Source organism: Lynx canadensis, chromosome B3 (genome assembly GCF_007474595.2).
Source record: "Lynx canadensis isolate LIC74 chromosome B3, mLynCan4.pri.v2, whole genome shotgun sequence".
Lineage (NCBI taxonomy): Eukaryota > Metazoa > Chordata > Mammalia > Carnivora > Felidae > Lynx > Lynx canadensis.
Window position 1 is genome coordinate 31,003,116 of NC_044308.2, and position 70,814 is coordinate 31,073,929.

A 70,814-nucleotide genomic window follows, 5' to 3' on the forward strand; every position below is an offset into this window, starting at 1 on the left:
CATTCCTAAGTCTGTCCTGGCTGCCCAAGAACAAAGGAAAGGACAGAAAACAAATGGTTAAACTGATAGAGTCTCCACCAGTTTACAAATAAATATCTTAGTCATATTAGAAGAAAAGGGCAATCTTATCAATAGCCTAATCTCCAGGAACTCCCTACCTTCTTAATCCTCTGCTAGAGGAACAAACAACCTAAGCTTGACAAGCGCTAGGCCTTCAGTAACCTGTGAGTCTTCTTTAGCATATGGAAATCCCTTTAAGAAACTTCCTCTGGACTTTACCTCCCCCACCTCCATAGTATATAACCAGTCACTCTTCACAACCCCAGGTCAGCTCTTTCTGCCCACAAGTCCTGTCCCGTGCTTTAATAAGATCACCTTTTTTGCACCAGAGACGTCTCAAGAATTCTTTCTTGGCTGTTGGCTCCGGACCCCACCATCACTCTGAAACCCCATCAAAGTGACATATGAGCTCCCAAGCTGTGCTCTTTCTTGAGAGCCAGAAATGATCTTCACCCCCACCCCCACCCACGCTCCACTGCAGACTCTGAGGGGCATCCCAGCTTCCCCTTCCTGCATGCATCCATGTGTTTCTACCCACGTCGGCTGCTTCCAAGCCCGCCGCTACAGCTGGAAACCCTCAGCCCTCACCCACCTGGCCCACATGGAGTGAAGGCACCTTTGAACTCTCTCTGCTCTTCCAGGAATCCAGAGGCCCAAAAGGGAATTTGTTGGGCCTCCAATCCCCATGGACCTGCTATCTGGGCCAACAGGCAAAGGGTAACCATGTACTTTCAGCAGATAAAGCCACCATGAGACCAGCCTGTTGCAGCAAGGAAATGACATACTCTCAGATCATAGCTGGATTAGCAGCATATCCTCCAAAGGCCCCGAAGCCCAAATCTCCCATGCCTGTTGCCCTCACACCCACCCACTCCTGACATTCCTTTGCTATTAGACAACTGACAGTTCCTCCAGCCTGATCCTTGCCTTGCTCCAGGTAGCACCAAACCTGCCTTGAACGTTGTAGAATATTCGGTTCCACCAGGAAGCTCTTGGTATAAACAACCTGTCAGTCACTGGGATCTGATTCCAGGCCTCTTTGTTCAGAGGCATTTGCGTGACATTTCAGATTTTTGTGCTGCCCTAGAAACCACAAAGCATGTATGAAGGAAGCCATAGGAGGACAAAGCTAATGAGGCAGCTACTAAATTGAGGCTACGAAAAACAGGTATCTGGGGGTAGTAGTGGTATGTGGTAGGAGTGTTTCAAAGGACCCCAGCGAGGTAAATGCTAATGAGGGTGCAGCTCTGGTTCTGAGGCGACAGCCAGAGTGGAGGTGGCTGTAGGGCAGAAAGAGAAACTGGGTGGGGGACCCTCACTTCCCCATCTATAAGACGGAATTAAATATATTAGTTGACTTCATCCTGAAGCTGTTGTTGTGTTAGGAGGGTGAAATGAGATCAACACATAACACATATGCACAACCTGAATATAATCCAGGGCTCCAGGTGGCTCAGTCCTGCGCAGAGTCACATTTGGAGAAGCACACACTGGCAGAGGAATTTAAGAGGAACCCCAATCCTGGGGCGCCTGGGTGCTCAGTCAGTTAAGTGTCTGACTTCAGTTCGGGTCATGATCTCACGGTTCATGGGTTCGAGCCCCACATTGGGCTCACTGCTGTCAGCACAGACTGCTTTGGATCTCTGTCCCCCTCTCTGCCCCTTCCCCCACTCACATTTTTCCCTCTCGCTCTCAAAAACAAACATTAAAAAAAGAAAAGGAACCCCAATCCTCAATCCTTACATGGGTCTCTTGAAGAACCTTTAAGTGTGCCCAATGCAGGAGCGTAAGGCAAGCTCACAGGCCGCAAACACCTCCTCCCCACCCCCAGGTGGGATATGTGTGATATTCCTCGGGCACTCCTGGCTGCCCAAGAACAAAGGAAAGGGGAAAAACAAATGGCTAACTGATAGAGATCATAGTTCTGCAAGACTTGAGTCTCCATCTATTTACAAATATCTTAGTAAATTACAAGAAAAAGGCAATCTTATCAATAGCTTAATCTTCAGAAACTTATAGACTCCGGTTCCTGGAGTCCCAACATCACCCCTCCAGAGTGATGTGGGAAACAAAGGCAGAAGGAAATGGCAGATAGAACTAAATTTCCTTATAACCTGCACTGACAAATACTTGAGGCAGGCAGAGTAAAAGGTTTCCCCAGGACCTCCCTACAGTCCTAATGCTAATGCTTTGCTAGAGGAAAAACCACCTTAGCTTGACAATAGCTAGGCCTCCAGTATCCTGGGAGTGGGAGTCTTCTCCAGCATATGGAAACCTCACTGGAAACTTCCCCTGGACTTTACTTCCCCCAACCCCATAGTATAAAACCAGTCTCTCCTCATGGTCCCAGGGCAGCTCTTTCTGCCCATGGGTCCTGTCCTGGTGCTCTAATAAAATCACCTTTTTGCACCAAAGACATCTTCAAGAATTGTTTCTTGGTCCTTGGCTCTGGACCCCATGAACCCCAGTGTCACCCCAAAAAACCTCATCACTCAGCAACATCCCTCAAAAAATCCCTTTTTTCCCCACCTCCAGGTTCTTGTGCCCCCTAGCAGCTCAAAAACTATTAAGCTAACATACAAACTGTACCCCAACTCCCGGCCAGCCTGCATGGCCTTTCACGAGAGTCTCTCTCAGCTATTTTGGAGTTACTCAAGTCTCTGCTCCTGGCTTTAATTTCTGTCCCCATTTACCCAGTACCAGAATGTACCACACAAAGGAGACACAACCCCAAAAGTAAGACTCCCTCCCTTCCCTTTCTTCCCATCTCCCCAGTTCTCTAGCTCAGTCTGCTTTTTCCCGTTCTACACACAAAATGCCCAGGAACCATGAGGGCAGACTAAATTATCCCAAGAGAAAAAACAGTGGCAGGCAAAGCAAAATTCCTTTTAGTGGGTGGCACTGGGGACTGTTAATAAATCTTACAGTAACACACACACATAATTGCTATTAAGTAACCCCCGCAGCCTCGCCACAAGGACAGTGGTTCTTATACTTTCTAATCATGCTGACTTTTCTTCACATCATCACTCACTTTTGCACTCCATTTCCTTTCCAGAACCACAGGTCTGACCAAGGCCTTCAGCACAGCCTTGCTTCCCTGGCTTCGCATCTGGCTTCTTCCCTGACTCCAGGGTCTCAGTCCTCCATTCTGTCCCATGAATCACACAGCTGATCTTTGCCACACTCCCCATTCGTCCTGCTCCCCTGCTGAAGTTCCCGATGTCCCACCACACACAAAGCCTACGTGCCTATCCAGGTACCCCACATGAAGCATATGGCAGCATGTATTCACCCTTCACATCCACTTTTTTTTTTTTTAATATTTATTTTAGAGCAAGCGAGCAAGAGAGAGCACGCGTGCACGCACAAGCTGGGGAGGGGGAGAGAGAAAGGAAGACAGGATCGGAAGCGGGCTCTGCATTGACAGCAGAGAGCGTAATGTAGGGTTGAACTCACCAAACATGAGATCGTGACCTGAGCTGAAGTTGGACGCTTAACCGACTGAGCCACCCAGGTACCCCAGTTTCACACCCACTTTTAACTTCACTGGTCCTCCAGTACACATGGGCCTGAGTTCCCCGCCCTCCAAAAGGGCCCACCCTAACTACTTCTTGATTCTCAACACCACACTTTGTACCACACAGTCAGGTGTTTGATTCTGTCATTTGATTGTTTTAAGGCCTTAGATCTTCTTCCCATAAGCTCCTTGAGATCAGGGGCCTCAAAGGCTTGTAAGTAGCACCCAGTATTCAAAAGTTGTCGTCTATTAGCTCACGACAAGAAAAACAGATCCGTTTCTACTCCAAACGCCTTGATGGAAATCTCCAGACGCCCCTGCCAAGTCTTTTGCATTAGCTCCCTGCCAAGTCATTTTTAGGAACTTCTGGCTAAAGGACAGAAGGAACCCTTTTAAAAATGTGTGTATTTACCACTGTCTTGGTAGATAATACATTCATCTGCCTCACAACTTAGAATGAAGTCGGCCTCCCACATTTCTCAACCACCCAGCTCTGCGGCCAACAGGCAAACAATTGGGCTGGTTTCCTGTTCATTTTTCAATAGGTGTTTGATGCATCTACAAGCCAATAGAAATATATCCTCCTTCTCGCCCTTCACTTTTTTTTTAAATACACAAGCTAGCGTGCAATGACACTGTTCTGCGTCTTGCATTTTCTGCTTAGGAGTGTATCTCAGACAGCATCCCCCATCCACGCCTAGAGAGCTCCCTCACACTTACCTTGTAGCTGCGTAGTGTCCAGTGTAGGAACAACTCTAATTTATGTAACCAAAGCTCCAGTTGTTGAGATAGCGAGGGTGTTCCCAGCCTTTTACTGCCACATACAATGCTGCAATGAATAGCCTTATTCAGACATAATGTATCTGTGGGACAAATTCCTGGGAGTAGAATTGCTGGGTCGAAGGGTAAAGTACATATGTAATTTTGATAGATATTTCCAGATTGTTCTCCAACAAGGTTGTACCAAATCTGCACTCCTACTAGCAATGCAGCAGGGTGCCAGTGCCCTCGCCCTCACTGATCTACTAGAACCTCCCTTGCAGTGCAGTCTCCATTTGGTTTGCACCCCTCTCCCATGCATGTGGTTGAGCTTCTTCTTTTTTTTAATGTTTAGTTATTTTTGAGAGAGACAGAGAGACAGAGAGAGAGCAGGGGAGGGGCAGAGAGACAGGGAGACACAAGATCCAAAGCAGGCTCCGGGCTCTGAGCTGCCAGCACAGAGTTTGACATGACGCTTGAACTCACAAACCGTGAGATCATGACCTGAGTGAAATCAAGAGTCTGACCTTTAACCAACTGAGCCACCCAGGCAGCCCTGTGAGTAGCATTTAATGTTTAAGAGCCATGTGTCGCATACACGCACATGCACACACACATACACACGTGGACTCTATTTTTTATCCTCTGCTCACTTCTTTTATATTCTTGGTCTCTTGTATGTATGTATGTATGTATGTATGTATGTATGTATGTATTTATTTAGAGTGGAGAGAAAATCCCAAGCAGACTTCGCACTGTCAGCATAGAGCCCTACACAGGGCTCAACCCCACAAACCATGAGAACATGACCTGAGCCGAAATCAGGAGTCAGATGCTTAACCGACTGAGCTACCCAGGCACCCCATTCTTGGTCTTTTTCTAATCAATGTATGGCTTTTTATATACTAAGGGAATTAGACCTTTGTTATATGACCTGCAGATAATTTCCCATTTATGTTTGCCTTTTGACCTTGCCTATGGGCTATTGCTAGGCGGAATTGTTTATTTTTCTGTAGGCAAATTTATCAGCCTTTGCTTTTATGGCTCCTAGGTTGTATGTCTTTCTCAGAAAGGAACAGACTCCCCCTCCCTCCCCCTGCCCCACACCTTTTTTTATTTTGTCAGTATAAGAAGCTTGGAATGACTTACCAGGCTTTGTGAGGAATAGGACAACTCCTGCCCTCCAGATCCCAATTTCAGTGGATAATAATAGGGCCTGAATAAGGACCATTTAATCTAGCCTGAGTTGGCCAAGGACGACTTTCCAAAAGAGGTGGCACCCAGGTGTATCAGAGGCATGAATAGGAGTTAGCTGGGTGAAGAATGGCCTTCCAGTAAAAGTGGCAGCAAGTGCAAAGGTAAGAAGCTACAGGGCTCAGTCAAGGCTGTCCAGTCTGGCTAGAAGACAGGGAGCCTTGCATGGTGGCATGTAATGGGGTGAAGCTGGAAAGGTAGGCAGGGGCCAGATCATGGGGGGCCAAGCTGTGTACTGCCCAGGAGTCAGTGGGGGGTGGAGGGGGGGCATCAGAAGAGCTAGAGACAGACCAGTGTAGAGGCTGGGCCCTGGCCTGGAAACTTCTGCCTCTCACCCGGCAGTAGCCACAGGAGCCTAGAGAGGCTCCAGGGTGCCAAACAAGAGTGTGACTTTTAGACCCAAGTATTCTGTTCTGTCAAGCTTCCAGAATTTTATAAAAATAATCAGAGAAACTAGCGCCTTCTCTGAGAAACACTTTGAACTTAAATGCTGACAACTTTAAGAGCTTTGACTCTTGGTGGGGAAAGCTGTGGCCACTACTCCCACCTCAGCACTCCTCTGCAGCTGGGGCCAGCTAAATGCAGTCTGGATGCTAACTGCCCTCTCCTCTTAACTCCAACCTTAGGGGCTCAGGGGACAACTGGGCTCTTCAGCTCCAGCCCAGGCCCATTCATCCAGACCCTCATTCAAAATGGGCAACAGGGATCAGGACTGTAGTGATGGGAGAGGTGGACCCCAGGACGGAACCTCTTGCTGGCCCACGCCCATGGGGACATCTCTTCCCTTCCAGCCAACAAGGCTCAGTCCTGCTCTGAGGAGTCACAGCCGTTTGCAGACATATTAGGTAGAGGCCTATCAACCTCTCTGCTCCTGTGGCCTTTTAAAACAGGTGTTGTGGGGGCACCTGGGTGGCTCAGTCTGTTGAGCGTCCGACTGCTTTTTGGGGCTCAGGTCATGATCTCAGGGTTTGGGGGATCGAGCACCATTTTCATGCTCTGCACTGATGGCATGGAGCCAGCTTGGGATTCTCTCTCTCCCTCTCTCTCTCTGTCCCTCCCCTGCTCGTGCATGTGTGTATGTGTGTGTGTGTGTGTATGTGTGTGTGCACATGTGCACTCTCAAAATAAACTTAAAATAAAAAATAAAATAGGCATTATGTAGCAGGTCTTCCTAAAATGCCCAGCACAAAGCCTTGCGCACAATAATCACTCAGTAAATGGTAGCAGTTTCTGTTAATATTGGAGAGCCTCACCACTCATTAGCACATTGCTGAGGAAAAGACAGGGCAATGTGGACATGAGGAAGGGAGTTGGAAACCATTTAAATGGAACTTTGGGATTGTCTCTGGATTTCAATTATCTAGGCCCTCCCCATACCTCAACCTTCAAACCTGTCAAGAGGTTGGTTTGTGGTGCTACCACTTTAGTTATATTTTCTTTATTGGCAATTTCATCCCAAAGGGCCACTTTGATTAAGTCAAGCACTGTAGAGACAAAGGCTCTTGGAGGCTACTGGAGGTCTTAGTCCCAGCCAGCAGGCTTCCTGGTGCCCCTCAGAGGTACCTCCCACCATCAGTGGTCCAAGAGCATGCATGGAGTGCCGACTCACCCGTGGGCTGGAAAGCAGGAATCAGACCCAACCTCAGCTCCAAACAGGCAAACAAGCCCCTCCCCACTGCAGCCACCAAACAGCAATTAGGTCAAAGGCAGGGTGGTGGGGTTTTCTAGGGCAGAACATGCTTCTCTCTGGAGTCTACTTCCCATAATCACAGATGCCACTGGGTGGGGTTGGAGGGGAGGCAGAGACACCCAGGTTCCCAGTCCTAGGTGCAGCAAAGCTGATGAGGACATCAGGAAGCAAGGGGCCTGGATTCCAAGGTGGGTTCCAACCCTGCTGTCTGTGTGCCTGTTATTTGCATAAAAGGCCATCTCAGCCTAGGGCTGGGGATTTTATTTTTCCCAAAATGAGAGGGTCTGTTTCAGTCAATGTTAGAAAAACTCATTGGCCTGAATGCATACCTAGCTTTAACTTCCCTTTGACATTTACTATGTAAGGGGGGGGGGGGGAGGGTATCTTGCACACATTATCTCATTTAATCCTCTCAAAAACTTCATGAGGGTAGGATAATACAGATGAGGAAAGTGAGGGTCAGAAGGGCTGAGCCTTGAGCCAAGGTCCACTGCTAGCACATGACAGAGCTGGGATTTGAACTAGGGTCTGTCTGGCTTCAGAGCCCTCTGCCCTTAACCACCATATGATATTGGCCAGTCAGTTGTCAGCCCAGACCCTCCCCCAGCCACCCCAAGCAATGCCCCTGATCTCCGAGGCCACAGGTAAAGGAAAGACACAGTCTCCTAAAAGTCACTCTTCTTTATTCCCCAGTACCCCCGATCTCACAGCATGGTCTGTGGAGAAACTCGGCATCTTGCCAACTTACAGGCTTCCCTGACTCTCTGCATGGCAGCTGGGCACCCCACCAAGGAGCTGAAGCGGCTCCCCTGCACGATGCAGAATCAAGGTTTCTCAGTCCTCCCTCAGTCCCCTTCCCAGAGCACAGGGCCACACAGCAGCAGCTTGCTATGCCTATACCAGGAGAAGGTGGGGAGGGGCCCAGAATGCAGCCATCTCTTAGTTGGCAAGAAGTTGGGATCTGGGCCTTTGGTCTAATTTAACCTGAGGCAAGTGAGGCCCCTGGGGAGGCTCTGGAGCAGGCCCAGGCTACACCCCTACTCAGTAAACCCAGAAGTCTTCACTGTATTTTGCCGATGTCCATCTTCTTCATAGACTTGGCCTGAAAACACGCAGGGTGCAGAAGGATACAAACAACAGAAGTCCCAGGTTCAGCTCTGCTGAGAGCCGCCATGACAGAAGAGGACTTCTTTCACCTTGTCCACAATGGTGCCCACCTCAGCCATGGCCCCTAGACCTAGAGAGCAAAGTTCTGCTGTGGCCTGCAGACCGAGGCAGGGCCCATCCCCCACCCACCCTGCTCAATGCCCCCCCGAGTGTTCCACCCAAAGCCCAAAGCCTTGAAGGCCAGAGCCACCTCTACCTGAGCCAGACCCATCAAATCCCTTCCAAGGCACCCCCAGGACAGGACCCAGTAACAGTTACGGGAGCATCATGACTGTATATGGGCTGCGTGCCAGGGACAACGCAGGCCCTTTACAAACACTACCTCATTTAATCTTACCAACTCTGAGAGGAAATAGGACTTCCATTTCCCAGATGAGAAAGCTGAGCTCACAGAATGGTTTTACCCAAGGTCACAACACACTGGGGTGTGACCCCAGAGCTGAGCCCTTCTGCGACCCTGGGCCGTGAGCCTGGCCAGATGCCCACCTTCATCTCCACACACCAACTTCTTGGCCACACAAGGAATCTCCACATAGCCGAAGGCCTTGAGCAGGCCCACCTGCTGCGCGGTGACGGGATGCTCCCACATGACGGTGTTCATCGCCGGGCAGAAGAGCAGGGGCTTTCGGCAGTCCCAGGCCCGGATGACACAGGTCTGTGAAGAAGGGCCGGAGTGGGGCAGGCGGGTGCCTGCTGCTCTGGACTCCCAAATCCTACCCACCATCCTCTGGGTCGCAGCCAGCTTGGGATGACCGGGTGACACTTGTCTGTATCCCCCTACCTCGAATCTCCTCCCCCTCTCCCCCTCTCCACAGGTGCTGGCACAGGGCCTGACACACAGGAGGTCCTCCAACACTCGCAATGGCCCAGCCACCCCCACGCAGACCTCCACTCCTATGCAGAAAGGTGCCTCTGAGCCAAACCACAAGGCTTCTCCACTGTGGGACACACGCCACAGACAGAAAGCAGCCAGGTGAGCAGAAGTCAAGCTTCACAGTTACCTCCCAAAGCGAAGGCTCAGACCACTCATCAGGTGCGGCTCACCTACCCCAACACAGGCTCTACTTCGAGGCTGACTAGAGTTGGGCAATGAGAACACCTGCCACGTGACAAAAACTCTCTCATATGTATTATCCCATGCACCCTCACCGCAACCCTGCAAAGAAGGTGCTGTCCTGTTTCCCAGATGGGGAAGCTGCACTCCCCACAGTCCCACGGAGACAATGATCCGGGGCATGAAGGTTTGCACGCCACCCAGTGTGATCCTCCGCCGAGGCCATCCCGCCACGTGCATGCCAGAGCAGCTGTGAGAGGGACCCACCAGCTCAGTGAGTTGCAGAATCACACAGACCTTGGTTCAAATCTTGGCTGTGCTATGTACGATTACTGCTAGCCGTGAGAACCTGGATGAATAATTTAACCTCAGGAGTCTTAGCTTCCTCTCTGCAAAAGCTCACTGGATGGTTGTGAGCACAGAAGGTGAACACGCTTAAGGCTCTTCACACAGGGCCTGGCCTCAAGTACGGGCTCCAGAAACAGTAGCTCCTGTGATTACTACAGGCACAGGCTCCCTGGACCAGGCGCTGCCTGGGAGAGAAATAAGCCTTGGGACCCACAGGAGCGTGCTCCCCTGGGCCCTCACTGCTCCAGCACCTCCTTTCCAGCTGTGGGCCCCTTGGGGAGACAGTGGTCAACACAGCCCTTCCCCGAAGCGCAACCCATCTGGTAAAAGATGGGGGAGTCCAGAAGACAATGCCGTGAACAGGCCAGAGCTGATGCCTACCCCTCTCAGTGCCCCTGCCCCCTCCTGGGGATAGGAAGGAAGTGGGACAGCACACAGCCTCAGGATCTGGCTGCCTGTGTAGTCCCAGACACCAGCGTCTGTTTCCCACCAAGTCCTCCCAATTTGGCAACTGGGCTGAGTGGACAGTTTCAGTCACACTTCCTCTTGGCCCCGTGCCACCTGCCGCTTCTGCAAAAGTCACGAACATACCTAGAAGAGCCCCCTGAGTGTCAAGTACAGTGGGGGCTGGGCTGGGGTTTCTGAGTGTCTTCAAAGCAAAGCACACCAACAGAGAAGAAACCAGTAATGTCCGTGTCTCATGCCTCTCTAGCTTTCCCACCTCATCTCAAAGCTCAGTGCTTCCTGGACAAACCACAGCTCCTCTGAACCTTCTGGCAGCAGGAGGGATGAAAGGAGGCGTCAGTTCCTACAGTCACATCTGTTTGGCCAGTGCTGTATTCAGTACCTCAGGCTCTGCCCCTGAGAACCCACCTGGGTGGAGAGAAGGCCTAGATTCTGATCAGGAGGCCAGCTCCCAGTTGACTGGTGACCCAGGGAAGTCACCTCCTGTTTCTAGATCTGCTTAGATATTTAAAAAAAAAAATTTTTTTTTTAAGTAATCCCTACACCCAACGTGGGGCTCAAACTCGACCCTAAGATCAAAAGTTGCATGCTCTGCAGACTGAGCCAGCTAGGTGCCCCTCTGCTGGGCTATTTAGCACACAGAAGGGGCCGGGGCCCACGCAGGTGAGAAGGCGGATGGAGATGCACAGCACCCAGGCCAAGGGCCTAGAGGCCTGGTGCACAGGTCACAGGTCACAGGTAGCATGCTGCTCTAAAGGCCCCACAAGTTCTGGGTCCTGGAAAAGGGACAAGGTCTGAAGGAAGGGGGCAGCAGGGTGATCTTTTCAGGGATAAAAGGACAAAATATCTTCTGAGTGAGGACAGAGCCACAGAGCAAGGATGACGACAATTTAAACTTTATGAGATTTCTAATTGCCTGAAATATTTGTGTGTTCAAGTGAAACCTTTTGAGGAAAAAAAAAAAAAAAAAAAAAAAAATTCCTGGGGGAACATATTACATTGCTCAGCCAACTCGGGAGGAGGGAACCCCCAAGACTTCAGGGAGTAGGAGCAGCTCTGATGAAAAAAAAAAAAGGAAGCAGCACTTTGGAGAGGAAGAAAGGAGCCCTCGGAGAGCCAGCCCAGCCCAGGGCATGACGCCCAGAGGCCAGTGTGTTTCATCCCACCAGCTAGTGCTGGCCAGCCAGTGGGAAGCCCAGAGGTCACACACAGCCCAGACCCACTGAGATGAAAGTGGCCAAGAGCCTCACCTGCTCCTACTGCCCGGTCAGCCATGCACCAGCCCCACTGGGAAGCCTTCCTGGTAACACTGCCCCTAGGCTCGCCCCTCTCTCTACCCCCCTACCCCTGCTCCTTGCCACACAATCTGTGTGTTGCTCTTCTTCTGGTCATCCTGTGCTCTTATTCAAATGATGCTTCAGTCACTAGCAGATTCTTCGAGAAGTGCCTTATGCACCCATCAACAAGCATACAAGGAGACTAAGTTCCTGTCTGACTACCAAAAACTTTGGCCCAGCTTATCACATTAAACTCTGAAAAACTCTTTGCTCTTTGCCAAAGTAGAATAATTACCTCGTACATACAGTATTCACTGAACACTTACTATATGCCTAGAACTGTGCAAAGTGGTGACTCCACTGTCAAAGGACCGACTGGGGTCATTTAAGGCTGTACCACACACCAGAGCACATTCCCTTCTCACCTGTACGGGTAACCAAAAACCCTCTCCTTCCAGACTGAGAGCTCCAAGTGTCCTATGGGTCCCTCAGCACGGGGCCGGCTCATGATAGGGAAAAGCTCAGTGCACAAGGGAAGTGGGTAACAATGGAGAGGGAGGAGGGGAGAGAGATCACACACCTAGCTCCTCCCAGGATGATCACATAAACAAGGCCTTTAAGGACAACAGTTCCCTGGAGGTCCCTTAGGCCTAAGACAATCCCCACTTTGTGTAGCTGGACTTCTGTTCCTCTCCTCCACCATCCACCGGCTGGCACCTCTCACCCTTGCTCCTCTCTTCCTCTCTAAGTTTTCCAGAACATACAGGAAAACCGCATTTCTGCGGCCAATGCTACAGGAGAGATAAGTGTGCACAAGAGATCCATGAGGAAGTAAACACTCTTATCAGATTGCACATGTGGATGTCCAGATCCTGGGGAGAAGGCAGAGCTAAGGGGGACAGGCAACGGGGCCAGGCAGGGAGACCAACGGACGAGCATGTGGAGGGTAGCCCGTGAACGAAGGACAAAGTGTCAAGGGGCAGGTGAGAGGTGGATGCCCTCAGAGAATACATACAAGCTGAGTCCATCCATGTGCCCACTTGCCGGAACACAGGTGAGACCAGGTGGAGGGCAGGGGGTCCAGGGGGCAAACCAGCCCACCATAAAGAATTCCAAGGCAAGAATCCCATACAAAGGCAGTCCTGCAGCTCAGCAAACTGGGAGTGAGGCCCAGGGAGGAAGCAAGCAGAATCACTCACAAGCAAGTTGTCACATATACCACTGGCCACCTTCCCCAGGGTGTTGGCATCAAGAGGAGCCACCAGCATGAGATCTGCCCACCTCCGCAGGTCAATGTGGAGAACGGGGTCGGATCGGCACTTCCACATCTGGCAGAGGGAAGGAAATGGGGTCACTGAGCTAGCTACTCTCTCAGCATGGAGGGAGGAAGCCGTGGGGGGGCAACGCAGGCCAGGTGCACTAAGTCAGAAACTGAGGAAGACCACCTGAGCACCCCGGCCCGAGTCCACTGCTGTTCCTCTCATAGCTAAGCTGGTGAGCACCGGCTGTGGAGCCAACCGCCTGAGAGAAACCAGGCCTGAGGAAACAAACGCCCCTTGTCTCTCCAAGCTATTCCCTTTATGGTTTGGTTTTCAAGAGAACTGACATCTGGCAGGGAACTCCTGGCCTGTCTGCTTGAGGCGGATGCTTGGGTTGTCCAAGCCAGTGGAAGGGCTCTGGGGCGGTGAGAATGGAGGGGGTGGGGTGGAGAAGACAGGCCAGCCAGAAATGTTCTAGGCTGAGAATGTTTAAAAATGCCTGGCAGGGCACCCCTGTGAGGCCCACACTCGACGTCTGGTGAATCGGCCGGTGCCCGCCCCTCTGCGGGAGAGGAGAAGCAGAGCCCAGTGGCCGTGGGAAGTGAGGCGCTCTCGACAGGCCTGACACTGGGAGCCACGTGGACAAGGGTGGTGGGAAACAGAGCTCCTCTGTGGTTTCATCAGCCCAGATAAGTACAAGGACACTCCACCTCAGGCACAGGGCCAAAGCTGAGCTCTGCCTGGGGTGGGAGGAGACTTCAGGCCTCCCGCAGGCCAGAAGCTAGACAGATGTTTTCCTCATCGCCTCTGCCCAGAGGGCCCTGACCACTGACTTGAGCCCGGCCTGTCTGCTCTGGCCACCAGGACTATGAACTGCAAGGAGGACACTCCTGTCCCGTTGGTGGAAACACGATGGAACTCAGCCCTGGGGCCCCCAACACTGACCTCCCATTCATCAGCGTCGCTGTAGAGAGTGACAGGAATGTCCTGGGGGCTGTAGAAATGTTTGGCTCTCTCGGTGGTGACCACTGCTACTTCCAGCTGTCACCAAGAAAAAAAATAGAGGCGGGGAGAGAGAGGGAAAGAAAACTGTTACCAGAGCCACAGGCCTGGATGCCACACGGGGCCAGGCCAGGCAAATGCTTTCTTCAGGGCCTGGCTGTGGAGACTTCTCCCTCCTCGGCAGGGAGCCCCATGTTTGCATAGCTACTTCCGCTGTCACCCAAAGGTCAGGCCCCACCAGATGTGGCTGTTTCACTTCCCTATTTGAGGGGCTGCCGAGGAATGAGTCACCAACTGCCCAGTGCATATAAAGCTGCAGGCTCCTGCCACTCAGGCAGAAAGACAGAGGCAGCCGGGAAGGAATGCAGGGGAAGAAGGCCGCAGAAGGCAGGAGGGGCCACTTCAAAGAGGCTCACAGGTCCTGAGCTCTAATCCACACCGCAACCCTGCCCTCTGCAGGCCAAGGTACCAGGGAGCTGGGGCCTGGCTTGCAGTGGCTGTATCCAAGCCCCAGAGAGAAAATAGGCGGTCGGTCCCTTCTCTACTTCTAGGAACCAGGCCTCGGGGGCGCTGGTTGCAGACAGACTCCAGGAAAACCAAACCTGGAAGTGTGCCCTTCACTCATGGGGCAAAAATGAAGTTCACCTCCACACTACTCATTCACAAGTAATTAATAAAGCAAACAAGGGGGGGGTGGCTAAGGTGCTCAGAACAAACGGTTGTGAGAAACAGCACACGTAGTGTGGACAGCGCTAGACCAGTTGCCAGCATTTGTAAAATGAGATGTTAAACTAAGACGGCACAGTAAAGGGGCTCAGAAGCGGCTGGGAGGCGAAGGAGATATCTCTGGGGGACATTTATCCAGGAGAGAGAAGAGTCAAGGGTGACAAGGGCAGGATCATCAGCTGACTAGAACAGGAATCACGTATGGCATGCAGGCCAGATCCAGCCTACAGACATGCTATTTGGCCTGCATGAGGTTATAAACATTTTTGAGCCAATATATACAAATCAGGAGATTTCACATAGAAAATCCAATTTCCTGGCTTCTCTTGAAAACTAAAAGCTCTGGCACGGCCCAGCCCACATTCCTACTTGATAATGGTGGTACTGCAGGTATCGTGTAACGGCCGCCTCTCGGAATGGGACGTGCCCGTGCCAACTCCGGTCCCCCAACCCTCCCTACCGTGTCACTGAGGGCCCCCTCATGCTTCCTGCCTACCAAGCGACAGCATTCTGCATAGCATGTAAGAGCAAAGCCGGCAGCAGGCAGCAGAAGTCTCAGAGAGACAGAGTGCACAACTTCAGGTCTGCCGCTCCTAGCTCTGCTGGAGAGCTCTCAGGCGTGTCCGTTCTCTCTCACTCCCCTTAGAACCTAGCATCCCCAGAACCTGCACAAAACCTCGGTGACCTTTTTTTTTTTTTTTAATTTTTTTTTTTATTTATTTTTGGGACAGAGAGAGACAGAGCATGAACGGGGGAGGGGCAGAGAGAGAGGGAGACACAGAATCAGAAGCAGGCTCCAGGCTCTGAGCCATCAGCCCAGAGCCTGACGCGGGGCTCAAACTCACGGACCGCGAGATCGTGACCTGGCTGAAGTCGGACGCTTAACCGACTGCGCCACCCAGGCGCCCCTCGGTGACCTTTTTAAAGGTCATTTAAACCAAACTCCCAGTGAGCACTGGAGCCCTTTCTAGGACAGCTCTGAACAAGATGGCAGTGGGGCACCTGGGTGGCTGAGTCAGTTAAGCATCTGACCCTTGACCTCAGCTCAGGTCTTGATCTCGGGGTTGTGAGTTCAAGCCCCACGCTGGGCTCCACGCTGGGCTTGAAGCCTACTTAAAAAAAAAAAAAAAAAAAAAAAAGGCAGATGAACAGGGCTGCCATCTGTCCACAGAGCTCAGCCCATGGGCCCAGCACAGATAGGGAGAGCAGAGGGAGGCAGAATGGTGCTGAGACTCTCAAGACACAAGACAGTGACAAGGTAAGTTATGGGAATGGTAAGTCAGAGGTAACCAGAAGAATAGGCAACTTTCAAACCAGCAGAAGAAAGCTCAATCTATATGATAAAGGAGAGGAAAGAGAAAACAAGAAGCAGAGGGCACGTGACAAGTAGAAAGCATTAAATAAGATGGCAGAAGTTTAGCCCTAATAGAATAGTAATACATAATGAGCTAAGTTCTCTGATCAAAATTCAGACTCTCATATTGGAGTTTTAAAATTCATCAATCACATCAAAAAAGACACATTTAAAACAAAAGGATATATTGGGGTGCCTGGCTGGCTCAGTTGGTAAAGCATGCCGATTTGATTTCAGCTCAGGTCATGATCTCCCAGTTCTGGAGTTCGGGCCCCATGTCGGGTTCTGCACTGACAGCACAGAGCCTGCTTGGGATTCTGTCTCTCCCTCTGCCCCTCCCTACTCGTGCTCTCTCTCAAAATAAATAAATAAAACATTTTTTAAAATTAAAAAAAGAATAGGGGCTCCTGGGTGCTTCAGTCAGTTAAGCATCCGACTCTTGATTTTGGCTCAGGTCATGATCTCATGGTTCACGAGATTGAGCCCCACATCAGGCTCTGCACTGACAGTGTGGAGACTACTTAGGATTCTCTCTTTCTCTCTCAAAATAAGTAAATAAACATTTTTTAATTAAAAAATAAAAAACAAAATCTTAAAAAAGGATACATAAATGTTAAACAAAAGAATAAACTTTCAGTTAAATAATGTGGATTCAACTTTGCTCCCTCCCAAAGCCCAACGAAATAAAAGTAAAGGGATTTTTTAATGATATAAACCAAGAATGAAAAGAGGACCAAAAAATTAAAAAATGAAAATGAAAACAAACAAACAGAAAAAAAACCCAGAAACCAGCAGTTAAGACATGTCAACACTCTGGAAGATCAGATGAGATCAGATGAGATCAGATGCTAATGTTTTTTTATGAACATTCAGGGAACAACAACAAAAAAAAGCCTTGGAAATTAAAATTATAAACAGGAAAATAGAAAACGCAATATAAGTTTAGAAGAAATCTTCCAGAAAGCTGAACAGAAAAGATAAAAAAAGATGGGTAATGTTAGAAAAATAGATGAGAAAGTCAGAGGATCAATTCAAGAGGTCCAAAATCTGAGTTCCAGAAAGAACAGAAAAATGGAGGTGAGAAAATTATGAGAGAAATTAAAGGAAACTTCCCAGAACTGAAGAACTCAGAGGTGGGAGACAGCTCTTCTGCCTGCCCGGTGTTTGGTGAGGCTCAGGCGACCTGGAGTAAAAGTCCCTGGCACCCACTGAGTGTCTGCCTACAGAGCCTGAGCCCACATCAGCTCTTCTGGAAGCAACATCCTCCTGCTGACATATACGGAGTTTGCAATCAGCAAACTCAAAAGAGTTCTTCTCACCCCTGTTGCTGCTAAACCACAAACCCCAGCCTATAAGTGCACAGCTACTTTTCTGGTCCGTCACGCTTCCCTGGTAAATCCCACTTTCCAGAGGAGGCCCACAGAGAGTTCCTAAGATCTCAGTCCTCTTAGCACCACCATCAGGAGCCCCGCTGAGACATGAATCCAAATCCTGAACATAAGGTCAAGAGAAAAGTTCTTCCACAAGGTCCACAAGGTGGGGGTGAGAGATGATGGGAAAGAATCAAAAACGGATCCTTTCTGGGGCAACTGGGTGGCTTATTCGGTTAAGTAACCAATGCTTGATTTCGGCTCAGGTCATGATCTCATGGTTTGTGGGCTCAAGCCCCACATCAGACTCTGCACTGTGACAGTACAGAGCCTGCTTGGGATTCTCTCTCTGCCCCTCCCCTCCCCTCTCTCTCAAAATAAATAAATAAACTTAAAAAAATGTTTAAAAAAAAAAAAAAAAGGAACATTCCAGTTCATCCTCTATCCTGAAATACAGAAAGCAGCTTCCTGAAGATCTAGTTCCCCTACTTTCCCTAACTCCCAAAATGCCTGCCAGTTCTCAAGTGAGGACTGTGCCAAAGGCCAGCCTTCAGAAACGTTCCCAATTTGGTAATGGCCCTGTTCTGGGGCTCCCTCCTCCCTCTCAGCTACGCCTACATCCCCACTCACGGTTTGAGCCCTGCCTTCTCTGGCCCCTAGGGAGTTCTGACCAGGGGGCCAGGTAAGCCTCCCACTCTGGGCCCCAGCATGAATTATTCCTCTGAGCTCCTCCCCCAGTCTCTAAATCAATTCCTTCTCTGGCTACCCTCCCAGGTTACATAGTCATTGTTAGGGAGCGTCCTGGGGTCAATGTCTTTACCTCAAATGAAGAGAATGTGATGAGCCAACCTTCTCCTTGCCCGTCCCCTGACCCCACTGAAGCAGCTACCTCTCCTTGGCAGTGACCCTGACCCCCAGGCTGTCCAGCAGGCCCAGGCCAGTTTTTCTGGTTTTAGAAGGATGTCACTTGATCTGATTCATCAACCCCATGGGCTTTGTTCTTTCATTTTCATTTACTCTGCCAAATGTCCTAGGAGCCAAAGGCTAGGTCCTGGGTTTGCACACACTTTAAAAGGAAAAAAAAAAAAAAGGGATATGTTGGGTTACCTTCTGAAATACTAAATAACTCAGACTATTCACTCATTCACCCTGACCTTTCCCCTAGCAAATGCCAAGGAGCCCTGGAGGGGCAGGAACCCTCTTTTCTCTTACACCCTCCCTGGGTCCTGGTAGAAGTAGGGCTGGGATGAAAACAATCTCCCCCACATTAGAGAGTTCCTGAAAGGCAGCTCTGTGCTTGGTCCCCTAGTGAGACCCCTGCCAAGAGTTTTTATATCTAATATTTAAAACCTGAACTTCTTTGTGTGATGCGATTGAGGTTTGGCCAGACTTTATTATATAAGCTGTCTGCATTTTGCCTGGCATTTACAGAGGTTCCTTCCTGAAACCAGTTGGCAAGTCTAGTTTCCTTTTCTCTGCTGAAGGTACGTTAGCAATCCCATCTGGGGTTCCTGGAGAGTCAGAGAGGGGAAATGGAAACAGATTTTGGGATGAAACCTCCACTTTGACTTTTAGGCCCCGAGTCTGGCCCGGCTGCCTCTGGGGCAGACTACCAAAGGATCTTGGGAAGCAGCACTGTCACGGCCATAGGTTGAGACAAATCCCATGGCCTGACTTTTCCCCTCCAATCCCATCTCTGGCCTCTACCTATAACCAGGAGCCAGCAGCACCCCCTCCCCAAGTTCAGACAACCAAAGATGTTTCTGAACGTAGTCCAATGTCCCCTGGGAGGCCAAACTGCCCCAGTTGAGAATGACCACGCTGCAGGATTATTCAATAGAACTCTGCAGCGATAGAAACATGTCATACCTGTGCTGTCCCCTATGGCAGTCTCTGGCCACATGTGGCTACTGAACATTTGAGGTGTGGCTAGAGTGACTGAGGAACTGAAGTTTTGGTTTTATTTAATTTTAATAATTTAAATTTAAATTTGAATGTGGCTAGTGGTTACTGTATTAGATAGCACAGCTCTGGCATATAGAAGTAAAGGAGAGACCCAGTGGGAACCCCCAGCTGAGTGGCCCCAAAAAAGCAGGTGTTTCTAGTAGGGCGTGTGATGATGGCTCCACAGGAGGCTGTAAGGATTCTAAAGTGGAAGCACCTGCCATGATTTAACCTACAAGATTTGGTGGCTCAGGCCTCTGGGCTGACACACACAGCAGAGACTCTGACACTGAGCTGACCGGTGTTGACACTGGCAGTGCCCAGGGCCTGGAGAGCAGCCAAAAAGCTGACCCAAACCTGAGCATGGGGGCGGGGGTGGGAGGGTATACTAGGAAAAAGGACCCTTGGTGCCCAGAGCAGTTAGCACATAGGGTGGGGAGCTGTGGCAGTGGCGGCCTCATTAACAAATACCCCAGAGTGTTCCGGTTGGCTGAGTGGGTGTCCCAACTTATAATGTTCCAGCTCATAATGATGCCTTGACTTGTCAAACATTTACTGAGTCTACTATATACATGGGGGCCAGGTGGGGGGAGGTGGTCTTGGGCGAATCCCCTTCCTCTCTGGCCTCGGTTTCCCCTTCTGAGCCATGAGCCATTTAAACCACATGGCCTTCAGGGGCCCATCCAGCTCACTATGCTGTCCCAGCCCTCTTGTGGCCCTTGCCCTTTCCCACCAGGCTCTGGGGGCGGGGGGGGAGGGGGGGGGGAGCCATTCTCTCCTGGGCCTCCCTGTGGGCCTCCTGGGGGAGCTGGTGTTCTGGTCTCACCAGCCCTTCCTGCCATTCAAGTGAGACCAGGCTGCCAATCCCTCTGTGCCCTTCCCCAACTACAGAAAATTCTCAAGAACAGAACTTGAGAGGCAGACTGCAGAGCTGACTCCCTGGAGGAGCGGGCCAAGGACGGAAGGGGCTGGCCAAATCAGCAGAAGCCCAGATAAGCGCCTCAGACCACTGCTATTGAACACACCCCTTTCCACAACACTACCACAGAGCAGGCAGGTGGGCCCTGCCCAGAAAGAAAGGAAAACCTCAAACCAGGTCCTGTTTCTCCTGCTTCCTTTCCTCAGCGAGCATTTAAAGAAAAAAAAAAAAAAGCATACAGTTACAAAGAATGTTCCATAATATTCCCACTAAGAGTCCCACTGATTTTAAAAATATACACAGAGGTTAGAAAATTAAGATTGAACACAATGATACCAAATGTGAGTCTCCTTTCCTGCCCCCTTTTCTGCACAAAGGTAACTACCTCCAGAGGAAAATCTGTAGGCAGTAACTCAGATATGTGAACATAGAAAAGGAACCAGACAATACGCCAGCGGTCAGCAAACTTTTTTCTATAAAGGCCCAGATACTATTTTCGGTTTTGTCACAACTACTCAACTCTGTAGTAGCAAGACTGCAGTCACGGGCAATACTTAAACAAATGTGTGGCTGTGTTCCAATAAAACGTTATGGACACAGAAATTTGAATTTCACGTAATTTTGTGCTCTCAAAATATTCTTTAAAAAATTTTTTAACCACTGGAAAATATAAAAACCATTCCCGGCTCACAAACCATACAAAAGCAGGTAATGAGTCCAGATTTGGCCTGTGGCCCATGGTTTGCTAACTCCTGTACCAAACTCATTTCATTTCTATCTTGAGGACAGTCCCACATCAACACAGAGATCCAGCCATTGTTCTGAAGGGCACCTGTCGTCCACTGTGAGGCTGCACCAAAGCTCTCTCTCTCCTTGGATGTTTTGTTTCCACTTTTTTGTTTTAAAATTATAAACAATGCTACAATGAACATCCTCCTACATATGGTGAATTTTGGCACACTATAGGATTCAATCCTACAGGTGAATCAAGAGCTATGAACTCTTTTGACCTCTCCAGACACTGTCAAATGGTCCTCCAGAGAAGCAGAATTCACTTCACCCTGCACGTGAGTGGGAACTTCTTCCCCTCACCCTTGACAGCCCTGAATGTCCTGACAGGCATTCTAGAAACGTAACCTTCTCTAAGCTCAAGGCCTGCCAACTCCCCAAATGGCAGACTCTCTCCACCTTTAGAAATCCCCTGCCAGAGGTGCCTGGTGGCTCAGTCAATTGAGTGTCTGACTCTCTCAGGTCATGATCTCATGGTTCGTGAGTTCGAGCCCCGTGTTGGGCCCTGCACTGATGGTGTGGAGCCTGCTTGGGATTCTCTCTCTCTCCCTCTCTCTCTCTGCCCCTTCCCTGCTTGCATGTGGTCTTTCAAAATAAATAAACTTAAAAAAATACTAAAAAAAAAAAAAAAATTTAGAAATCCCCTTCCGGCTCCAGCCCTGCTGACTTCTGCCCTGGCAAAAGCTAAAGAGGTGTCTGTCTTCTCCCAAGAGAGAAGAGTGCCCAGACAGAACTGCAGCCCAATTAACATGACAATTATGGAACTGCAAAAGCGCCCTGAAGCTCCAGAATCCCAGGACCTTCTCCCAGGCTGCCTTCAGGTCCTATTCCTTTCTGCCCTCACATCTAGAACCTTCCACCACTAGTGCCAGAAGAGGCCTTGGAGACAGATCATTTTAGTACTCCCCCCCCAACCCCTTCATTGCAGGGCTGAGAAAAATAGGGACATATGAAGACCTAAGTTGCCCAGAATCCTTTTGCTCAGCTGCCTCTCTTGAGGTACAGCTGACCCCCACTATCCAACTTCCCCGATCATATAAAGGCTCCAAGGCTTCTTTGCAAGGACCATTCTTCCTGAATGCTGGTATATGGGTCATTAGGCCAAATCCACCCCTCTCCAGCACCCCCTCACAATCTCCCTGGTCTGGCTCTAGCCATGCCTGGGCACACTGGTGAATCAGGAGTAGAGGCATACCTTGGGATATGGTGGGTCTGGTTCCAGACCACTGCAATAAAGCAAATATCACAGTAAAACTTTCTTCAGTTTCCCAGGACATATAAAAGTCAGGTTTACACTGTAGTCTCTTACATGTGTAAGAGCATTATGTCTGAAAAAGCAAAGCGCATATCTGCAGGATTGTGCTGTAGGAGTGCTGACAACACCGACTCCATATTGGACTCTCCATCTTGTTCATCCTGTGCAATGACCTCCCCGCAGATGCATGTATGTATGCCCTGACCAGAATGCAGGAAGGTTTGTTTGGACAGAGGGAGCCACTTGAGGTAACATACATATGACAGGCACACAGAGGGCATCACTTTAAAGCTTTTTTTTTTTTTTAGTTTATTTAGAGAGAGAGAGGCAGGGAGGGGCAGAGACAGAGGGAGAAAAAGAGAATCCCAAGCAGGCTCTGCACTGTCAGCACATAGCCCGATGCGGAGCTTGAACCCACGAGCCACAAGACCATGACCTAAGCCAAAACCAAAAGTTGGACGCTTAACCCACTGAGCCACCCAGGCGCCCCAGAGGGCATCACTTTAGAAAACCACCACAGAAGATCTGCGCACAGAGGGCACCACATTAGAAAACTACTCTGACCTCACCACAATGACCTGCACTCTATAGAAGCTGTGGATTAAGGTCCAGACTTTGCAGAGAATAGCTGCATAGCGCCTCGGTCATCATCTGCCCAACCTGCCTGCCCTCCCATTCATCAGTAAGTTACCCTGAATAAATCTCTATAAACGGTATGGAGTAGCTCAAAGTGCCTTCTCAGTCTGGAGGATACTTTATTCTCTCTCACCCACTTCTAACAATACCTTAATTAAAAGTATCCTATTGCTGGGGCACCTGGGTGGCTTGGTCAGTTAAGTGTCCAACTTCGGCTCAGGTCATGATCTCACAGCTCGTGAGTTTGAGCCCCGCCTCAGGCCCTGTGCTGACAGCTGAGCCTGGAACCTGCTTTGGATTCTCTGTCTCCCTCTCTCTGCCCCTCCCGCAGTCTCTCTCTCTCTCTCTCAAAAGTAAATTTTTAAAAAGCATCTTATTGCTAAAAAAGGCTAACTCATCTGAACCTTCAGCAAGTTGTAATCACTGATCACAGATCACCATAACAAATAATGGAAAAGTTTGAAATATTATAAGAATTACCAAAATGTGACATAAAGTGAGCAAATGCTGTTGGAAAAATGGCACCAGTAGACTTGCTCGATGCAGGGTTGGCACAAATTTTCAATTTGTAAGAAAACTCAGATATGTACAAAGCACAATTAAATTAAGTATACCTACAGTTATGAGCCATGTCTGCAGACTCACTCAGCTCCCTGCACCCCACACTTCAGATGCTTGTTTGCTGGTCAAACTCTAGCGATGCCCAGGGAGCTCAGAAAAGACCCAAGCATATGAATTCACGATGTAGGCAAAGGGCTGAGAAGGACCTTTCCAAGTGACAAAGACTGCTCCTGGGGGTGACCCAGAAAGACGGCAAAGGGGAGATCAGTACCATCAGGGAGTAAGGGGAGTGCGGGGGGTAGGACGAGAGGGAAAGCCACTGCATCGAGGCCAACACGAGGCAAGCAAGGATCCCCCTTTGGTTACCAAAACCTCACAAGGACTCCGCCAAGCAAACCCAGGCTCTCTGGAGAGCTGTTCTATCTGCAGGAAGAGGTGAGAAGGTGGCAGGCCCCTCCACAGGAGCAGATGGACTGTGGCTCCCACGGCTCTTCCCACATGGGCTGTCTCTCACCAACCCAACAACCCCACCACGTGCCTGGCCCAAAGGACATGACAGCAAGGGGAAAGAAAAGGGTGAAGGAGAGGAAACACACACTGGTAAGTGCGTCCATGTGCCAGGAGCTGCACCCAGTTATTGGCACAAGATGAGAAACTTTTATTTCTATCCCTTCTTGAAGCCTTTACAAAAGCCTGAGGGGATGGGTGGCAGTAATCAGCTTTATTTTTCATTTAAAGTTTATTTTTTGAGAGAGAGAGCGAGCACCAGCAGGGGAGGGGCAGAGAGAGAGGGAGAGAAAGAATCCCAGGCAGGTTCTGCACAGTGTGGAGCTCAAACCCATGAACTTCGAGATCATGAACTGAGCTGAAATCAAGAGTCAGATGTTTAAGAGTCAGATGTGTAACCCTTAACCAACTGAGCCACCCAGGTGCCCCACTAATCAGCTTTATTTTAATTTAATATTTGTTTATTTTTGAGAGAGAGAGAGAGAGAGAGTGCGAGCGGGGAAGGGGCAGAGAGGCAGACACAGAATCCGAAGCAGGCTCCAGACTCTAAGCGGTCAGCACAGAGCCCGATGTGGGGCTCGAACTCACGAGCCACGAGATCATGACCTCAGCTGAAGTTGGGCACTTAACCAACTGAGCCACCCAGGTACCCCAATCAGCTTTATTTTAAATGAGAAAGGCAGGGGCCACCTGGGTGGCTCAATTAAGCGTCCAACTTCAGCTCAGGTCATGACCTCGAGGTCCATGAGTTCGAGCTGCACGTCGGGCTCTATGCTGACAGCTCAGAGCCTGGAGCCTGCTTCGGATTCTGCGTCTCCCTCTCTCTCTGCCCCTCCCTCACTCACACTCTGTCTCTCAAAAAGGAATAAATGTTAAAAAAAAAACAAAACATAAATGAGAAAGGCAGGCTCCAAGAGGCCAAGTCATGGAGTCCTCTCTCCTAGGTCAGTGCCCTTCTTGCTGCCTGACTTTCAGCTTCAACTCCAGCCAGAGAGGGAGAGCAAAGTTCCTGCTCCACACAAGGCTTGTCCCCACAGTGGGCCAGGCCAGAAGGCCTGGGGTGGGCTGGAGAGCCTCCCCACTTCAGGCAACCCTTTCCTCACACCCCTGTAAATGCTGGCTGTGTGGGATGACAGGAAGCTGTGGAGTTGCCATTTCCCTCCGCTCTGAGGCTGCCCATCTGTTTCCTGGGATAGGACGCCCTGCCCCCACTCACCCCCAGTCCGGAAATTCACTTGCTCTGGGGCTATGGGAAAAGGGAACTGTATGGCTCCCTCCCTCCGGAGGGGGCAGAGGCTGTCACCGCTGCAACAACCCTTTCCAGGCCCCAGGCCTCCCCCGCATTCCGGGTGTAACTAGTCAGCTGTACCAAAGGTGCTGGGCATGTGTCTGGGTGCGGGAGGCCACAGGTGGTGCTCTGGGCAGTACCAGCACCTGGCCTCAGAGCATCCATGAGACTTACCTCCCTTCCCCCTTCTGACCTGGCTGGCATCCCTGGCTGCCTTTCACTGCTTGTTCCGCATGAGGGGTGGAGTGAGGGGGTGACTTTCTGGGTAGAAGTTTGTGGAAAGTAAGAAGAAAAAAAAATGAAAGATTTCTCACCCCTGCCTTCCGTGCTGACATGGTCATCTGCAGGTGAGCACTGCCCCCTGCTGGACACACTGGGTACATGCACCTGTGTTACACGTTAAGCTATGGGGCAGATACAAGGAAAAAGCACAGCCTGGGCCCCAGCAGTGTACACACAAAAGCAATGGGCAACAACATGAACAATATCAAAGGCAACCAATGATCCCATATCTTGGTCAAGATATGGTCAAACTCTAGTCAGTCTCCTATGTGTCCCTTTTTTGACTAGGGCCATCTTGGGGCCTGGTCCTTAAGAGCAAGATTCCCATTAAGTGGGTTTAGCCAGAATCCCCCACCCTCAATGTCTAACCAGCCTGGACAGCTCATCAGGCTCTTCATCCCTCAACAACCCCCCCCCCCCCGGGTGATTCATCACCCTGGCTTGCCTGCACCAAGAATCCTGTCAGGGCAGTGTAGCCAGAACCCTCCTTATTCCTGATGTTTCCTCTTAGTAATTTCCCATCCACTGCCCTCCACCTGGCTCCTTGCCTATAAATCCCCACTCTTCCTTGTATTTGTAATCAAAACCTAGTTCTATGCTGAGGCCTCTTTTCCCGTATTGTGATAGGTTTTCTGAACAAAATCTGTTTTTACCACTCTAACTACTGCCCATCTCTGGGTTTTTAAAAAAAAAAAAAAATTTTTTTTTTAATGCTTATTTATTCTTGAGAGAGAGAGAAACAGAGCATGAGTGGAGGAGGGGCAGAGAGAGAGGGAGACACAGAATCTGAAGCAGGCTCCAGGCTCCAAGCTGTCAGCACAGAGCCCGACGCAGGGCTCATGAGCCAAGCCAAAGTCGAACCCTTAACTGACTGAGTGACCCAGGCGCTCCATGGTTTGTTTTTTTAAGTAGGCATCACGGCTAGCATGGAGCCCAATGTGGGGCTTGAACTCACAACCCTGAATCAAGACCTGAGCTGAGACCAAGAGTTGGATAGATGTTTAACGGATGGAGTCACCCTGGTTTTTCTTTAATGCATCAAATGAGTTTGTTTGTTTGTTTGCTTGTTTGTTTGTTTATTTTGAGAGGGAGAGAGAGCATGCAACCCAGGAAGGGGCAGAGAGAGGCAGAGACAGAATCTCAAGCAGGCTCCACACTGTCAGCATAGAGCCCAACACAGGGCTCGAACTCACGAACCATGAAATCATGACTTGAGCCAAGACCAAGAGTCGGATGCTTAACCGAGCCACCCAGGTATCCCCAGTATTTTATGTATTTTTAAGTAATTCTATGCCCAACCTGGGGCTTGAACTCACAACCTGGAGATCAAGAGTTGTGTGCTCTATCAACTGGCCATCCAGGCACCCCTCATCAAATGAGTCTGAAAAGGAACAGACCAAAGCCACATGGGTTGAGGCAGGCCAGGAAGGCTTCCTTGTGAAGTATTTGTGCAGAATTTAGAGAGGCAGAGGAGCAGGAGGGCAGCACAGCCTGGCAGGGCCAGGCCAAAGCAAAGGCCATCAGGGTGGAGTATAGGCAGTGGGCGTTCAACAGACAAATGTAGGACCTTAGATACTAGACAAGGAAATGAGGTTCTTACCTGCTGGCTTTCACACGGTCTAAAGCCTTGAACTTTCCCCACAGAAGAATCTGCCCCAGAAGCCCAATATATATAAAAACATAAAACTAATCAAAATTGAGGTACCTCTCCCCAGTACACTGTGGTGGCCCCTAGGCATCTCTGAACACATGAAGGAACGGTTTAAAACCAGAGCCACAGGCAATGGGGTACCCCTAAGGCTCCAGTGCATTTGGACTGACAGGACAGCCATAGTGTCTAACAAAGAGGGAGAACAGAGCTGCAGTGTTCGAGACGGAGTGGAAGCAGGGGTAGGGAGTCCAATGCAGCAAGGGGACCTGATGAATGTGCTACATTTCTGCAGCCAGCCTCCTCCCCCGCCAGAACCTCAGGGAACCAGGGTCAACACATGGGAACACAAACCCTCCACTAGCAAAGCATTCCTCCCCTCACGCTCTGTCCACACCTGCTAATCTAGCTCCGGGTTATACTGGACTGTCTCAGGGACCCCCTACACATCAATGCACACAGAGGGCTTCCACAAACACCATTAACAAAAACCCCAAGCACTGCATAAAATGGGCTGGCTCCAGGAGCAGCAGCTCTCCAAGGCCAGAGGCTGCCATGCCCGTCTAATAAGGATACTCACGCCAGGAATGTCCAAAAGCCTAGACACCAGAAGAGGCAACTTCAGGGCTGCCACACTCCCAGTGACACCCACGAGGACACGAAACTGTCTCTTCGCCAAGGGTGCAGCATGTGCTGGACATGACGCACTTGATTCCATGTGGGGTCTGATAGCTTCGAATCCTGGGAAACTGCCAGGACTGGCCTCCAGAGGGCTCTATCAGGATTTAAAATCTAAAAGCAGAACAAGGGGTACCCACTTCATTCATATATTCGACCAAAATGTACAGAGTACCTAGGGCCAGATGCTGGGGTTGCAGAGGGGTCAGCAGTCCCAGCTGCTGGGAGAACACAAGTTAATGAGGTCAGATACCCTCACCAGACACAAGTCAGTCACCATGTAACACAGCCCAGTGCTGTGAAGAACATCTATACCGGGGAGTGCCTGCCCAGGAGTAACTGTCTGAGAAAGTCAGAGACCAAAAAAATGACATTCAGGTTCAGTCCTGAAGGACGAGTACGTTTTCCAGAGACAGAAGAAAATAACTGTGCAAGAAGGAACCATCTCACAAAGGTGAAGAGGCCTAAGGAAGGCGGCAGGTTTGGGGAACAAGGAGAAGCTTAGTAATGAGGCTGAAGTGCGATGGGAGGTTGGGGGTAGCAGGAGGTAAGGTTGCAATTAGGCCAAGGGCAGTGAGGGCCAGGGTGAGTTTTCATTTTAGAAAAACAGTGCTGGCGCCGACTGTGGAAGGGGCCCAGGACGCGGAGATTGGAGGAGGCTGGGCTGACTGAAGGGAGTAGCGGGATGGGACAGGTGCAGGGATGCTTGAGAGGTGGTAAAACCCTAGGCAACAAGGGGACTTGGGTGCTCCCGGCAGTTGAGAGATTGGCCTCTCTGTCACTGTCCCAGTATCTCAAACCCTACAAATCCAAGTCCAGGAAGAAACAAGCATAAAAGGGATGTTGGCCACCCCCATGAGACCAGCTGCTTAGTCTCTTCCTCTGGCCCTCAGGTGTTGCCAGAAACCAGTGCCCACGATAATATGACTGATGGACACACCAAAACCTATACTCTACAAGCTCGGCCAGCAAAACGTACCCGCTCCATCAGGACAATCACTGAGGGACAGTGAAATCTAGCACTGGGCAAAGGAATTGTGGAAAACATGCCACTGCCTTCAGGGAAGTGAGCTGAGAAGACAGGTGTCATACCTGCAATCATCTGAGATGGGCCCTATTCTGGGAGGCACCTTTCTGGTGATCAGTGATTCAATTTGTTCATCTGTTTCCTTGCCTCTTCCTCTATACTTCTCTACCACCACTGCTGCCACCAGCAAGCTCCCTGCACTGTGACCAGGTCTAATTGTCAACCACCAGGCACCTGCTGGATGAATAATAAACTGCACCTTCTAAAGCAAGGTGGGGCACAGAAGTCTGGCTGATGAAGCAGGAGCCCTAAGCCCTGTCCATGGTTGGGCTCCCGAGCTGGTGTGTGACCTCAGTTCTGGGTACTTCCCTCTGTGGACCTGTCTCTTCATCTGAAAAATATGGAGGTAGGACCAGGTGATCTCCTTCCAGCTGAAACCTGAGTCAATGTATAAAAGAGAGCAGTGAGGACTCTCTGTAGCAGAGTCCTGGCAGATGCACTCAAAATGGGCAGAATCAGCAGCAAGAGGGGACACCAAGGCCAACTCCAAGGAGAAGCATCTGTGAGTCACGCAGTGGCTACCTCAGTGACTGCACACCCAAAGGGTCTTCCTCTTCACTCCACCGACCCCTTGGCTCCCTAGGGTCTCTTTGCCCAGTATTTGCCTTCGAGACTCAAGCACACACCCACATGAGCTGAGGATCATATTTGGGTCTATTATCCCACTCCTACTGGAAAGGTCTCCCAGAGGCCCAGACCCAGGGGTTAATCAGCAGGAGGTTAAGCACAGGCCAGTTCCCTAGAGCAAGACTCCTCCAAAGTTCCATTTGCCAGTAATTTCAATCTCTGCTCTACATCAGGGCCTCAGCCAGGGCCATGCTTGCCCAGAGCAGAACTGAGTCTACTCCAGGGCCTGGGGAGCCCTGTTAGCAACTGGCAAGGTCTAGAGGGCTTATCTGCAAGCTCCTTCCCAGGTCTAATCAGCACGCTGATTAGCACCCTCAGTAGGTGATGGGAACACATTTCTTGACTCTCCAGGGAAACCTACCTTCCAGATCTCAAACCCTGACACTGTCCCGCCCCAGCCAACTGGTGCCAAACCAGAGACTGAACTTTGTTTTGGCAGACCCTTAACCTCCTCTACATCAAGCTGATGATCATTCCCAAGGAACATGTTACTGAAAATAATCAGCTAAACTTAGGGCACAAATGCATGTTGGCGACTTCAACTACTTCCTCACAGTTAGGTGGTATAGCCCGAGATTTACTACTTAGCCTACTGAGCAAGTTTTGCTAAGGGCCAAAGCCTACCTACCTTTCTAGAAAAGTGTGTGCGTGTTGCAGGTTGGGGGGGGGGGGCAGGTGTACTTGAGGAATAGAAAGTGGATAATTTAACCGTTTGAAGGCGAGGTCAAATTGGTTCAACCCAACAGTTATGTGAAGGGTGATAGCTGGCAGTTCTTTATGTTTACGCTCAAAAAAGATCAAATCCCAAACCAGTAGGCCCATTACTCTAGTTAGTTCCTGTTGGAACCACCTATTTACACAGCCAAGGTAGCTGTTGACAGTGCTTGATTCTTCTGAGCTTTGCTGGACTCATAGGAACTGTTGAGCAGCAGGAAGAGTTGGCAGGCAGAGAGGTTGTAGGGCTGAAGCCTATGATTACTGAGCCTCAAGCTCCCAGGACATCAGTCATGCAGGTAAGCCACAGCCAGAAAAATGGCAGGTTCTCTATCTACCCTTTAGAAAGACAGGGCCAGAATAAAGAGCCTCAGCTTGTGGCAAGCTTGTGATGTGTAAGCCTCCTCTGTTGAGTGTAATTAGGGCAAAGTAAAGGTTTCAGGAATACCTGCCAGTCACAATAGGGGCATGTGTGGAGCCACACAGAACCAGGGCTAAAAAAAGGGCCAGAGAGTAAGAACCCTGCTCAACACAGGAACAGTGAGGGGCTGGAGCCTAGGACAAAGCAGAACCAAACATGGGGGGTTGGGGGAAAGGGAGCCAGGATGCCCTCACTGCTGGCTTCTGCTCTGGCCTTCTCCCCCACCAGTCAACACACTCTACTCTCTGCCCCCATAATAATGAACAACTTCTAGCTCCCCCAAATGTCACCCTGCTCCCAAACCCAAAGACACTAAAAGGCCACAGGGCACTTTAAATCCCTGGCTCCAACGTAAGGCAAGGAACTCAAGAGAGAGCTCAAGGGGCTGGCAATCTGCTAAGACTGCTCTTCTCGCTCACTAGAGGCAGGGATGCTTGACTCCGCAGCTTCTGAAATCCCATTTAGGCACTCCTGAAGCCCACGTGTTGGGGATATATACATATATTATATGCCACATTGTACATATTTTATATATATTTGTATTACATTAAACCATATGTAACATATTCACACACACACGCTAGGAGCAAGGTGGTTACAGCCACTACAAGAGATGTGTGGGAAAAACCCTGCTCCCCAGACATTCACCACTTCCCCTACTTAGGAATGTCTCCTACTTATCCTCTGGTACAGGCTTCTAAACACTTCTAAAGACAGTAGGAAGTTTTCTTCTGGCAAAATTTAGCCTCACTCTAATTTTTAAATACCATTCAGCAATTTTAGGAGGATCTAGGGGATATAATTCCAACATGCCAAGGCTCTGCATTTTCTATTTTACTAACTTTTAAAATAAAGGGAACTGAGAGGCGCCTGGGTGGTTCAGTCGGTTGAGTACCCAAGTTCAGCTCGGGACATGATTTCACATCTCGTGAGGTCATGATTTCACAGCTCGTGAGTTCAAGACCCCCAACGGGCTCTGTGCTGACAGCTCGGAGCCTGGGGCCTGCTTCGGATTCTGTGTCTCCCTCTCTCTCTGCCCCTAACCCACTCGCATTGTCTCCCTCTCTCTCAAAACTAATAAATAAACACTAAAAATAAAAAATAAAATAAAATAAAATAAAATAAAATAAAATAAAATAAGGGGAACCGATAGGGCACTAAATGCATTTAGTTAAACGGCACTAAACAATCGCAGTGCAGCAAAAAGCAGGGGTGGGAACGCACAGATACAAATCCCCCACTCCGGACTCGAGCCAGAAAGAAGTCCCTAACGCTCCGGCCCACGGGCAGATAGGTAAATTCAGTCCCAAAGGTTCAACAGTCCCTACGCAGACATAGCGGCTAATCCACAGTGGCGAGCAGAGCTTCACCGGCATAGATAGGAAACTGAGGTCACACACACACACCTGCAGACCCACATCCTTCACACTCACACGCACGCGCGCAGGGACAGTAAGGTCACACACAAACAGTCGCAGATACACAATCAAGCGAAGCTCCTCGAACCTCCCTACCACCCGGCCGAGAGGACACAACCTCCAAGTACCCTGAGATTTCTCTCCAGCACCAGACGCGTCTCGGGCAGCCCCAAATATCGCGAGATCTCAGCCGCCACTCCCGCCGTTTCCGCTTAGCAGGTAGTCTCACGAGAGCACCCGGCTGTCTACGTGCTCGCGCCGCCTTCTGGGAGTTGTAGTCTACTTCTCTGCCTTCTGGTAGTTGTAGTCCATTCGAAGGAATCCTTCCGCGGACGTCCGCTAGCAGTTTTTGATACTGCTGGTGCTCTCGCCTGGGCCAAGCCTTATTGTCTGACCTCACCCCACACCCTCATACCACACATACGCACTGTTCATCCTTGTGGCACTTAATACTGAACATTTGCCGAGCCTTTCCTGTGCTAGGTGTACAGGATACAAGGCTAAATCAGACCTGTCCCTGCTCCAGACAAGCAGGGACACAGGGAATTACAGAATAAGATCCTCCATGGGGAAGCATAGGGGCTAAACAACCAGAGGCAGGGAAGCCCTCTGAGGAGGTACTCTAGGTGAATCTTGAAGGATGACCAGAAGCTTAAAGTGCCAGCACAGCAACCCAAATGGAGGGCACAGCCTTGGCAAAGGGGAAGCAACATGAGAAAGCATATTGGGTACACTTCACTGCCTTCTTCATTCTCTGGCACCCAGACCCCCATAAGCCCTGTTTGTTGAGGCTGCTCAATCAGCTGCCAGTCTCCCATCAGTGAGACTTGAGGTGACCCCCTGTGTTCTATCCTTGCCCTTGTCTTGCAGCAACCATCTGGACCAAACCACCCCTCACCCGTTAATCCAGGCTTCTACTTCCTCCTCAGGCAACTCAGAACTCCTCCGTCTAACAGGCAGGAGGCGTCTGTGGTAATTTCAAGGCCTACTCAAGGCTGCCTCAGAGAAAGAACCACAAACAGATGTGTGACTTTTGGGCCCTGGGAATGACAGGCCACAGACCCACTTGACCCACCCTACCTCCATGTCCCACAGCCCAGAGTGAGGCTCCACACAGGCCCACATGAAGACACATGACGCAGCAGGACACACAGGGCCAAATGTTCCCCTTTATTATGGTTCACTCAGTTACCACAGACAGACATTAGCTCAGGCAGGTCAACTGCCAGTTGGACAATGGTCTGTGTCCCCCAGAAACAAGGAGGAGCAACGGGCACCAGCAAAATGCAAAAGCAGGTCACTGGCTGGCCAGACCTGAGGATTCCCAGAACTGACCTGGGCCTTCCTCCAGCACTCCCCCAAGACAGACCATCCAGCAGAGATAAATTCGTGCCCAGCCCCCACTTCTCATACCGGTTCCCACCCTAGGAAAGTGCATAGTTGCCTGGAGACGCAGCATCCCAGGGCCTGGACAAGCTGGGCCACAACCAGGTAGCAGGCCTTCCCAAGAGCAGAGCCAGGGCATAGCCATATAGGTCTGAGCCAGGAAAGAAGAGGGGCAGGTAGGACAACAAATCGACCACAGGTGGCATCCAACAGGAATGGGAACCACCACAGCCCTCCTGGAGCTACCAGAGACCAAGAGAAAGGGAGCCAGAGGTCTAGGGTAGGGGAGAGGAAAAGTGAAGAAAACCTAGACCTAGGGTCTCTTTTTAGGTACTAGAGGCTTGTGACTAGAAGGCTCTGCCTTCCAGAGAGAAAATGGTAGAGCAGAGAGCCAATCATACTCTGGCCCAAGCCTAAAGGACCATTAGGAAGAGAACTTTCCAGAGCCCTTGGCTCCCCTTACAGAAAATGAAGTACCTGGAGCTCAAAGCTCAGATGGTACCTGGAAGCCCAAGTGCTGGGTTCCAGCCCAGAGTGACCAAGCTGGGTTTGGGTTTTCAGGCTAAACAGCCCAGGCAGAAGGGAGGATGGAAAACAGGTGGCTGCTCCTTTGCGGAGAATCCACTCCCCTCCAGGCCTCAGAAAGAGCCAGGGCCTCCACCAGCAACATTTTCACGATGCTTAGAACAGAACAGCCCCACAAGACTTAAATCACCACCCTGCAAGGGAAAAGGAGTTCTGACAGGGTGAGGAAGGGCCAAAAACCAAGTCTAGTAGGCAGAAAGGAGCAAGTAATCTTGATTTGAAAAAAAAAAAAAAAAAAAAAAAGGCAGAGGGCTTTCCCTCCCACCCGGTCTACCCTGAAATCCCATTCCAGCCATTCATTGTGCTTGTGGATAGGACTGAGCATGTGCTTCTTCCTGGGCCCTGACTTCAAGAGCCCAGAACTGCTCTGTGACCAAAAGCAAGTTGGGGTGGAAAGAGGCACCCTCTCCTCTCACTGGGCCCTGCCTGCCTTCTCCTCCAATCTTCCGTCCAGGCTCAGCCCTCTGAGACTGCCCCTCTACCAGACCCAAACAACAGCTATAGCTCCCAGAAATCCAATGGTCTTTCAGAGACACCTGGCACCTGCCCAATGGGCTTGGGCCAGCCAGATCTCCCTCAAAGACCAATTATTATTTGCATACCCTCTGCTCCAGCTGCACCTTTATACCCCCAAATCACCTGGACACCACCCAGCTCTTCAGAGAAGACAGTGGAATCTGCCTTCATGGGTAGCAGATGCCACCTAGCATGGGACGAGGAGAGTGACATAGGCAGAGGGGCTCAAGGGGACTCTGGAAAGAGAAGGAGGAGAAGCAGGACAGAGAAGAGAGGAGCCTTCCCCTGTAGGCCACACTCTGAGAATCAAGGAGATGACGCTGCACTTCCACTCCCTGGGAGTCAGGTTCCCAGGTGGGCTCTGCATCTCCAGCTGCGTGCCCTCCCACGTCACCACTAAAGCTCAGCTCCTGTCTACTTCCTTGATCTGGGAATGGGCTCAGTCTCAGGAGCAGACACAACTGGCACACTCAGCCTTGGGGAAGACAAAGAAAAGCCACATGGGAAAGACAGAGACCCTGGGCAAGAAAAGAAGCCACAGGGAATCTGACACCAGGAAAAGAGGAGAGAAGTGGGAGGTGGAGGAGACCAGATCAGAAGGAGCAAAGGAAGATCCCTGGCCTGTCCCCACCCTCCTACCTACCACCCCCATGAGCGCTAAATACTGTTGCTTCCCAGTAAGACCAAAAGTGGAGACAGTTTCAGCTCATGACCCTGGGGAGGGGCCAAGCTTTCTGCTATGCCTCCCTGGCCCATAAGGGATCCCTGGGCCAAGGTCAGATCCCTGGTGGAGGGTGGGGGCTGGTTGAGTTCTAAACATACATCTAGCACCACAACAACAGAGACCTCCACTGTGTACTATTTCACAAGGGGACATGGACATAGCTACCACTGCACGGGACAGCTCCACGTGCAGCCCACAGCTCTCAGAGTTCTGAGAGCAAAATCCAGAGGGGTGGGGAAAGGGGGGAGACATATACATATATATATATGTATATATATATATAACTCTGATTCTTTGTACAAAGTGGGGGAGGAGAAAAGGGAGGGGGGGAACCCTGCTTGGTCACCACAACTGACGATGTGGCTTGAGTCCCCATCCCACTGACCCCCAGCCCTGCCCTCCTGGTAGGCGTGGCTGGCTCACATCTCATTGGAGTATGTGTAGTTGGGGGTGGCGGAATACTGAGTCTGCGGCTGATTCATGGCACCCTGGGCCGCCCCCATGGCTGCATTCTGGGCCGCCTGCTGCACGTGTGGGTTCTTCCATGCCCCCGTGGTCCACTCCTCCTGAGCTTTGCTGAAACTCCCCCCACTGCCCCGGTAGAATTTATGAACCTGTAGGAGGAGGAGCACAAGGAAGGGTTAATCAAAGGGAAGGGGCAGACCTTCCAGGAAAGACCTGGAAACCAGAGACAAGTCCCTGTAAAAACCAATCCTCCCTCCCACACCTGCCCTGTGTACTAGGAGCAAAGTCCACCAAGCCGTTCTAGAGTGAGTCCCCTGGAAGACCTCTGGGTCCTCCTGTAACTTGGAGGAGGGTCGTTACAGATCGCAGCCCCTTCCCAAAGCCACCCTCTCAACCTTGAGGTGACCACATACCATGCTGAGAGCGATGAAGGAAAACACAGCCACAACCGTGAACATGATGGTGGGAATGAGCATCACCACTGCTGAGCCAACGTTTGTTCCGAAGAAGGAGATGGTGGCGATCCAGCCGCTGTAGAAAGAGGCCAGCTGTGGGGCTGCCGGCATGGTGACGGGTAGCCAGGAGCCACCCCACCACAGCCAGGAGCCATCTCAATGTCACAAGGAGGGGCCATATCATTGGATGCAAAGAGACCATCCAAAGGGCCTGTGTCAGTGGTTCAGAAGAATCCTTCCCCACGGCTCAGGACACAAGCTCCTCAGGCATAAGGCTTCTTTCCCTTGGGTTCTCCCATGATGCCTGACACACCTTAGCACCCCCAAAAGCCACTGCGAGGTTCTCCTTCCCCTCTGATGCTATGGGTATGTCACTATGACAACTATACTACCCTGAATCCTCTCACAGGCTAGGCAGCTAACACAGAGAGGTAAACAATGGACACACCCGAAGTGCCACCCATACCAGCCCTGGGTCAATCCCAGACACCCCGGTCTCTTACCAGACTCCCCAGCCTGGGATGCCCACAGCCTGGATGATGCTGATGACCAGCTGGGCCATGAAGGTAAAGAAGAATGCCATGAAGCTGAAGGAGCTGTCAGTCCTGCACCAAAGGAGATGACTCCCATCACCTGGGAAGAGGGCCAGGGCTTCCCTGCCTTCAGGACCCCCAAGCCCTTCCAAGTTTAAATGAGTATGCAACGGACAGAAGAGACCCAAAGGCCTTAATTGAGAGGCAAAAATGGGACAGTGTTTACGAGGATCTTTGCAAGTTTCCGTGTGTAAGTTTCCGTGTGTTAATTTTGTGCGTGCAACATTACATAGGGAGAGATCTCCTCATAAATGGACCCTCACAGTACATGGATGGTTGGCCCTATTGGCATAGAAATAGATGGGTCGATTATGGTAGGAATAAGTAACCCCATCGTCAAGGGGATGGACAGCCTTACTGGCACCAAGATATCTAGCTCCACTGGCACATGGATGGACATTCCTATAAGCTCAGAGACAGAAAGTCTCGTTGGTAGAAGAATGGAACCCTACTGGCACCAAATAGTAGCCTAATTGGTATACAGTTGGATGATCTGATTGGCAAAGACATCTGAGGCCCCATTAGCACTGAGATTGATACTCCACTGGCACCAAGACAGATAGCCTTGTTGGTACATAGATGAATAGTCCCATTAGCACCAAGACAGAAAGTCTGTTTTACACAAGGTAGACACCCATTGGCACCAAGAGAGTTAGCCCCACTTGTACATGAATGGGTGTTCCCTTTAGCACATTTAGCATCCAATGAGTTGGATGACATCATTAGCACATAGTGTCAATAGTACCTGGATGACTGGTTCCATTAGCACATGGCAGACAGTCCACCTGGTGCCAAATCAGCTAGCCCCATAGGCACAAAGACGGGCAGCTTCACCAAGACAGGTGGTCCCATTGGCAAAACTTAACATACAGCTGCCTGGGGAAGGCAAAACTAAAATAGGCCTGATATCTATGTGGTGCCCACCCAAGGAAGTGAGAAAGTAAGTGAGGGGTGGGAAAGGAAGGAACTAAGACTCTTGACTCCCAGCACTGAGCTCTCAGGAAGCCCAAGTCCTACCTGGCAGTCTGAGCTGAGGGTGCAGAAGTGAAAGTGAGTCTAGGGGGTGGTCAAAAAAAAAAAAAAAAGTGAGAAAATATGTAGGGAAGAGACAGGGTAGATGGGCAAAGAGACAGGGCTAGGAGCTGGGGTCAGCACCAACAACTTACTTGAAGGCCTTGTAAATGGGCCGAAACCAGCAGACGTAGGAGCAGGGTGTGAAGAGGATGAGCCAGAGAAAGGCCAGGCCAAAGTTGGTGGCTCCCCCGCCTCCGATCAGCCACGCGAGACAGCCCACCAGGTTCACGGCCAGCGTGACGCTGTTCACTGCAGACCCAGGAGTACATGCACGCACAGAGACAAACACCAGACACGCACACAGACACCCAGGCCCATGCAGAGATATGTGAGCACCCAGACATGGACACACACACACATAACTCAACAGACCCACAATCGAACACATGGAAACAGCATATACACAGAGAGGTAGATACACACAAACATGCATGAAAACCACATTTACAGAGATTCACGCCCACAACGCACATCAGTGAATACACACAGATACACGAGACACACATGCATACACACACAGAGGAAGTACAGACTGTAAGAAAGAAAACTGGAAGCTTAGACCAATTCCATTCCCCTCCCCACACCCACTCCTAGAGATCTGAGAAATCCGGAGAACAAAGAGTCTCCAGAGCAGGAACCCAGAGCCTCAGCTCAACAAGCCCCATTAAAGGGCCCCCAAAGCCTCCAGGTGGTAGAAATGCTCTTCTTATAAGAATGGCTTCAGCTGCTGGCCCTCCCATATTCACAGCAATCACCAAGCCCAAGGCACAGGAAACCCTTACATCTTCTTTTGCAAGGGGTCCAAAAAGTGGAAAGTAAAAGGCCTCGTGGAAACATTTCTTCAAGCCATTGTACCATCTACCCTGCTCTTAAAATGAGGCATGCATTGGGGCGCCTGGGTGGCTCAGTCGGTTAAGCCTCCAATTTCAGCTCAGGTCATGATCTCACAGTTTGTGGGTTCGAGCCCCGCATTGGGCTCTGTGCTGACAGCTCAGAGCCTGGAGCCTGCGTTGGATTCTGTCTCCCTCTCTCTCTGCCCCTCCCCTGCTCATGCTCTCGCTCTCTCTCTCGCTCTCTCTCTCTCTCTGTCTCTCTCTCAAATAAATAAACATTAAAAATTTTTTTAAAAATAGGGCATGCAGCAGTGGCTGGGATCTCAATCTCTATCTAATTCATTTCTTAGATAACTATTATGCCACTTCCTCCAAGAAGCCTTCCTTCACTACTCCAACTTTATTCATGTCCCATCCCTCTGACCTCTTTCAGACCTGGGCTGCTCTCATGCATGGTTTCCCAAGTACAAATCCCAGCCCATCAACCACACTAGAAGCTCTGCAAGAGCAGAATCCAGGCTCCCTCTCCTCTGTGTCCATATACTCTAGATGAACTCAGAATCACAGCATCACTGAGTCACAGCCAGTAGAAACCTCACACACAGGGCTTCTGACCTCAGGGTGCTCCCTTCCTCAAACGTTAAGTTGAGTCCCTTCAAGGCTCCACAAAGATCTGCTGAATAAACAAAAGCAGGCGGGCTCACTCGTGGCCTCAAACACGAGACATCTGGTCTTGGTTTCTGAATAGAACCCTTAAGCATCTCAAGGGTTATATACATTTCCTTGGGAGCATAGCATCTGGCAGGTGCCTGGTAAGGACTTAGGAAGATATTTATAGCCCTTAAATCCAGCCCCTGGATTTTCTCAGGGGCAGAGTTCCCAGAGCTCAGGGTCAGGTGGGGTGCTCCCCAAGTCTGCTCTGACAATGCTGTCACCTGGGCACGAAAACCCATCTCAGGGCCCCTCCTAACACCCTGGAGCATTTCTTCCTGTCCACTTCAGTTGTATTTCCTCCATCTCTGTGTATTGCCCCCCAATTCCCCACAACTTTGGTGTTCTTACTGATTTTATTTGCTCTTTACATAGAACAGATATTAACTTGTTTTTATATTGGTTTATATATCTCTTCCCAGATCCCATCTCTCTCCAGCTCCCTGGATCTAGTGCCTCTGTTGCAATTATTCCACTACCTCTTTGGAACAGACATCCATTGACTTGGCTACTCTCTCTCCAACTATCAGCTTTTTTCTATCTCCACTTCTCTCTCTGTCAAGCTTGGATTCCATAATTCATCACACTTTTTCTAATTCCCTCCCCTGCCTGGTCTTCTGATCACAGTCACCCTTGATGAACACAATGCCCACCTGCATCTGAGCTGAATGTTGCTAGAAAAGAAGGAGCCTACGGAGAAGCCTGGTAGGACTATGAATTCACAGCGGCCAACCCCAAACAGACCCTGAGCATGGCCCAGAAGTCTTCAGGGTCATGTGTCTTCGGATAGTGTCCTCACCCTCTGCCCACAAATGCTATCATTCTAATCCCACTTTCCTCAAAACTCCCATCCTCACTTCTACATCACATTTGATGGGAAGAAATAGAAGCCATCAGAGGCAACCTCCTCATTCTCTTCCCAACATCTACAGACCTTCTCACACCTGCCCCATCTCTTCCTCCTCTCATGTTACACAGGGAAAGATTCCTTCTCTGCCCAAAGGCTAAGCCAGGGCTTGAAACTGAGTCTGTCTGTCCCCACACTCTTTTTATCACTCCATGAAGGACCTGCTGCAAAGACAGCATTCTTTACCACCTTCCTGGCACAAGCAATCACCTCCCCAAGTCAGCAGCTAAGTGCAGGCCTGACTCAAGGCAACATCACAACTGACACACCCTGCTGTGGTCACACTGCAGGTCTAAGGTACCTTGAGGCCAGTACCCAGCACAGGAAAACCAGCCTGCCCTGCGTGTACCTGCCTAAGAGGTACCTTTGACCAGCCTGAGCAGAGCAAAGTCCCATCCCCCTAAGATGACACTTTTCCACCAACCTGCCACAGCCCACCAGCAACTGGAGTCTTTAAACTCTGGATCTCGACATTGTAGAACATCAGAACTCTAGATTCTTAGAGAAGTACAGACCGCACAACACGGAACTCCTTGGAACCACGGTGATCACTGAGCCAACACCCTCTTCCTATAAGTGAGGAACCTGTGGCTTAGGAAATAGGGCAATCAGCCCCATTTGATCTTGTATCTCCCAACTTCTAGTCAGTGCTCTTTTCTCTGAGCAGTTTTCCAAAGAAAGCAAGACAAATGTGGCTTTGAGACAAGGATTCCTCTCCGAATCCAGAATCCGGAGGTCCTGGCAGCCACCTGGAGAACCACTCCAGTGGGAAGGGGAAGGGAGAGCAAAAAGAGAAATGATGCTACAGACAGAGCCCCTCACCTAGATGCTCTGTGAATGGGAAGTGTAGGTAGAGAAGGGAGGAGAGGCCTAGATGGGGGGCAGGGAGGATGAGGGAAACCAGGGCCCAGATGGGTAGTCAACCCATGAGCAGAACCTGCTGGGAGGTGGCCCATGCAGATGCTGCAAGGGTGGACAGCCAAGCCTGCAGGCACCCCACCTTGATGTCTGGCACACACCAGCCGTCCTCCCTCCCCCACCCCGCCCCCGTGGCCCACCCCCATCCTACAGCACTCACACATCCAGAGGTAGTAGAGGCGCTTGGTCATGCTGAGATGCTGGGGAGGAATGTCTGCCTCAAAGTCTTGGTAGAAACATGGCTTCAAGGGGATGAATTTGGGCAATGGTGGGAAGTTGTTCACTTTCTCTGTGGGTGAAGCATATCACATAGCATCACCTTGAACGTCCCCCTCCCCGATGACCCAGTGTGATCACTCTTGCCCTGGTTTCAGCTGTCCCCCGACCCCTGTGGTCACAGGCTACTTTGCTATCCCCACACAGCCATCCCTGCTTCCTCAAGTCTGCTACAAGGTTCCCAAAATAACCAAAGGCCCTGAGGCAGTGTTGCTGTCTCTCAGAAGAGAAACAATAAATACTGTCCATCGGGGCACAGCTGCCTCCATGGTGGGGGAGCCAGTTCCAGGCAGATGAAGCAGGATGGGTAAGCCTGGAGACAGGAGTTCCCGTGTCCATTCCAATATTCATGTTCAGGAGCAAGTTACCACCCCTCCCAGGACCTCCGTTTATCCAGTCGGGTAGGGCTTGAGCTAGATAGTCTCTAAAGGTCCCTCCAGCTCTGGCACTGTGTTTGAGCCTTTGGAAACCAAACAACTCAGAAATCAGAAGGAAAGGGTCTCAGAGTATTAAAGAGCAATAGTGACAGAGGGGACAGGGACTGAGCCACCCTTGCTGCTTATCACTCAGATGGCCAGCAGGACCAAGGCATCAGGGTGCTCAATCTCTGGTCCCCAGGGTCAGAGATCTGACAGAGAGCTCGACAATGTCATGTTGAGGGTCTCAAATAGATAGTCTCAGGGGGAGACCAGGGAAAGCCTGGGGAGAACAGAAAGGAGGACAGAAACAACTTGACCTCCAAAAACTAAAAGGGATAAGGAAACTAGGAAGGGGGCCACCCACCCTGTGCTCACCTGCATATCCTATCCACATGACCCTGTCCTTACCTGCCATGATGGCACGGGTGGCACCAGCTGGCCCAGAGGCCTGCCCACGCCTCTTTGTCTTGACCTGGAAGGAAAGAAAAGCCAGAGAAGGATGAAGATCAGGCCTGGCCCAATCCAGTCCCTCTCTCAGCCCTGGTAGGGCTAGAAGCTCCTTAGGGAAGAACTGGGCTGTAACCCCCACAGTGGGATGAACCCAATGGAGGCAGCTCCCACACTGAGCCACCAGCCCTCCTTCCAAGCACTCCTGCCCTTTGTTTGAAGGCATAAAGTCTATCTTCAGAAACAAACCTGGGAGGGGATTCCATGAGGGAAGGCAAATGACAGAGAAGGCCTGAGGAGACTAGAGACCTCTGAAAAAGAAAATTCTATTCCTTGACCCTGAACATGGCAGACCTGGCATCAGTCACAGTCTGGCCTCCCCACTCTCCTGCCTTTGCTTTCCATCAGTTGTTCACTTACTGGGGATTTGTAATATGTTAGGCACCGGAAGACAGCACGATGTGGTTCCTGCCCTCTGCATGAAACAGTCAATAACCTGTGGAGTACCTATGCTAAAAGGGAAGGGTGGCCACCATGAAAATATGCACAATATAGAGCAAGGTGATCTAACCCAGTGTGGGAAGTCAGGGAAATTCAATGTAAGCAGTGAGCAAAGACCTGAAGAATACAGAGGAGTTGCCCAGAGCAAGGCAGCCTTCCAGGCACAGCAGAAGGCAAGCACAGACTCTGATGCAGGAAGAAGTCTCACACTTTTATGGGAAAGAGGGCGACCTTGGCCAAAGCAAAGAGTACAAATGGGAAGCAGCAGGAGTGAGACTGGAGGGGAGGTGAAGGAAGTAGGGAATGATTCTTGAGGCCCTTAGGAGGCAAGTTTGAAGGGGCTCAGAGGTGGCTCTGGGGAGTGGGGGGAGTGATACCATCAAGGAGACTTCCTGCCAGCTTAAACCACTGATTGCATGATGGTGGGGCTATTAACTGAGATCTCCATCATGGGCAGAAACCAAAAGAACAGGCACAGGGTCCCAAGAAATACAAGAAGCTGCTGCCTTACAGACATGCTAAGTCCAGGGCTGCCTTGTGGGCATTGGGAATATTCAAAATCAGAAAATGGTCTATGACCAAGCACCAAGGTGATGCAACACTTAAAAGTTGGGTAGAGAGTTCTATAAAGCTTAAAAATAGGCAAAACAAGGGGAGGCTGGGTGTCTCAGTTGGTTGAATGTTGGACTCTTAATTTCAGCTCAGGTCATGATCTCATGGTTCATGGGATCAAGCCCCATGTAGGGCTCTGTGCTGGCAGCACGGAGCCTGCTTGGGATTCTCTCTCCCCCCGCCCTCTCTCTCTGCCCTTCCCCTTCTCCTGCTCTCATGCACTCTCTCTCTCTCAAAATATATAAACAAATATATATATATATATATATATATATATATATATATATATATGGGCAAAACGAATCTATGGTGTTAAAAGTCAAGAGGCAGGGAAACAAAAAATAAATAAATAAATAAAGTCAAGATAGTGTTACCATTGAGGGAGCAGGGAGCCTAAGCTGAAGTATTGGTAATGGTCTGCTACTGGGTCTGGGAGCCGGTTACATAGTGTTGACTTTGTGCAAATTCATCAAGCATGAGATTACAATTTGTGCACTTTCCTATGTGTTAGGAAATTAAAAGTTTGCATAAAAAACCAGAACAAAAACAAAAAACAAAACCCTCGTAGAGTTCCAGTCAAATTCCTCTGGATCCAACTAAAGGTTTGGGCAGTTATAATCTTTTTTTTTTCTTAAATGTTTTTATTTATTATTTTTGAGAGAAAGAGCATGGGGGGGGGGGCGGGGGGAGTGGAGGCAGAGAGAGAGGGAGACACAGAATCCTAAGCAGGCTCCAGGCTCTGAGCTGTCAGCACAAAGCCCAATGCGGGGCTCCAACTCACCAGTGGTGAGATCATGACCTGAGCTGAAGTCAGACGCTTAACCAACTGTGCACCTAGGCGCCCCATAATCTTTTATTTAATGCTTTTTTTTTTTTTTTTTTTTTTTTTTAAGAGAGAGACAGAGTGCGAGTGGGGTAGGGGCAGAGAGAGAGGGAGACACAGAATCTGAAGCAGGCTCCAGGCTGTCAACAGAGGCTGATGCAGGGCTCAAACTCATGAACTGTAAGTTCATGACCTGAGCTAAAGTCAGAAGCTCAACCAACTGAGCCACCCAGGCGCCCCAGGCAGTTATAATCTTTAATGGCCCCTTTGTGATATTAAATCAAATACCTATATAGAAACCCAACAACACCTACTATAAAAGGGAAAAAGATAGGCATGATAGAGGGCCACAAGAAATGACACCCTTATACAGATGCATTCATTGTAGCATTGTTTGTAACACCAAAAGATTGGAAACAATCTACACATCAATAGAGGACTGATTAAATAAATGGTACAGTCATACAATGGACTGTTCTGCAGTCCTCTGCAGCTATTTTTTTTTTAATTTTTTTTTTAATGTTCATTTATTTTGGGGAGAGAGAGAGAGATAGAGTACGAGCTGGGGAGGAGCAGAGGCGGGGCGGGGCGGGGGTGGGGGAGCTCAGGCTCCAGGCTCTGAGCTGTTAGCACAGAGCCCAACGCAGGGCTTGAACTCAGGAGCTACGAGATCATGACCTGAGCCAAAGTCAGACACCTAACCGACTGAGCCACCCACGTGCCCCTAATGTTTATTTATTTTTGAGAGAGAGAGAGCGTGAGTGGGGGAAGGACAGAAAGAGAGGGAGAGAGAGGATCTGAAGCGGGCTCTGCGCTGACTGCAGAGAGCCCGATGCAGGGCTCGAACTCACAAACTGAGATCATGATGTGAGCTGAAGTCAGATGCTCAGCAGACTGAGCCACCCAGGCAACCCCTCTCTGCAGCTATTAAAAAAAAAAAATAGTGATGTAGGGGTGTCTGGGTGGCTCAGTCAGTTAAGCATCCAACTCTTGATCTCAGCTCAGGTCTTGATGTCAAGCTAGTGAGTTTAAGCTCCGCACTAGGCTCCACACCTATTTAAAAAAACAAAACAGGGGCGCCTGGGTGGCGCAGTCGGTTAAGCGTCCGACTTCAGCCAGGTCACGATCTTGTGGTCCGGGAGTTCGAGCCCCGCGTCGGGCTCTGGGCTGATGGCTCAGAGCCTGGAGCCTGTTTCCGATTCTGTGTCTCCCTCTCTCTCTGCCCCTCCCCCGTTCATACTCTGTCTCTCTCTGTCCCAAAAATAAATAAACGTTGAAAAAAAAATTTAAAAAAAAAAAAAAAAAAAACAAAACAAAACACGAAGATCTTCATGATTACTAGTCATTGAAAAAATGACAGACATAAAACAGTCTAGACAATAGACAACAAAAGATATAGACATAGTCAAAACAATATGCTACCTTTCATAGTAGAAAAAAAAAGCAGGGGAGAGGAGAATAAAAATGTTTTTTCCTTTTTACCCAATAATCCTACTCTGGTTATTTACCCACAAATAAGAAACAATAAATACATATGTCATTCAGTGTGACACTATTTTGCAATAGCAAAGTGTTGGAAGTAACCTAAATGCAACTGTTTGAATAAACTATGGTATATCATTCAATGGAGTACTACATAGATGTAAAAAGAATGGAGATGATCTCTATTAATTGCTGTGGAATGACTTCCAGGATATACTGTTAAATGAAAAAAGCAAAATACAAACAGGTATAACTACTATGCTATCTTTTGTACAAAAAGGGGGGGGAAGGGGAAAGAATATACATACAAATTTGCTTATTTTTGCAAAAGAAGCACAGGAAAAGTAAACCAGACACTTAAAAAAAAAAAAAAAATGGCCACCAAAAAATGTGATAGAAGAGCTAGGATGAGTAGTGAGAATTCCCTGGGCAAAAATTTATACATACTTTGTACATATTAATATCTTACATATTCAAAAATGTACACCAGAAAGAAAAGCAATTCTAAAAGTGAAATAAAATCAAATGAAGCTAACTGTACAGGAAATTGATAACAACCACATAGAAAAAAGAACTGGCCAAGTAACTTTATCAGAGCACTCTGTGTTCTCTTAAAAGGATACATCTCAAGGACAAAAATAACTGGAAAGAAACCTGAAGTATAAGCAACTTTACTGTTACTGTTGGTATAGTGTAGCAATGCTGAAACCTTGTCACGTGTACCCTAAGAGAGGACATATGATGTCCGGGGTTGATGTCGTTGGAACCTGGGTTCTCACTGTTAAGAGTTTGGAGAGAGAATATGCAATGTGGGAAAGTAAGAGCCCAGGAAAAACAAGTTTTTTATACATGTTTCGGTATCATTACATCTTAGTGTTATTATGGAAATAGTTTTTTTTAAGTTTTATTTATTTATTTTGAGAGAGAGAGAGAGTGTGCGAGTGCAAGCAGGGGAGGGCAGGGAGAAAGAATCCCAAAGCAGGCTCCAGGCCGTCAGCACAGAGCCCGACATGGGGCTCGAACTCACAAACTGTGTGATCATGATCCAAGCCAAAATCAAGAGTCAGACACTTAACCCACTGAGCCACCCAAGTGACCCCGGGACATCTTTCTGAATTAAAAATCACGTAAATGTATTATCTGTTCAAAAATATAAATGGAGGGGCGCCTGGGTGGCGCAGTCAGTTGGGCGTCCGACTTCAGCCAGGTCACGATCTCGCGGTCCGGGAGTTCGAGCCCCGCATCAGGCTCTGGGCTGATGGCTCAGAGCCTGGAGCCTGTTTCCGATTCTGTGTCTCCCTCTCTCTCTGCCCCTCCCCCGTTCATGCTCTGTCTCTCTCTGTCCCAAAAATAAATAAACGTTGAAAAAAAAATTTTTAAATATATATATATATATAAATGGAAAAAACAAAAAAAGGCAGAAGAAGATGAGCTGGCAAAGAATGAGAAGGAGCAGCCACTGAGGCAGGAGGAAAACCAGGAGAGCATGGGGTCTCCAAAGCCAAGAGTAGACAGTGGACAAATATGACAGATGCCACTGCAAAGTCTGGCATGAAAAGAGCCGAACACTGAGGTGCATATAACACTCAAAAACATCAAGTCATCTGTGACCCTGCAAGAATTGTTTTGATGGCCATGGAGATGTGTAGGGTGGGCAGCAGAAGCCAAATTACAGCTAGCTGAACAAACTAGCAAACTGAGAGTAGACACAGACAGCTCTTTGAAGAAGCCTGCCTAGGAAGAGAATAGAGATAGGTGAGATATGGGATCCAGAGAGGGCTGCAGCTGATGATTGTTCAAGATGGAAATAAGCTAGGGATGTGAAAGATCAAGGGAAAGGTTGCATTTACAACAGACACAGAGGTTAACCGGAAAAACAAGCCCCTAAAAAGGGGAGAAGCACGGGGTCAAGGAGGTAGGACAAGCCCCAAAGCTAGCAGATGGGAAGGAGAACATGATGCAAGCACATACAGGCTTGAGACCCTGGAGAGGACAGTAAGAGTCCCCTCCTTGTATCTGCCTCAATTTTGTTTATTGTATAGGAGACAGGATGGGGTTGAGAAGGAAGAGGTAAGGGTGGAGAACCCAGCTAAGTCAATGGACAATTACAACACAGCCTGAGAGATGCCCTGGAAGAACAAGTACAAAAAGCTGTGGGAACAGAGGAGCACCTCCCTGGTCTGTCCTGGAGGAGCCACAGAGGGCTTCAAAGAAGAAGCAATATCAGAGCTGAATCCTGAAGGATGAATAGGAGTCGGCCAGGAGAGGATAGGAAAGCAGGTGAAGGTCAGGAGAGCAACAGCATGCATATTCAAGGGATTGAAAGGGTAGAGCAAGAATGAAGCGCAAAGTGAAGGGAGGGAAGGAAAGGCAAAAATAGTGCTGAAAGGTAGGAGGGGCCAGGTCACCCTGGCCTTGAAGGCCACCGGCAGAATTTGGGCTTTATCCTCAGGAGCCTTGTGAGCCACTGAAATATTACATTCCTCTTCTTTTAAAATATATAGCCTTGGGGCGCCTGGGTGGCGCAGTCGGTTAAGCGTCCGACTTCAGCCAGCTCAGGATCTCGCGGTCCGTGAGTTCGAGCCCCGCGTCAGGCTCTGGGCTGATGGCTCAGAGCCTGGAGCCTGTTTCCGATTCTGTGTCTCCCTCTCTCTCTGCCCCTCCCCCGTTCATGCTCTGTCTCTCTCTGTCCCAAAAAAAATAAATAAACATTGAAAAAAATAAAATAAAATATATAGCCTTGGGGCACCTTGGTGGTTCAGTCGGTTAAGTGTCCAACTTTGGCTCAGGTCATGATCTCATGTCATGATTCGTGAATTTGAATCCCACACTGGGGGCTCTCAGCACTGAGTCCACTTCAGATCCTCTGTCCCCCTCTCTCTCTGCCCTCCCCCACTCATGTTCTCTCTCTCTCTCTCTCTCAAAAATAAATAAATAGGGACTCTCTCAAAAATAAATAAATAGGTTCAGTCAGTTGAGGGTCCAAATTCGTCTCAGGTTGCAATCTCATGGCTCATTAGTTTGAGCCCCGCTTCAGGTGAGCTCAGGTCCCACTTCAGGCTCTACATGGACAGTGTGGAGCCTACATGGAATTCTCTCTCTCTCCCTGTGTCTCTGCCTCTCACTCACTGGAGCTCTCTCTCTCTCAAAAATAAATTAACTTAAAAAATATATAGTAAAATATATATATGTATATAGCCTGATGGGGCACCTGGCTGGCTCAGTCAGTACAGCATGTGACTCCTGATCTCAGGGTTGTGAGTTCAAGCCCCACATTGGGCATAAAACTCACTTAAGAAAGAAAAGAAAAGAAAAGAAAAGAAAAGAAAAGAAAAGAAAAGAAAAGAAAAGAAAAGAGAAAAAAGAAAAGGAAAGAAAGAAAGAAAGAAAGAAAGAAAGAAAGAAAGAAAGAAAGAAAGAAAGAAAAATAGGGGTGGGGGGTCACCTGGCTGGCTCAGTCAGCAGAGCATGCAACTCTTGATCTCACAGTTGTCAGTTCCAGCCCCATGTTGGGTGCAGTGATTACTTAAAAACAAAATCTTAGTGTCAGAGAACTAGAGACAGAGAGAGAGAGAGAGAAAGTCTCATTGTTAACTAATTGTAATTTAAATAAAAAGTAAAAATATATTTGTATAGCCTCACCGTTTTGGTTTTTTTTTTTTTTATAAAATGAAAATATGTTGCTTTTTAGCTATGTATAAAAATATTTGCAAGTTATAAAAAGCAAAGTGCACATGGCGCCAGGGTGGCTCAATCAGTTGAGCATCTGGCTCTTGACTCTAGCTCAGGTCATGATGTGGGATTGAGCCCCATGCTGGGCTCCGCACTGAGCATGGAGCCTGCTCAAGATTCTCTCTCTTTCCCTCTACCCCTCTCCCCTGCTCGTGCTCTCTCACTCTCTCTCTCTTTCTCTCTCTCTCTCTCTAAAAGAAATGTTTTTAATCTTAAAAAAACAAAGTGCATAAAGTTGAAAATAAAAGTTCTTCTAAACCCACCTTCTCAGAGGCCACCCCTTTAACAGTTTGACCTTTAGGGTTTTGTTTTTAATGTATATATTAGCATACATGACCAAAACGAGATCATTTCATACATGCTGTTTTATAACCTGTTTTTTTCCACTCAACAATATCTCTTGAAAATGTTTCATATCAATGAATACAGGTTATCTCAATATTTTTAATGACTGATCAACTGGGTTGACGCTATCACGGCCATGAAGCAGGTGTGACATGGGCTGATTTGGCAATTCAGAGGCCACAGTTTCAGGAAGTGGTGGGTGGGGTAGAGGCCAGCTGCCAAGAAATGAAAACAGGAGGAAGAGAAAGGAACAAGTCTAGCAGACTAGTTTTTCCAAACTTTTAGCTGAAATTAAAAAAAAAAAAAATTATGTTTTTTATTTATTTTTGAGAGAGAGAGAGAGAGAGTGAGTGAGTGCTGGGAGGGGCAGAGAGAGAGGGAGACACAGAATCCGAAGCAGGCTCCAGGCTCTGAGTGGTCAGCAGAGAGCCCGACGCAGGGCTTGAACTCACGAACTGTGAGATCATGACCTGAGCTGAAGTCAGACACTTAACCAACTGAGCCACCCAGGCACCCTTGGCTGAAATTTTAAATACACACACACACACACACACACACACACACACACACACACACACAGAATATCAGTGACAACACTGAAACACCATAAAGCAAAGAACGAACAGCCGTCATCTCTGGGTAGTGAAATTGAAGTTGTTGGTTTTCTTTCTTTTTATCTTTATTTTCTAAAATTTCCACAATGGTCTCATATCACTTTTGTAGAGGACAAAGCAACAGGTTTACAACAGCAGCAGCTGGAGGAGGACATAGGGTTAGAAAGGTTTATCCAGATAGAATACTTGAGCATATATATTTAGAAGCAGGAGGAAGGCATTATGGAAAACAGTGGAGAGGCTGAAGATACAAGAGAAGGGAAAACAGCTGATGGCCAGTGGGACCTCAGAAGACAGAAAGGGCCAGCATCCATAGCGCAGAGTAGGAGCATTAGACTAGGAGCCCTCCTTCCCCTAGGATTTGAGAAATCCAATTCAAGAAATGGGGAAACATGGTTGCGGCTTCACCTCCCACATACCTAACCAACCACCCTCTCTGTGAGTAGAGTTTTAGGAGAGTAGTCCAGTTTGGAAAACTCCTCCCATGAAATGGAATGGGGAGCTGATGGGAAAAGGGGAAGGGTTTCTACAAGTAACGGAGGGACAGCTGAGGCTGTAGACCATGCTCTGAAGTAGAACCAGACTGCTCTGGTATGTGACAGCCTGCAGAAACTTCCACATTCTGAGTGTAGAATCCAGATTTGAGGGGTCTGCTGTTAGAGTGGGACATACTAGTAAAGTTGTATGGCTGTTGAGAGCACGGGCCAGTGGGCCATGGGGTCTTGGAAGGACATGGAAGGTGTGGGACAGAGAAAATGGAGATGTCAGAAAACTAGAGGTCTCCTCGAGGTCACAAAGCAGATAAAATAGAAGTTAAACTGTGCTTCAAGAAGACTGAAGCTTAAGATTTCAGAGGTAGTCACATGCCAATGATGACCAGACTCAAATGTGGCTGGTAGAAAGGGTAGTAGAAGGGGGCAATGGAGTGAATGACGGTGGTCCAGCACTAAAGTCCTCCACGAAAACAAAGAAGAGAGGTGTGTGTGCATAGGGGGCAGGTAATAACTCAGATTGTGGGAGACTCAAAGGAGGAGACTCTAACCCTGCTCCAGCCTGACTCCCATCCTGCTCCCAGGCTGTCACCCAAAGGTGTGCCCATGGTTACAGAGAAATCAGTGTAGCAGACTCTGGATGACTCAGTGCAGGAGAAGCCAGAGGACAGAGCAAGACTGTTTCCTTTGTTAATCCAGAGAATTTAGGATTGGGAGGGCTGTGGAAGGTTAGGGTCACAGTAATGGAGGGCTCTAAGCTACCCTGCCCTTATTTCAGGGCTAGCCTGTGTGTGTGTGTGTGTGTGTGTGTGTGTGTGTGTGTGTGAGAGAGAGAGAGAGAGAGAGAGAGAGAGAGAGAGAGAGAGAGAGAGAAAGCCTGCAGTCACTGGTCTCTGCAAACCAAAATTCTTAGACTGCAAAATGGGAGAAGGAACAATCTGTTGTTCAACTGAGGCTTTCATAATATTGGATAGAGAGCTAGAGGGGTGCTACATACCTCCTAAAAATGTAGGTCTAAGGAAGCACCTCCTTAGTTATTAATAAGATAGCAAACACTACCTGAATTTTGTTCCAAAGAACCCAGACTGTCATTTATTCCATTTCTTACTACGAAGCTGGGAGGACAGAAAATCTTGAAGTGGAGAGAGTGCGGTCCATGGCAGAGAGAAGGGAGTCAAGCCTGGCCTCAGATCAGGCTAGAGACCTGGGGCTAGTTCGAGGGCTTCCTGCTTACCAGCCTTCCCTCCTCTCTAGCATGAGTCTCTCATCCTTGGCTTAGTAATGGTCATTTTCTTCCCGCCTGTCCAGAGCCTATCTGCTAAGATGGAAGTTCCCCCCTCTTGCTCTACCTCTGGTCCCCTTATCCCACCCCAGACCCCACATCCCCAGCCCTGAAGTCCCAGAACTATGAATCATCCTCAGAAAACAGCACTCATCTGGCATTGCTATCACTGTCGTGTGATTACTCTTCAGTACCCGTGCTGATCCCGAGCCTGACATTCAAGGCCTCGTGTCAATCAGCTACAAACTTCCCAAACCACCACGTCTGCCTCTCCACCATAGGCTGACCTGCCTCTGACATAACCTAGTTTCACGCAGAAGATCATGTCCAGCCACCTCCTTGGCCTCCAGTGCCCCATACCCTGTCACCTCCTCTAAGTCCTACTATTTTTTCACATCCCACCTCTTCTGGGAAGACTTTCCAGACATCCCTGCTGCACATCCCACTGCTTAAATTCTGAATCTGTTATTGGGCAGCAAGTGCTCACTCATTCTCATCCAATCTCTTCCTCACTCCCTCATGGATGAGTATTCCAGGAGGATGCAGCACAGCACAGCACAGGGATGCAGCACAGGGCAGGGCACAGAGCACAGTCAATCCCTGTTCTTGCTTAAGATTTGAGTACCCTCCCAAGGGGTGAGAGTGGAGTGCCTGCTGCCCTCCCCCCAGTCAGGCTAAGCCCACAACCTCTGTCAACCCTGCTCTACCACACTTCCTCCTGGAAACTTTCAGAGATTCCAGGCTGTCAGCAGGGAACAAAGTGGAGTCAGTAGAGGAAATGCTGTGGGGAGGGGGAAGAGGTGGGGGGGAGGGAGCAGGAAAGGAAAAGTTAGAAGAACTGGGAGGGACACTCTAAACTAGAACAAGTCCCTTCCTCAAGGGAGGACAGTACTTAGTCCTGTTACTTCTTCCCCAGAGAAAAGTGCTGGCAAAGAGCTACCCAAGAGGGGAACCAACTTGTTCAGAGGTAGCCAATTAGCCAGGGAAAAAGTGAAAGAAACAGCTACAGAGCCCAAGGCCCCTATCCAGAGCTCTCCTCCCAGGATCCCACTAACTCTCCACAGGTTTGCTACACCGAAAACTCTTTCTGTGACCTATTATTACCAGAGACATCCTTTCTCAGCTCTAGGGACTTTGCCTTCAGGCTCACCAAGTGAGCCCAGGTTAAATTTAAACTAACAAGATTTGTATAGCCCCAAACAAAATCTGTCAGTCATGCTCCTACAAGAACCATTTCTCTTTCAGAGCCCTGCCCCTGTGCAGGTAGAACAGGTAGGGCACAGGCTGCAAAATTCTCCAGACTTCTGTCACCCCGTGGGCACCTTCACACGGCTGGGGTCCCAGGGGGGCCTCCCCAACAGCTGTGCTTAGTTCCTACCGCTTTGCCCATACCACTCCCAGGGAATGCTCTTTCTTCACTCTCCCCCATCCAAATCTCCCCTCCCCCCAGAAGTCTATTCACTGGCTCTCGCCTCCCTTTCTCCTTATGTCCCTGGGAAAGTCTGCCAGGCCCTAGCTGATTTCCCCATCCCGGAGCTGGGGCATTACCGGTTTGAACCGCCAGAGATTGTGATGAATTCTCAGTAGAAATCTCTACTTGGTTTCCCCAACCCCCAGAGCAGGAGCTCCCTGAGGTAGGGGCTGGGATGGGTTCCCAAACGCCTCACCCCCACCCTCATAGCCAACTCCTGCCAATATTGGAATGAGCTACGTCCTGCGTCCCCAACTCACTACCCCAAAACCCTGGTGGAGCCCAGGCTCAATCAAGCCAGTGTACCCATCCCCCATAACCCTTAGGCGGTTCGGACCCGCCGACTAAAGGTCGGGAGAGGGACAGGGGACACAGCCTGGGTCCATCTGCAGGGACCTCTTGTGAGAAAGGACCCAAAGGAGGCCACTGTCACCCCGTCTCCAGTCGCCCCCATCCTCGGCCATGTGCAACATCTCCCCCACCCCCCGACAGGGGGAAGAGGCCGGTTTCCAGGGAACACCAGGTGGGGCTGGGGGAAAGGAGGGCCCAAGGCCCAGGCTCCAGAATCCAGGGGTCTGACGTCACCCAAGACCCAGGTTCCCTCTGCGAGAGCTGGGAATGGGGATGGTGGGGGTTAGAGGGACCTGGAAGCACCTGGGGCGCTCTTCTCCTGCCCCAATCAGGGAAGGTCACCTCGACTCCCCACCTCTCTAGCAGCTCGGCCTGCCTGCCCCTGCATGCAAAGGTGAAGCGTAGGGGGTACAAAGCTGGATAGTGGGTGACCGCATCTTGCCCTGCGCCCAGCTTCCCTGGAAATCCCTTCTCCCGGCCTTCAGGCCCAGGACTCACCCGCCGCTGCCGTTCGGCTGCCGAAAGGCCGTCGCCCTGCTCTGCGCTTCACCCAGCGATGCGGCGCGGAGCCTGCCGCGAGCCGCTCCGGGGCTGGGGGCGGGGAGCGCGCGCGCGCTCCTCCTGCCGGCTCCTCACGCGCCCGCGCCACCCTCGCCCGAAGCAGCAGCCGCTCTCGCGAGACTCCCGCGGCACCTCTAGGGCCGCTCCTCCCGCGCTCGCGAGAAGGAAGGCCTGGCCACCCCCGCACCTTACAGGAACTGTCCGAGGTGCTAAGTTCCCAGGCACGGCCGATCAGGTGGTTGGTGGGTACAAAGAGAACAAGAATACATGGAGAACTAGAACGTAGAGAAAAAGAACCAAAGATGGGAGCCTGGTACCAGCAGCCAGAGCCTCAGCTTACAAGTCTGTAAATTGGGAAGAATAACCTCCCATGCTGACCCCAGGGGCTGCTGGGACGTACCAGAAAAGAGGAGAGAGAAAGAGCTTTGCGAGCAGGATAACTGATGACGGTCCTTCAGATCCGCAGGCCCAAAGTGACAGAGAGAAGACAGAGGATGGAAAATCTTAGATGAGACATGAAGAGACAGAGACAAGACATAAGGAGAATGAACACATAGATCCATGGAAAGATGGACATAGACGAGGAGAGTCACAAGCATAAAGACATAGAAACACGGAGCGACAGAGACATGGAAAGATAGGAGAAAGAGAGAACACGAAGTGAGAAAGAAATGAGAAAGAAATAGGGACAGGCAAGCTACACAAGGGAATAGAAAGACAGAACTTTAGAAAGAGAGACACAGAATAAAGAATCAAAGAGACTGTGATAGGCAGAGATGAACACCTAAAGAGAGTAGAGACCAGGGTTAATATTTAACAACCCAGAACTAGTGACAGTTGAGAGACCCACTTGGAGAGACGGGGTGGGGCTGGGAGTGAAAGATAAGCTTTTATTGTAAATGGTGTTTACATTGTAAACCTCCTGTGGGATCTCTACTGCCAGAGCCACCCTCTGTCCTGCCAGAAAATGGCTCCTGCCCTCCACAGTGCCCTCCACTAACACTATCCTAGGCCTGGAAGGGAGCCTCAGTGGGTGGGAGACACTGCGGGGATTCTTTGCCCAGAATAAGGGCCCATTGTCTGGCTCTAGCCTGCTGGGAGTGGGGCCTCACTCCCACAGCTGGGCTGGAAAGGGGGTAGGAGTGAAGAAAAGCACACAAGAAATAGTGAGGGAGAGGGAAGAGAAGGGAGGGAGACTCAGGGGCTATGCAGGGTTGAGCAGGAACCATAATCTAGCCACCAGGCCAATAAGGAGGAAAAAGTCATGTGCTACAGGGCAGGACCCTGGGTTCTGCTGTTAGTCCTGTGCCTGGTTCACTCACATGGTCACTGCTCTCTGTCCCTGCTTAATGCAAGCTTTAACTGACTTACAGAGCTGTGGGGAGGACCCAATAAGATGATGAATGGAAACCTGAGGAGGTTGTCAAACCTCCTACAGGAGAGATTCTGGGAGTCCACGTGAGCCTCAGGGAAGATATAGGGATTCCCATGAGTCTTTAGGAGAGAGGTCTGAGGTCCACATTGGAGCTCACAGAGTACATGTCTGGGACGCATATGGAATTTACAGGAGATATTTGTGGTTCATGTGGGTCCTACAGGAGAAATGTTTGGGTTCCCATCTGATGACCACAGGTGACTTTTTCCCAGTCAGGAGAATCAGAAGGGCATTTAATTCCTCCAACAACTAAGGAAAGAAAAGTATCCATGTCTAAAGTCATAAGCGCATCTTTGTCCCAATAGATTGCACCTTTAGAATGTGGGTAAATGGAAGGGAATAATGCTGTCAGTAAGGACAATCATTTAAACAAACTTTTATTCAACAATTATTTGTTGATCACCTACTATGAGAAACAGCATAGTGCAGTGGTTCAGAATATGGACGTAGAAAGCAGACTACCTGGCTTTTCCCAGCTGTGTTAGTTTGATCAAGGTACTCATTCTTACTGAAACTTAGTTCAGTGATATTATCAGGTGATAATAGGACCTGTATCTTAGGTTTCCTGTGATGATGAAATGAATTAACACCTGTAGACACATGTAACACACGGACAGTGCCTGTTACAGTGTTTGTTTATACTGTGTACACTGGGAATATGTCTTTCTGATGGTTGAGGGCAGGAATGAGAAAGCCTGGGCCAAATCATGCAATAATATATACAAAGCTTCTTCTCAAATATGGTGAATGCCACATGCCACTCACCAAACCTTGTCATATGGCTAATGCATGATAGACAGAAAGACATGCTCTCTCTAAAGGATGCAAGGCATGAAAAACAGTGAGGATGTCTAATTCTATTGCAGGGAGGGAGAAAGTAACTGGGAGAAATAATCCAATCCCTCATAGGGTCAGCTCCAGGCTGCTTGTCTTTTCTTGCCCATCTATGGCTGCTGAGGCATGTCCAACAAAGGGTCTCTGGGATAATATAGGATAATATATACGTTACAGGCCAGTAAACAACTGAAAATACAAGAGGACTTCTCTAGAATTTACTAAATAAATGCATTTTACTAAATAAATAGCATTTCATATGTCCAAATGAGATGCTAAGCCTCATGACTATTCCATAAAGTTGTGCTATTATCCCCAATCTGTATATGAGGAAAGTGAGGTTCAGAAAGGTAAAGTGATATGCCCAAGGAAACAAAATGGATGTATCTAAGAAATGAAAGAACCGGTATTTAAAAAATACCTGGTTTAAAAATACCTAAGGTTGAGTTTCTCCAGAAGCGGACACCGTGATAAGGATGTGAGTACAAATAGTCTATTTGAGAGCTGATCCTGGGAAGCACTAGTAGAGGAGTGGAAGAAGTTGAAACAAAGAAATGAATAATAATAATAATAATAATAATAACAATAATAATAAAAGCAAAGTGCAATAATTAGCAGGTTACCACTATGGGCAATGGGGGGCAGGGGTCCATCCTACTGGGGACCTCTGGGACACAGTGCAGAGTACAACACAGTTGTCCCACCAGACAAATGAGGTTTGTTTGAGCTAAAGGTTGAGGGCTTCTGGCATTTCTAGATTTTCCTGTGTGCCTTCTGAGCAAAGAAAGCCCTCATGCAGAAAATTCCAGGGACCTTCAGTAAGAAGCCATCAGATGGTTAAGGAAGTATGAAGACAGCACTATGTAGTAGCATCTACTACAACCAAGATGTAAACCCAAGTCCGCCTGGCTCTCAAGCCACATCGTACTTCCTCCAAGGTAGGCCATTAGTCCTGTGGAAGTTTGCAATATGGAGTCTCCTTAGTTAAGAAAGAACTCCCTGCTCCCCGCATCCCACTCCATGCTCCTGATCTTGTGAGATGCCAAATCCCTACACTTAGCATATGTTTCTAATTGCACAGCACTGCATTTACAATGATACATATTCTTGCCTCCAGAACCATGGCAATGTCCGAGTAGCTCATCAAGCTCACTTACTACAAAGGTGGGTAACCCTGAAACTCAGAGAATTCACCTTAGGTCTCTCCCTACAGTGCCTCTCCCCTCCACACCTCCTCCTTACCACCCTGCTCCTTGTGTTTGTCTTCTCTCCCCAACCAGACTAGAAACTCCGCAAGGCAACACACAGAATAGGAAAAAATACTGACAAATCACATATCTGATAGAAGACTTGCATGTAGAATATATGAAGGATTCACAGGGGCACCCGAATGGCTCAGCCAGTTAAGTGTCCAACTTGTGATTTCAGCTCAGGTCATGATCTCATAGTTTGTGGGATTGAACCCCGAGTCAGGGATTGGGATCCACTCTCTCTCTGTCTCTGTCCCTCTCTGCCTCCTCCCTACTCAAACTCTCTTTCTCTCTCTCTCAAAATAAAGAAATAAACATTTTAGGGGCACCTGGGTGTCTGAGTAGGTTAGGCATCTGACTTCAGCTCAGGTCATGATCTCACACTTAGTGAGTTTGAGCCCTGCATTGGGCTCTGTGCTGTCAGCTCAGAGCCTGGAGCCTGCTTTGGATTCTGTGTCTCCCTCTCTCTACCCCTCGCCCATTCATACTCTGTCTCTGTCTCTGTATTTCTCTGAAAAGTAAATAAGCATTAAAAATTTTTGAAAAAGAAATAAACATGAAAGAAAGAAAGAAAGATCGCCAAAGAAGATATACACATGGTCAATAAGCACATGAAAACATGCTCACCATCATTAGTCATCAGAGAAATGCAAACCAAAACCACAATGAAACACCATTTCACATCCACTGGAATGGTTATAATCAAAAAGACAGATAATAAGTATCAATGGAGATGTGGAGAAATCAGAACCCTCATACACTGTGGGTAGGATTGTAAAATAGTTTAGCCAATTTGGAAAATAGTCTGGCAGTTCTGAAAAAAGTTAAACATAGAGTTACGGTTTGACCTAGCAAAGTATAAACCCAAGAGAAATAAAAACATAGATTCACAAAAGACTTGGAAATTTATTGCAACTTTATTCATAGTAGCTAAAAACTGGAAATAGCCATCAATAAGAGAATGGATAAACAAATTATTGTATATTCATACAACGTAATATGACTCAAGGATAAAAATGAATAAGTAACTGATACGTGCAAACAATATGGATGAATCTAAAATACATTATACGAAGCAAAATAAGTGCCCCCCCCAAAAAAAACCACACTCTATGATTCCACTTATCTGAAGTTTAACAATGGGAAAATTAATGTGATCCAAATAGAATAGTGGTTGCTGATTGGGAGATAGACTGACTAGAAAGTGACAGAAGAAAACTTTCTAGGGTGATGGAAATATTCCTGATCTTGTTTTGGGTGGTAGATACAAGTTATATAAAATTGTCAAAAATTATTACACCGAAAACTTAACATCTATTGTACTCTATTGTATGTAAATTATAACTCAGTAAAGTATTGTTAGCTTAAAAAGATGGGGATCCTGGGAGCAGCTTGCATCTAAGAAACAAGGATGATTCCCAGCCCCCAACCTCTGGCTGTGTAACAAGCCCTAGTCAACAGCCACTCCTCAGTGCTTCCCTCCTACAATCAGTGCCTCCAATAGACCACTTGGGGGCACCCACGCCTGCAGTGACTAAAACTTGCAAGAGCTAATTTTCCACCGCTAGGTTGCTCTGCTGGCAGCTGTGAGTACTGGGTGCTGAGTACCCCCTTGGCCTACACACAGTTCATCTTCTCACCACCACCTCTGATAACCTAGCCAGCAGCTCTGAACATGCAACATGCACTGCTTACTTGTCAATTTAGAACAGAAGTGCCCTTTCAGGGGCACCTGGGTGGCTCAGTTGGTTAAGCGGCCGACTTTGGCTCAAGTCATGATCTCGCGGTCCGTGAGTTCGAGCCCCACATTGGGCTCTGTGCTGACAGCTCAGAGCCTGGAGCCTGTTTCAGATTCTGTGTCTCCCTCTCTCTGACCCTCCCCCGTTCATGCTCAAAAATAAGTGTTAAAAAAAAATTAAAAAAAAAAAAAGAAGTGCCCTTTCAGGGGCGCCTAGGTGTCTCAGTCAGTTAAGCACCTGATTTGGGCTTAGGTCATCATTTCACAGTTCCTGAGTTCGAGCCCTAAGAATGCTGAGTTCAAGCATCGGGCTCTAAGCTGACAGTGTAGAGCCTGCTTGGGATACTTTCACTCCCTCTTTCTCTACCCCTTTCCCAGCTTATGCATGCTCTCTTTCCCAAAATAAATAAATAAACACTTTGGGACACCTGGGTGGCTAGGTTGGTTAAGCAGCTGGCTCTTGGTTTTGGCTCTGGTCATGATCTTGTCATTTATAAAAACAAAAAATTAACAAAACAAAACAGAATTACCCATCCAAAATTGCTCCTACCAACTGCCAAAAGGAAAAAAAAAATGCCTTTCACAAGTCCCAGCCTGATCCTGGCCTCGGCAGTAGTGACCTTGGGCTCTGGCTGAGCCCCTAGATGCCAAATCCATAGGACCTGTTCCAGTCCTCACCTGCTCGACCACTTAGATATATTGCAAAGCCAGTCTTGCTTTTACCCCCACGGTCTACCCTCCCCCTCCTCAGCCTGACCCTCCTGCTCTGGCAATCTCACCCCTTCCCAAGTCCTCAGCCACATCTGTGGTGCCTGATACTCCTAGAGTTTTGTCTCCAATCTGAATTCTTCTCTGCACTCCAGCTCTATCCCAAACTGGAACCCCAGATCTTTCCCTATATTTGTTCTTCCTCCAGTGATCCTGCCCCCAAGAATCGTCCTATCATTAGTAATGAGACATATTGGCATCATGTACCTCCTGATATGATTGACTTCTGTGATATTCTTGCCAAAAAAATGCACTTTAGTCTAACCACTGGAAAATCAGAAAAAAACAAACTGAGGGACATTCTACAAAATAACTGACCAGTAGTGTTCAAAAATGATTGCAGGGCACCTGCCTGGGTGTCTCAGTCATTTAAATGTCTCTTGATTTCAGCCCCCAGTTCATGAGATCAAGCCCCACTTCGGGCTCTGCTCTGACAGTGCAGAGCCTGCACGGGATTCTCACTCTCTTCCTCGCTTTCTGCCCCTCCCTACTCATATGTGCTCTCTCTCTCTCTCTCTCTCTCTGAAAAATAAACTTAAAAAAAAAATGATTCTGCCAATCTTCTGTCCTCTAAGCCAGACCCCTGGAAGTTAAGTCCTATCAATTCTGCTTCCCCATACCTTCAGAATCAATTCTCTTTTTTACATCCTCACACCCACTCCCCAATTCCATCATCTCTGTGTTAGTGTCCCCAAAATTATCACCTCCTCCAGTCTTTCTCCACCTGATACCCTCTCAAGCCATTCTCCTGCAAGCAGCCACAGGGATCTTAATCGTGCCACTCTCCTATGTAGGACCCTCCTGAGGTTTCCCACTGCTCTTGTGGATACATACCCTGTCCCCAGGCTTGGCTCACAGCCCTCCTTACCTCACCCTTGGCCACTTCTTCAGCCTCACCTCTTGCACACCCTCCCCTACAGACACTCCAGCCACCCAGTACTGCTTACAGTTCTAAGCACACGCACACCGTCCTCTCTTCCCCTCATCCGACTCCCATCCTTGTTCCTTTGCTCAGAAATTCTTACTCTTCCAGAAGACACTGTCAAATAAAAGCTGGTCTTTCCCCACCTTCGCATGGCCTGCAGGTTTCTATCCTACCTGAAGGCATACCACACCCTGGGTCCCTCAACTTCCCATCCTCTGTCCCTATTGTTTCTATCAACAGCTGGGCATCGCTCATGTTGGTCCTTTGGCTAGCTGATTCCTACTCATCCCTTGAGTGCCCACGAGTCTCAGATTCTCTGAACGCCTCCCTGGACTAAATACCTCAGCATCTTCCTTCCCCGCCACCCAGTGCTGTGTTGTTACCTAGGTTTCTGACTCCCCATCAGACTGAGTTCAGGGCCAGGGCTGAAGGAGCAGGCCCACATCTGTGTTGCACACCACGACCCACTGCCAGTCTCAGGGACTGGGGACCTCAGCTGAGCGTGTGTTTGGTAAATGTTTAACAACCAGCTCTTCAGGGAAAAAATGTACATATATATTTATTGTAACTTTTACTGATATAAAGGATGTATAACACAACAAGCATAATAAAATATACAATAAAATCTTATTGTAAATTCCATATAGCCAATTGAGTCTCACAGAATACTTCCATTGGTTTGTCCTTTATCCATAGCAGCCTACAGTTATAACTGATGAATGAGCAGAAATAATTAACAACGGCAACAAAAAACAATAAATCAAGCTCTGTATTTTTTTCAATGTTTATTTATTTAAGAGAGAGAAGGGGGGGGGGACAGAGAAAAAGGGAGAGAGAGAATCCCAAGGAGGTTCCACGTTCAGCAAGGAGCCTGACACAGGGCTCGACACAGGGCTCGATCTCATGACCTGAGCCAAAATCAAGAGTCAGATACTTAATTAACTGAGCCACCCAGGGGCCCCCAAGCTCTGTATTTGTAGTATTTGTCGATTTCTGTGATGTAAGTACTTCTCCCATGGCTGATTTCAAGCTGCCAATATGATGTTACTAAATGCTGTGTTGGGCAAAGATACACCATAATGCACCCTCCTATAGTATTTCCATCACACAAATATGAGAAGCATAAATTAACTCAAGAGCACGAATAGTAAAATGTCATAAAGTTATTAGAAAGTGATGAGTTCTGAATGAGTTGAATATTACTTTTCTTTTAATCCATTACACTTAATTGTAAGCTAATACAATTAAATTTGTTAATATATATATATATTTTTATTTATTTTTGAGAGACAGAGGGGGAGAACGCAAGTGGGGGTGGGACAGAGCGAGGGAGACACAGGATCTGAAGTGGGCTTTGTGCTGACAGCCCAACACGGGCTCGAACTCAGACCACGAGATCATGACCTGAGCTGATGTCAGATGCTTAACCAACTGAGCCACCCAGGAGCCCCCAATATAATTAAAATTTTAATAATGGCTGTATTGAAAATTGAAAATCGAAAATTTAACAATTGGCTATTATGAGCCAGTATGAACTGCTTCTACACTAGTGTTAAGCTTTTCACTTTTGATTTCAAGGATCTGGCTGCTTCATTCTTTTGTTTTTATATGCAACTTACTATGAAAAGAACAACATGGTTATGCATATTCCTCCAGAAAAATTAAATCTTTTTGAAGCAATTAAAGTTTTTATTTATTTATTTTGAGAGAGAGAGAGAGAGAGAGAGAGAGAGAGAGAGAGAATGCACATGTGCAGGCACACGTGGGGATGAGAGAACCCAAGCAGGCTCTGCACAGTCAGTGCAGAGCCCGATGCGGGGCTCGAAACTATGAACCATGAGATCATCACCTGAACCAAAATCAAGAGTCAGATGCTTAACCAACCGAGCCACTCAGGCATCCCATCTTTTTGGACCAATCAAAACAGTTAATATCATACATGACTGTCCCTAGATAACAATTTTGGTTATCATCAAATTCAGAGACTTGTTGCTCTGGCCTTGTTCCTCCAACGGTGCTTGGGCCACTTGATGCTGGGCTCCTTTGCACACTTCAACTCTTCCCTGGGTTCTGGCCCCTAGCCTCTTCCCAACCCTCATCTCTTTTTGGAACTGCTGGTGATCAGCTCCCAAATCCCCAATTCTGTAGCATGAAGAATAGTTTAGCCTCTACTTTCTATTCTCTCAAACATTTTAGTCTGAGAGCTATTTCACATTTTTATTTTATTATTATTATTTTTTAAATGTTTATTTATTTTTGAGACACACACACACACACACACACATACACACACACAGCGTGAGTGGGGGAGGGGCAGAGAGAGAGGGAGACACAGAATTCAAAGTAGGCTCTGAGCTGTCAGCACAGAGCTCTGCGTGGGGCTGGAACTCACCAGCTGTGAGATCATGACCTAAGTCGAAGTCGGATGCTTAACCAACTGAGCCACCCAGATGCCCCTGTTTTACATTTTTAAAAATTATTCCTAACACCATAGCACTTTGTAAGCATGATTAACCGAGATTTGCTGTATTATAAATTAAAATTGGGAATCTAAAAAATGTTTCTTCATAAAGTCATTTAAAATAACAATAAACTCATCACATGATAACATAAAAAAATATATTTATTTAAAAGAATTCTATTTTCCAAAACAAACACACAAAAAAAGTAGTGAGAAGTGTGGCACTGTTTTACAATTTTGCAGATCTCTTTAATGTCTGCATGAATACGAAACAGTTGAAGTCCCTTATCTGCTTCTGCATTTAATCTGTTACAATAGGGGCATTTGGGTGCCTCGGTTGGTTAAGCGACCAACTCTTGGTCTCAGCTCAGGCTATGATCTCACAGTTTGTGAGATGGGAGTTCTGACTCAGCCTCTGTGAGACAGCAGAGCCTACTTGGGATTCTCTCTCTGACTCTCTCTCTGTCCCTCCCCCACACACGCATACATGTGTGCACGCTCTCTCAAAATAAACCAATAAACTTAATAAAAAAGAGGTGCCTGAGTGGCTCACTCAGTTAAGCGTCCAACTTTGGCTCAGATCATGATCTCAGCTTGTTGAGTTTGAGCCCTACGTCAGGCTCTCTGCTGTTGGCACGGAGCTCACTTTAGAGCCTCTGTCCTCCTCTCTCCCTGCCCCTACCTCGCTCATTCTCTCTCTCTCAAAAGTTAATACACATTAAAAAATGCTATTTTTAAAAAAAGAACAGCTAAAAAAATCTGTTGCAGTATCACACATCATGCAACCTTTGGAAAATTCCACTGTACACTCATGAAATAATAAGAATGAAAAAGGCAAATAATGTCTTAGCATTGTTATAAAAATAGTTTTGACTTCATGGTCTCCCCCCACCAAGAAAAAGTCCTCGGGCTTCCCCTGGATCACACTTTAAGAACCACTCATTGCTCTAGACCATGTCCTGGGGGTGGAATGCTGACTCTTCACATCCAGAGAAGCCCATCACTCATTCATTCAACAACTACTGTGCACTGAGTATCAGACACTGTTCTTGAGTGCCAGAGATGCAGCTGGGGACCGAAGAAAGTCCCTGCCCTCGTGGAGCCTACATTCTAGTGGGAAAAGAAGGCAATAAACAAATATAGTTATGTCAGGTGATAACAAATGCCATGACAAAAATAAATAAATAAAACCAGAGAACAGAGATTGAAGGACGAGGAATGTTATTTTAGGGTGGTCAGGAAGGCCTCTTGGAGAGGGTGATATTTGAGCAGAGCCTGAAGGATATGAGGGAGAGAGTCAGGGAGTGAACCTTCCAGGCAGAAGGGGCAACAACTGCAACAGCCCTGATGCAGAAGTATGTTCACTGTGTTTGAGGAAAAGCAAAGAAGCTGGTGATGTTTGAGTGGAATCAGTGAGGGGGGAGTAGGAGAGGGGGTCAGAGGAGGGATGAGTGTTCAGATTCTGGGTATATTTCAAAAGGGTAATGAGAGTTTCACTATCATTCGCGTTCCTTTTTGAGGCCACAGCAGTTTACATTCTCCAAAAACGCCCACAGAAATATTTCTAGCCCCACATACTCTCCCAGAACATTGCCGTTCCCAATCAGGAAATAAAGTCTACTTCCTTTCCCCTTGAACTTAGGCAGGCCTTAGTGACTTCCTTGATAAACAGAATGTGGCAGAAGTGACACTGTGTGACACCCAGGGCTAGGTCATAAAACACAGTATGGTTTATGCCTGGTTGTCTCTCTGTCATTGCATGCTCACCCTGGAATCTGATCACCATGCTGTGAGGAAGCCCAAACTAATCCAAGCAGAAAGACCACATGGAGAGACCCACGGAGATCTGAGGCTTTCAGCTGACAGCCAGCAAGAACCAATAGACAAGCCAGTGAACAAACTTTCAGATTATTTCAGTCCCCAGCCTTCAAGTCCTCCAGCTGAAGCCCCAGACATCATGGAAAAGACAGGGCATCCTCACTATGCCCTGTCTAAATTCCTAAGCGTAACAAATGATTGTTTTTACACAACTGAATCCTGGATAGTTGTTATTCAGCAACTGGTAACTAGAACAGAGGGCTCTTGGCATTCTGTGTGACCTTTCCAAATTACTAATATAATCAATATAGGCCTGATTAAAATCCTGCAATGATTAGGGCGCCTGGATGGCTCAGTCCATTGAGTGTCTCAATTCAGCTGAGGTCATGACCTCACGGTTCATGAGTCTGAGCCCCACATTGGTCTCTGTGCTGACAGCACAGAGCCTGGAGCCTGCTTCAGATTCTGTCTCCCTCTCTCTCTGACCCTCCCCTACTCACATTCTCTCTCGTGCGTGTGCAAAAATAAATAAACATTAAAAAAAATTTTTTTTAATCCTGCAGTGATTTAGCAGGCTAAAGTCAAAGGTGGTGAGCCCACTAAGGTATTAGAAAAGATGTCAGCAATCACTTGGCCTTCTTCCCACCAGGTTATGACTGGGCAGCTCTGGGATTCAGGCTAATAAATGGAAGCAGTCCCAAAGCAGGGTAATAAGAAGTAGTAATTGTCTGGCATGGGCAGTGCCTAGTTCCTGACATTCTTCTCCTCCAATGAACACAGGCCACATAAACACAAGAGAAAACTAAGGGTCTCCTTCCCAGGCTATTCTCACCCCTTCTTCTAGCCATTAAAAAGCTCTTGGTTGGGGTGCCTGGGTGGCTCAGTCGGTTGAGCATCCAACTTCGGCTCAGGTCATGATCTCACAGCTCGTGAGTTCGAGCCCCGCGTCGGGCTCTGTGTTGACAGCTCAGAGCCTGGAGCCTGCTTCTGCTTCGTGTCTCCCTCTCTCTCTGCCCTTAACCCACTCGCATTCTGTCTCTGTCTCTGTCAAAAATAAATAAACATTAAAAAAAAATTAAAAAAAAAAAAAGCTCTTGGTCATGGGGAGCCTGGGTGGCTCAGTCAGTTCAGTGTCCAACTTCGACTCAGGTCATGATCTCGCGGTTTGAGCCCTGCCTTGGGCTCTGTGCTGACAGCTCAGAGCCTGGAGCCTGCTTTGGATTCTGTCTCTCTCTCTCTCTCTCTCTGCCCCTCTCCCACTCACACTCTGTCTCTCTCTGTCTCAAAAATAAATAAACATTAAAAATTTTTTTAAAAATTAAAAAAAAAAAAAAAAAGCTCTTGGTCATGAAGAACTTCCAGGTGAATTCCTTAAAAGTTTCAAGTACAAATTGCAACTGTGGGCCACACAGACCTGCATGAGGTCTTGTTTTAAAGCATGAGTTAGTTGATGTGGTAGACTGTCCACAGAATGGCTGCCATCTCCCCTGCCTGTACTACAGGTCAGGCCTTCCACTGAGAGGTGCAGTTTATTTCCCTACTGCTAGAATCCAGGCTGGACATTTATCTTGATTTGACTAACAGAATGCAGGGAAAGTAATACTGTGTGACTTTGAGGCCGAGGCCAGGGAGGCATTGCAGCCCCCATTTTCATCTTTTGGGGATCAAGCCACTAAAGAAATACACTTGGGACAATATGGAGAGAAGTTCAGCCAGCACCCCAGCCATTCCAACCAGTCCAGCTTAGGCACCAGACATGTGAGGGAAGCCACACTGAGTATTTTAGCCCCAGTCAAGTTCCCTGTTGAACACAAAGGAGTGAATGACCCCAGGATGTGGTACGGAAGAAATGCTCAGCAGAGTCCAGTCAAACTACAGAAGCATTAAAAATAATGGAGCACTTGGGTGGCTCAGTTGGTTGAGCTTCTCCTTTTTTTTTTTTTATGTCTATTTATTTATTTTGAGAGAGAGAGAGTGAGAGAGCAGGAAAGTGTGTGCATGAGCGGAGGAGGGGGAGAGAGAGAGGGAGAGAGACAATCTCAAGCAGGCTCCATGATTTTAGCATAGAGCTCGACGTGGGGCTCGATCTCATGAACCGTAAGAACCATGAGATCAAGAGTCGGACACTCAACCTTAAATACTCAGGCAACAACAGATGTTGGTGAGGATGCAGAGAAAGAGGATCTCTTTTGCACTGCTGGTGGGAATGCAAACTGGTGCAGCCACTCTGGAAAACAGTATGGAGGTTCCTCAAAAAATTAAAACAAGAACTACCCTACAACACAGCAATTGCACTACTAAGTATTTATCCAAGGGATACAGGTGTGCTGTTTCGAAGAGGCAATGTTAATAGCAGCACTATCAACAATGGCCAAAGTATGAAAGGGCTCAAATGTCCATCGATAGATGAATGGATAAAGATGTAGCATATATATACAATGGAGTATTACTTGGCAATCAAAAAGAATGAAATCTTGCCATTTGCAACTACTTGGATGGAACTGGAGGATATTATGCTAAGCGAAATTAGTCAGAGAAAGACAAATGTCATATGACTTCACTCATACGAGCACTTTAAGACACAGAACAGATGAACATAAGAGAAGGGAAGCAAAAATAATATAAAAACAGGGAGGGGGACAAAAACATAAGAGACTCTTAAATATGGAGAACAAACAGAGGGTTACTGGAGGGGTTGTGGGAGGGGGAATGGGTTAAATGGGGAAGGGGCATTAAGGAATCTACTCCTGAAATCACTGTTGCACTATATGCTAACTAACTTGGATGTAAATTAAAAAAAAAAAATTATAAAATTAAAAAAAAATCATCTCTCTCACTGCAGTTTAAACCATTCATACATAAGATGAAAAACTATGTCTTTTTCATCTTATGTATCCTTAGCATCAAAAGGGCACAATAAAACCATTTAAACTGTTAAAAAATAAATTATCTCAAATGAAAAAAAAGAGATAGTCGGACACTCAACTGACTGAGCCACTCGGGAGCCCCAAGCGTGGGACTCTTGGTTTCAGCTAGGGTCATGATCCCAAAGACGGACCCTCCTGTGTTGGGCTCTTCCCTGAGCATGGAGCCTGCTTAAGATTTGTTCTCTCTAGGGGTGCCTGGGTGGCTCAGTTGGTTGGGTGTCTGACTTTGGCTCAGGTCCGTGAGTTTGAGCCCCACATCAGGCTCTGTGCTGGCAGCCTGGAGCCTGGAGCCTGCTTCGGATTCTGTGTCTCTCTCTCTGCCCCTCTCCCACTCACACTCTGTCTGTCTCTCTCAAAAATAAATAAACATTAAAATAAATTTAAAAAAAAGATTTGTTCTCTCTCTCCCTCTCTAAAAAAAAAAATAATAATAATTAAAGCAAATTAAAAGAAATAATAAATTATTATTTTTAGCCATGAAGTTTTAAGGTGATTTGTTACCCAGAAATAGGGAGCTGAAACAGGTTGATAACATTTTGGGACATGAAACTGTAACACAAAAACATGAAATTTTTTACCTTGTTTTTTTATTTTTTTATGTTTATTTTTGAGAGAGAGAGACACAGAGTGGGAGTGGGGGAGGGTCAGACACGCAGCTTGAACTCACGAACGGGTGAGATCAGACCTAAGCCAAAGTCAAATGCTTAACCGCGTGAGCCACCCAGGTGCCCCTTAACTTGTTTTTTTGAAAACACTTGGACTTCAGGGCAGAAAGTGTGTACCCCCAACCCACAGTGAAGATATGTGGGCACAAAAGACAAGTAATTCAGGGGCACCTGTGTGGCTCAGTCACTTAAGCATCCAAGACTTTGGCTCAGGTCATGATCTCATGGTCCATGAGTTTGAGCCCCACGTCAGGCTCTGTGCTGACAGCTCAGAGTCTGAAGCCTGCTTCAGATTCTGTGTCTCCCTCTCTCTGTCCTTCCCCAGCATGTGCTCTGTCTCTCTCTCAAAAATAAATAAACATTTAAAAATTAAAAAAAAAAAAAAAGACAAGTACTTCAGAGATCTGCCTGTCCTCATGACTTCTCCTGGAGGGCAGAAATGACAGGGGCTAGTGACATCCACTCCTAACTCTATTACCTTTTCTGAGGCAGGTTCACCAGGAAGGTCATTAATCAGCAAATACACATTATTTCTAGGCAGAGAGAGTTCTTCCAGAAATTCTGCAAACAAAATATGCTCTTTCCCTTGTTGAAATATATACAATTAATCTTCTGGGACAGTATGTACAGGGCACCTTGTGACTTACTTCAGAACAATAGACAGCAGGCACACTTGGTTAACTTCATCTTCTGCTCAAGAGAAGGAAAGACAAAATTAATTACCTGGTGAGAACAGGGAACCCTCACGGCCATCAAGGGACTTGACCAGGTAGCTCCCTGAACTGGAAGGAGCCCCAATTCATCCAGCTTGATTTGGGGGCTCTGTTCTAGGCTGGTAGGACAGGGGGATGGGGTGACAGGGTGTCATGTAGAAAGAGCTGTTTCTATTCTCACCACCACGGAGAGGAAGGGGGCAATTGCCAGGAAGAGAGGTGACCCAGGGAAGAGAGAACTGTTTCCTGGCTCCTTCCCAGCGCTCCAGACCCTAGATGTCTCTACAGCAACAAAATGACATCGTTTTTCATAAGCCTGACTCCAACAGGATATGATGGGAGAAGGGCTCTCTATATGTAGCATGCAAAAAAGCTGATGCAGTCACTCCCCACTGAAATGAAGCCAAAGCGTTAAATCACACACAAGCCAAATAAAACCACTGGGCCTGCATTCCTGCCTGTCAACAGCTGGGGCCCAACAGTCCTGGCTGCCCCTGGAGGCTACCATTTTGTTCTGCCTCTCTCTCTCTCTCTCTCTCTTTTTTTTTTTTTTTTATCACACCTTCTGTTTGCCTACAAGCTTTATTGCTCAGTAGCTGAGTGTTTGGGCAAGGGATTTAGCCTGTC

At 48.4% G+C, this 70,814-nt stretch overlaps 2 protein-coding genes across 4 annotated transcripts; both read right to left on the bottom strand.

Annotated features, from left to right (window-relative positions):
* Positions 1–7,949: 7,949 nt before the first annotated feature.
* PPCDC (phosphopantothenoylcysteine decarboxylase) lies at positions 7,950–32,261 on the bottom strand. 3 transcript variants are annotated; one of them, XM_030317669.1, is made up of 6 exons: positions 32,208–32,261; positions 27,715–27,926; positions 13,799–13,894; positions 12,794–12,922; positions 8,937–9,105; positions 7,950–8,520 (listed from the first exon to the last, which is right to left on the bottom strand). In XM_030317669.1, exons 2-6 carry the CDS (start codon positions 27,850–27,852, stop codon positions 8,435–8,437), a joined length of 618 nt encoding a protein of 205 aa, XP_030173529.1. In that variant the 5' UTR covers positions 27,853–27,926; positions 32,208–32,261; the 3' UTR covers positions 7,950–8,434. The 3 variants fall into 3 exon arrangements, with proteins under 3 accessions (XP_030173529.1, XP_030173531.1, XP_030173532.1); XM_030317671.1 differs by having other exon boundaries at positions 32,198–32,218; XM_030317672.1 differs by lacking the exon at positions 27,715–27,926 and having other exon boundaries at positions 32,208–32,256.
* A 967-nt stretch (positions 32,262–33,228) lies between these two features.
* SCAMP5 (secretory carrier membrane protein 5) lies at positions 33,229–54,677 on the bottom strand. Its single transcript, XM_030317668.1, has 7 exons — positions 54,591–54,677; positions 42,350–42,413; positions 41,407–41,535; positions 37,970–38,126; positions 36,714–36,815; positions 36,169–36,286; positions 33,229–35,904 (listed from the first exon to the last, which is right to left on the bottom strand). The coding sequence occupies exons 2-7, from the start codon at positions 42,354–42,356 to the stop codon at positions 35,710–35,712; spliced, it is 708 nt and encodes a 235-aa protein (XP_030173528.1). The 5' UTR covers positions 42,357–42,413; positions 54,591–54,677; the 3' UTR covers positions 33,229–35,709.
* Positions 54,678–70,814: the final 16,137 nt, after the last annotated feature.

What these genes read in the sequence shown, in the direction of transcription:
- PPCDC (XM_030317669.1), bottom strand. Translation starts at nt 27,852, where the DNA reads ATGGAATCAAGTGCGTCATGTCCAGCACATGCTGCACCCTTGGCGAAG. An exon ending in GCGACGCTGATGAATGGGAG is followed by an intron (nt 12,923 to 13,798) that starts GTCAGTGTTGGG and finishes TCCCTCTGCCAG; the next exon opens with ATGTGGAAGTGCCGATCCGA. An exon ending in GTTGGTGTGTGGAGATGAAG is followed by an intron (nt 8,521 to 8,936) that starts GTGGGCATCTGG and finishes TTTGCTCTCTAG; the next exon opens with GTCTAGGGGCCATGGCTGAG.
- SCAMP5 (XM_030317668.1), bottom strand. An exon ending in CCTCTACTACCTCTGGATGT is followed by an intron (nt 38,127 to 41,406) that starts GTGAGTGCTGTA and finishes CTGGGTCTGCAG; the next exon opens with TGAACAGCGTCACGCTGGCC. An exon ending in CCCATTTACAAGGCCTTCAA is followed by an intron (nt 36,816 to 37,969) that starts GTAAGTTGTTGG and finishes CCTTTGGTGCAG; the next exon opens with GACTGACAGCTCCTTCAGCT.